Below are 58481 nucleotides of genomic sequence, written 5' to 3'. Positions count from 1 at the left end.
TTTAAATGAAAAGGAGGTTTTTTTGTAAAGGGGGGTGAACTTGCTAACCTTGCAGTGAGCAGTTCCCATGCTGCAGTCTATGGTGGAATGGCTGGATTCAGCGCAAGTTTCAACTGCTTATTTCCAGTCACTAATCTGTATCAAATATCAGATGTCGTTACATGAAACATTCCCTCTGTATCTTACAATGAACAGGGAAATCTCAGACTACCTCTGGAGTGAAATTTAGCCAAAGAAAACTGTGTAAGCCTCCGTTTATGAGTTATTGGTAAAGCATTACATGAAAGAACGTGCAGCTTTCTACATCCATTGTGCTTAGTATGACAAATCACGTATTTACCTTACCCTAAAAATGAATAGCACTTTGACTATTTTTCTGTGTCTGCATCAGAGGTCAGAAAAGGAAACAATACGAAAAGAGAAAGAAAGAGGAAAAAAGAATAAATGCCAAACTTATGGCTGTGAAATCACACTTTGCATCTGAAATTTCTCCCCAAAACATCTAACACAATAGAAACATGGGCCTGATTTTCAGATTAGTAGTTCATATGATTTTCACTTATGAAGGCCGATAGCAGCACAGTGGGAACTGGCACCCAGCATGGCTTTCAGAAGTGGGTGGGTGGTAAGACCAAATGGCAAGTCAGGAAGCTTTCGGCATCAACTGTATGCAAATGAGGCCTGAAATCCTTCTTAAGCTCTAGGAGGACAACCTGCTAGCGGGTACCCATGGCCTCACAGGTATTGCTGGGCACCCACCAACTCTCCTCTGGTGGGAAAAGGACTCCGACATTTCCTCTGGTTTCATCACCGCGTCTTGCAGGTATGGCCAAAACTAGTTTTGATCAAAAGAGGAAACTGTTCCTAGATTGGAAATGGGAAAAAAATGGGATAAACCCAAGCGTCGTTCTGTAGTGTATATGACTAGTCCATAAAAGGATGCACTGAGTTACAATTTCTTTAGGCAAATAAATGAAAACTATGACATGCTCCCCAACAGCTTCCATAAGGTAAAACTCCAGTGTGGTCCAGAAGTCAGCAAGCAGTGTCTCCTCTCAAAGAAACACAGGATGAGGCATTTCTTGAAACATCAGTGAAAAGCATTGTACTTGACATTTGATAAGCTTCCCATCCTCAGAATGATATTTACATCTGTTGCTCTGGGAATAAGAGAACATTTCATATTCCTTAGACAAAACTAGGCTAAGATGGAATTACAGCTGGGAGCAGATTAATAAACTCCAAGGAAAACATATTACAGGACTGTAGCAATTCTCTGTAAAAACCAAGCATGCTCAAACTCTGGAAAAATCAGACTTGCAGGTACATTTAAATGGAAATGTAAGCACATGAATGCAGTGAGACACAGGTAGCCAAGCATGACAGGGATGGTGGTGTCTCTGTGAGATCAATGGCAGTCCAGCCCCACTATTTCAAGGCAGCATCTCATGGGATACCCCTCTTGGTCTGGTCTGTGTTCAGGTGATGGCGCTGGGGCCTTGTTCTTCCACAATTTTCCCCCTGTTTAAATGAAAGTATATGTGGAAATTGGTACTGGTTTATTTTGATCAGGACCAGGTATTATCCTGGAGCTCTTCCATCTTAGCTAGTATAGACACTAGAATATTCCATCCAAATCCTCTAATTTATTATTAGTTCTATATTGAGCAAGGTCAGCTACAGCGTCTTTATACAGGAACTAAAACCACTTAAATCTTTACTTCATTTACGTGATCCAATGTAAAAAAAGAAACTGAAAAACAGAGCAAAGCTTTAAAATTATCTGCCCACTACCAAAAGTGGCATCAAGCCACAGTACCAACAGCAATCCCACCTACTTCATACCTAAAAAGCTGGACCACCATCCATTCCCCCGGCTCCAGTTCTGTCTGCTGACTGAGGAATAACCTCTCTCCCCCACACAGGGATTTCTTTAGACCCAAGCCTGTAAATAAACCTACTTTGAGGTTGGAGTTTTATGTCATTTTTAGGTCAGACTGAAAAATGCTTCTAGCAGCGATAAACAAAAAAAAAACCCAAACACCCACCCTCCTTTCATTTCAGCTGAAGTTTAAAAGCAATCTCATCCAAGTTGTTCTTGTAAAAAGATAACTTCTCACTCCTTCCCTTGAGTGGTTTGATGGGGTTTTTACATGTCCTTCTGACCTGCAGACATTTTCCCCGTCTATACGTAGTGCCCGCTGTCCCCAGGGCAGGTAAGCAGCATCGCTGGCTGACTGTCGGGCTTCGCTTCAGCTCACTTCTTAGAAAGTACAAACCACACTGAAAATCTCGCTGAAAAGGCACTGCATGCCTTAGAAAGCAAAAATCCTGCTCCTGGGCAGGCCCTGAAAGTCTGAATGTTAGCAGTGGGCTGTGACAGCTCAGAGGTGATGGAGCTGCCCTGCAGCCCTGGGCAGGTGGTGGATGGATGAGGGGTGGCAGGGCACCCCAATCCCACCCATCTGGCCTCCTGTAGCTACACCTTAAGCAATCTGTAAGTAACGACCATGCAGTTTAATCAAATACTATGTTATGCAGCTGAGCCAGTTTAGGTTTCTAGGTGTGAGCCCAAGCTCCCCATCTCCCTGCCATGTGTGTCTGAGCCTGGCTGTGGTGGGCACCCAGGCAGCAGCATTGCCCTGCAGAACATGAACTGAGCTACTGTTTCTAACTAGCCACTGCAGATATTTTGGAAGGTGCTAGTGAAGGCATTCCGCCCCCTGCCCAACAGAATAATTTTACCATTTCTAAGATTTCAGGTTGCAATGTTTTGCTTTTGCAGAAAAGTGAGTTATCAGCCCCATAGTCCAAGGACTTCTCACAGTAACCTGGTAGTCTGTGCTTTTTACAGGTGGCTCTTTTTACAGGTCACTGTGACAGTGCCTGTTCCCAAGGGAAACTAAACTTCAAGTACTTGTTTTCGCCATATGAGTGTGAGACTACCCAATGACCCGTTGACATATACCAAAACAAGTATATAGTCGGAAAAAATGCAGATTGGATCGGCTCCTGGCTATCAGACAGTTTAATGAGCTCAACTCACAGACACAGCCTATTCTCTCTACCTTCTGTATTCACCCGCACATAAAGGTTTGCAGATGGTTTATGAGATGCTATGGTCCGCGCCCTGACAGCTGCAAGATGTTCAGGTTGTTTATAGAGACCAGGAGAGAAAAAGTTCAGCACTGGCCCCTTCCCCACCTACATGCGAGGCTATATCTGGAATCAAGCACCTGATGTTTGCACTGAACCTCATCAACTCACTTCCACTTGCAGAGCTGAAGACAGGAGGAAACAAAAGCAGAGGGCTGCAGGGCCTGAATACAACAGCACACGTTCACGTGAGACTTTTTCCAACACCCTGCTCTGGCATATAGCTTCAACCTTTTCACCATTACTCTGATCAATAGTTCTTTTTAATACGATCTTACTGGGGAGAAAAGGCACTTCATGAGGAGACCTACAGCTGTGCATTCAGAACAGATACACCAAAGTCTCTGTAACCTCAGCATGACAGAAAAACCCTTTGCCCTGCCAACGCATCACACCAGCCCTTCTTGGGCTTGTCATCACTCCGCAATTTTTGGTGTTCAGACATGCTGCTGACAGCTTTGTGCGAGCTGCTTAAACAAGAGAATCTGTGCTCTGGATAATGGCAGTGAATCATAATGAAACTTTTCTGGGAAAAGGTTTTAACCGAGGTTAGCCAACAGAGCTGTGAAGTGACCTACCTCAGAGAAAAATACCACATATCACGCAGCAAAGGGTGAATGGTCTTGGCTGAGGGAAGGAAAGGTTTAAGAATCAACATTGCCTTCTGAGGGAAGAGATAACTAATATTTGGGCTTTCATTTGCTGTCAAATAAATTAGACATAATGGTAAGTAGTATTAACAGAGACTTCTGCCTGCCCCTACAACAGGTATGAAACCCGAAACTATCAGAAAAGCAAAATCTGGAGCTTCTGCTTGATGTGTGTTGAAGGGACTGTTTCAAGCTGCTGTCTCAGACGGGTCAGCCTTGCCCTGCCACAAAGTGAGACAAAAGCTGGCTCTGCATTGCGAAAGTCGATGTGGTTGAGGAGCTTCATCTCCAGCTGAGACGATGACCTAGCTGACTGAGGTAAGAGCAGTGACGTCTGAAGGCTTGTGTTCCTGCCTCCCAGAAAAGGTGCTTCAGAGATCAGGACCCTGATAACAGGCTGCGCTGCTCTGGGTGTGAATAAGGTCCTGCACCATGCAATGGGAGATGTGACTAGAGAGAGGGCCTGGGGAGAGTTATCTCTCTTGGATTAAAGGAAATTCCAGCAATTAATGGTGAACGGTAAGATCAGCTGGCTTGATTTTTGTGAACGTTATATTATTAACATCTGGGAAGAGCAAAACTTGATTGAAGACCTATCAAAAGAGCAGGTTGCCTAAGATGTTTTAAGTGGTACAGCTTCTCTTGGGACTCTGGCAACAAAATAAAGATCAGATGCAACACATTAGAAGCCCAACTGAGTCCAGAGCAACTGAAATGTCCACCTGGGTTTTTTGAGCCACAGAGATTAGTGATTGGTTGCAGGGCACTTCTTGGCTGATGCCATGAAGAAGTGTTACAATTAGGAGACTGCAGAGCAAAATGCCACCATACAAATAAGTAGTCAAGCTGCAGAAATCATATATGGCACAAAAGGTCTAAAGTGGATTGTTAATTCAAAACAAGTGCAAGCCCTGGATTATGGGAAGAGAAGTCAAGTGGAATGAAGAGGAGAAGGTCTAAAAGCTCACACATGGAAATTGTATGTACATGTTGTAAGTTAAAAGCATAAGAAGAAGGGTGCAGTCACTAGAAGCACAAAGATCAATGCATTAATCTTGATGTTATTTGACTGGGGAGGCCTGAAACTTCAGATGTACAAGGCTCCTGTTTCTGTGTCATAGTGGATATCACTATGAACCATGAATATTTTGTTCACTTTGGCACTGAACAGATGGCAAGAAACTAGAAGAGATTCAAACAACAGTAGATATGATTTAAGAGACACTGGAAGAACTGGCTTGAGAAAGAAGAAAGCAAATGTAAAACTAGGGATGGGAAATGTGCTAAAGCTATTTAGAGAGAATAAAGCCACCAAGAGAGGGGAAATATTTAGTTTTACAGAACAGAATATAAACAAAGTGAACCTACCATGAGTAACCAGGGGCTCTGGAAAATTAATACTAGCTGGTCTTGCTGGACTGATTTAAGTTACCAGTCCTTTGTCTTGCACCTTCGCTTCAGCTGGGGCAGCAGCAATGCAGGGAGTGCAGCCTCCCCTCCCCTGGCAGCCCACTGCATGGCGGATTTAAATCCTTGCAGCTTCCAGGCTAAAAGTGCATACCGAAGTGTGAGCCTGGGGGGCCAGTGCAGGTCTGCTACCGTTGCTCTTGCCCCAGTATCCCCAGCAGCACAGGGATGAAAAAGCAACAGGGGGTGGCTGTTTCCACAGTTATCCCAGCATGAATTTTTTGTGTATATGAGTAACCCCCAGCAGCAGCTTCTTTGCTGGGCACCTCAATAAATCTGTGTGGAGGTGATGTAACATAAACAAGCACCTTGTTCCAGTGGATGTCCCATACGAGAAAGCCCCTTTTCGGAATAGGCAGCTCCAGTATGTGCTGTATCCAACTTAGAGCCACTTGGCCAGCACCTCCTGGGCATCACTTCCCTTCCTGGATGTTACCTGCAGCGTGCTGACAGACCATGTGAGCCCCAGGGACTTAATCTGATCTCTCCAGCTCCTTCACAAGCCCTGTGCACAATGAGAGATGACACACAGGAAGGGTGGGCTGTCCACTCCTCCTGGCATTGCTGGGTGGTCATCACCTTTGTGATTTGCATGTGTGCAGACAGCTGGCACCAGCTGAGCATCCTTGCAGCCCCACTCCCTCCCTTTCTAACACTCATTCCCATTTCCACAACAGACATAAAGTAGCAGATGCCCACACTAAGCCCATACAAAATATTTTACCATGTTCACATCAGAGCTTTTCTGTGATGTGTGGCTTGCTTGTGCCTGGTGGCAGTCTGTGGGATCTTCATGCCTGTGAGTGAGCAGAGATAGAGATGCTGGGGCCCTGGTGTGGTGCCTGCCCGTGCACCCCCACACCCAAGCACTTATACACCAGTGCACCCAGGCACCTGCACACCCGTGCACACACATACCCATGCACCCAGAACACTGCAGCAGCTCCTGCCAGCGCAGTGGCAGTGCTGTTTGCTGCCTCCCCTTTAGTGTCCATGGCAACTGTCATTGTATAATTAAGTGTTGCCAGGATCCGGGCCAGGAGCTGAGCTTCCTAAAGGAGAAAAAAAAAAATCCACCAAAACAAAACCCAAAAACAAACCAGGGAAAGGCATGATGTCAAGCCATTGAAATCCACCAACTCCTCCCGCCTGGCATCGCATGCACTTTTCAACACTGGACCCTGCAATCCAGCCACTGAAGAGTCAGTGCTCAGAGTGGCGTGTGGTGCTTGTTTGTGCTGCCACTTTCTTTCTCCCCTGTGGTAAACAAGAACAAACTGTGTCCACTGCTCGTCTAGTTGTTCTTTAAGGAAGCAGCTTGGACAATGAAACGTATCGCTGAGTGGCTGAGCTGACAGAACAGGCTACTTATTGCAGGATGCCAGGCTGAAGTGGCTTAAATAATTGTTATTTTGAGACAAAATCGTTTACATTTGCTTTGCTGAAAATCCCTTCTCTGAAAGACAGAGGTATTTTAATTCCAGACCTTGCAGGTCTCTCTAGGTTTGTCTCCACAAAGAGCAAATTCACTGAGGAAGCAGGAGGGCTGGAAGCAGGGATATGTGAGCCCTTTCTGTGCCAGCCAGCTCGGTCCCAGGAACCGCATCCCCACCATGGTGAGCCCTTGTCTGGCCAGGGGTGTCCCAGGCAAGTGCACTGGAAATACGCTGCGCCTTGTGGAGCCACAGCTCGGCTGGATTTTGGCTGGGTGATCTCTGCCTGCCTTTTGGTGCACAGCAAGGCACAAGGAAAGGCAGCAACTGGACATGGAAGCTAATACATTGATGCTTAAAAAATCAAAGTGAGAATGCAGGGACAGAGGTGTGGGAGCAGGTGCTCACTGCTAACCTTTAATCTCTAATCCTCAGTTTCCACGAGGGTATCTGGGCTCTGCAGCGTGGAGCCCTTGCCAGGCTGGCCTGCCACAGTAGGAACTGGGGAGAACAAGGGGGAAATGGGGAAGGACGGTTGTTTTCTAAACAAGGGAAGGGGAAATTGCCTCTGTCCCCAGCCAGACTGGAAATAAGAGGAAATGCTATTTTCTCCCAGGCAGTTTCTGATGTCTTCGCAGGGCGTTTGGTCAACACAAGCCATGGTTACCAGTGTTTATGAGCTAAATGCTCTGGGGCAACAGCACTGCAAGGAGAAAACATGTTAATGGAGCTTTAAACTAAATGCAAAAGTACCTTGGTCAGTCCTGTTTCCCTGCCACAGGTTTCACTTCACCGTAAAACCAAAAGTGCCTGCTCTAGCCCATCATCTGAGCTCAGGATAGCACACAGCTTGTAGCTTCTTGAAGGTAACAGTTGTAGATATTTTCTCTTTTAGTAGCAATAAAACCCACACAGCTGTCAGTCTTCCTTGGCAGGGTCCACCGGCATGGCCTCAGTCTGCCCAAAAAGCTGCAGCCACAAGTGAGGAGTGGAGACACTGCTGCTAATGGTCCCTGTGAGACATTAACCCCCTTTCAGCACGTTCTGGGACAAGGCCAGGAACTTTGGGTGGGAGGTCTCACACAATAAAACATGTTCCTTTCAGCTTGTGTGAAACCATGTCTATTATAGAAGAGACTTTGTGCAAAGATGCCCGCCCCTACCCTTCCTTTGTCCCCTTAGCTTCGCAGGGTAGCAACTCCCCTTGCTTCAGGGGGAAAGACTGCCAGGGCAGGCCAGGGCTCACCAGGGCAGCTCCTCCCTGGGTTTGCATGAACCTGCTTGCAGTTCAGAGCAGAAGCACTCGCGTGTTTGGGCTGACATCTAGTGTCGGAATGGATGAGGCCAGGGAAACCAGCTGACTTTCTCCACACGTGGTGGTGACCTGCAAGGAAGAAGGAAGGGGGCATTTCTTTCACTTTGTGGTTCTAAATCGGGTAGACACCTGACCCATAAGCTCATGAGTAGCTTTATTCCATGAACTACCAAAGACAATAACAATATTAGTAGTGGTAATAATAATAATAAATTCAAAAATATAGGTGAACGAGTAGTTTTAGGCCTGGAAAAGAAAATCCAGCTCGAGTTACTTAGGCATGCTGTTATCTCCTCATTTTGAAGCACCAAAAGGCTAGCAACTGCTCTTGAGTAGGCAGAGGTTGTTTTAGGGAGGAAGACACTTGATGGCGCACTCTCGAATGGCAGGATATGATTTCAAGGTACTTATCCCATCAAAAGTATTCACAATGTTGAGCTTCAGAAAACCACATGCTACTGCCTTGATGTGTCATTATTTGTTTGCCAGCCACACCTTGTGGGCTTATCCTTTTCATCCTCCTCTAACCATTGCAAGACCTTTCCACAGAAGCCAGCACACAAGTTCCATTTAGTTCACCATCATACTGTCTCACTCCTGAGACACTTTTCTTGGAGACCTTCAGTATTGGTCAGAAGCCATTCATGGACTCAGCCCTGCAGTGGTTGTGTGGGGCGTGACAGGGGTGGGCATTGCTCATCTGGCACAAGGAGAAGGAGAGCAGCTGCTTGTAGGGATATTCAGTACCTCTCAAAATTGTATATCCAAGGATGAACTGGAAAAAACATGCAGCTCAGCTGAAAGTATTTCCTGAAAGATGCTTTGGTGCTCAAGTTCACTCAAAAGCTCAAGTTCACAAGGTCTGGAGGAATGTCTCCAGGAAGAGATATTAACAGAGGATAATTAAGTGCAGAAAGAGGCTCAGATAGTTCCTGAATTGTTGCAGGCTGGGAAATTATCTGGGAGAGGTATCATCAAGGCGTTGCCCTGTTTTGATACTTCCCTGTCGGCATCTGGTCTTGGTCTTTACCTGAAGGAGGGTGCTGAGCTATAGATGACACTTTGGTTGGGCCCAGAAGGACTGCACTGGTATCACCCTGAGTTACCATTTACTGGTATTTTCTTATTTTTAACTTAGGTGTGCTCTAACCCTTCCACATGGTACAGGCAGGAAAAAGTACTTTTGCAAAACAAAAGCAGTTTGGGCTCTCTCCTAAATATATCCTTCCCTTTCAATTTTGAGCTCAGGAAGTTCCCTGCTACTGTTTAACCTTTAAATACCTGATCTTTCTTTGCAGATTCCCCATGAAATACATGTTTCAGACAACCGGGGAATTCATACTTCAGCTCAGATGGTGCAGGGCACCTTGTCCAACCAGAAACTATTTGCTCTGTACACACACTTGAACTCCAGAAAGCACACGGAGATACTTTATATAACTTTGAACCATTTAAGGACAAAGGATTCCCTCATAGTTATAATATATTTTACTTCATGCAGTGTTCAAATAGATACATATCTACATTTATGGCCACTGTTTATATTTGATACAGTCCCTTTCTTTTTCTTCATGACCACATTAATGATGTTATTCTTTGCTGCCATCACATGACATGAAATCACCTTTTCCAACATAAAACTAAATAGCAGAGAGTTGATCTTGGCATGTAGAAACGGCCACTGCACAGAAATCTCTGAAGAGGAACGAGCCTGACACCAGCCACTGCAGTCACCAAAAGCATCATTGGTGACAGACCTCTGCCCACCTCAGCCCCGGTGCTAAGGGGTGCCTTCCTATGACAGTGGATCTCCTGGCGAGAAAAGGGACTGACATAGCATGAACAGCATACATTAAGGGTAATATCAAGGTTTTGTGGTTTCGTTACCCTCTTCCATTATACCAAGGCCATCTTAGCTTTTGAAGAATCAGAGTCTTCTTCCAAAAGTCTTCTTCCTGAGGCAGCTGCTGCTGGAGGTGCCCACTGGGGCAAACACTGCACATGCCACAGCAAACCATGGCAGAAGGGGCTGTCCTGAGAGCAAACCTCAACTACAAAACCTGATGCTTTGGCTCAAAAGCAGACAAAACCCACTTCTCTGTTACAATGTATGCTTTTAGAGTGATTGCTATAAAACATTACTGGTTTCATATTTCATAAAACCATATAATGCTTTTGTTTTGAGGAAAGGCATAGTAACAGCTGCACAATGGCCACATGAAACACAACTTTGGGTGAGTAATCATGACTTTCTGCTGATGGGTGATCCAGAATGAAACTTGGTTCAGAAACTGCCACTTTTCTTCAGAAGAGTTTTTCTGAGATGTTCTGATCAGTATCTCATGGATGAAGTTGCTCAGCCCAGTGTTTCAGCTGCTGGCAGATGCTGACTTGCGTCCCAGGGTGCTTTCAACTCTTGCCTGGTGGCAGTGATGCTTTTGTGGGAGGGACCCCCTGCGCAGATCGTTTCTAAGGAAACTGTCCCATGCTGGGGTATGGGCAGCATTTCCCTTCCAGTTTCCCATCTTCAGCTTCAAATATGCTCAAAGCACTGTCACTAGGAAAGTGTTTAATGGCTCATGCAACCTATCTTTAATTACTATTCATCCAGCTGTGGCGATGAGGAACGACACATACAGACACACAGACACAGAGTTCTTGTTAGCAGCGAGAGCAGAGCCAGGCAGAGCTGAGCCGAGCTGAGCCAGGCTGAGCTGATTTTTATTAACAGTTCTCAATTTACAGGTTTACAGATACAGGGCTGGACAAAGAGGTTAGACAGGGTGTTTTTTTCAAAAAATGTTATCCCAAACACACCACACTCACGTTGAGACTGTTTCCAGTCACATTCACATGCATATCTTGTGGGCAGCATTCCAACCCACTCATTCACATGCTCAGGCCCAACATTCACACATCATACATACGGGGGCGGTTTTCCAACCTGAGATATCATTCTCACTGGCCTGGGCTATCACTCCTTACACTCATAAAAAACATACTTCTGTATTATCTGTCCAAGGCTATTTAGCTGGAACTGCACATTCTGCCATTCCCACATCCAGCGTCTTCCTGGCAGATGCTCATGTCATACATTTTAAAATAACACACTTGTAATTCATTTTTAGGAATTATTGGTCCAATTTTTCACTTGCAGGTTACTCCTGCAGCATATTCCACCGTGGCAGCAGTGCTGTTGCTTGTGAGGACCGAATGAGCGGAGAGCAGTGCCCAACCCCAGCCCCTGTGCAATACTAATTCTCAAGTGAGAACAGAAATTGGAAATCACCTTCCCAGTCTACCATGAAAGCAGAGCCATGAACAGTGCTGGAGATGCTGGGCATGAGAGACCACCTGGAGAAAGGTGCAGCAAGGGGCAGCAGGAGCTGCTGGCACATCAGATGGGAGGAGGTGGCATTCAGGAAGACCTGAGCTGGTGTCACCCACATGGACCCTGACCCTTTCCCCCAGGGAAAGGAGCAGGTAACTCCAGTGCTGTGCACAGAGCATGGAGAACTGAGGGGCGTGGGTGATCCTTCCACAGCAGAGCACCGTCTCCTGGATTTGGGCCTTGCACCCAGGTGTGGGGACCACGGTACATTTCCTGTCCACCCAGGGCAGCAGCAGAAGCAGTAACATTGGACGCTGTTGCCCCATTAAGCCATCTTGTAAGTCCCTTCCTGCAGTACTGGAAATATTCATGTTTGCCCCGAGACTCTGCTGCCTCTGAGTGGGTGCAGCTGTTTCCAGCAATGTAGAGAAAGCTGCAGCTGTGCAGGAGTATAACAAAATAAGCCAAAGTCCAAACAAGTGGAGCAAACAACCTCTTAACCTTATTTCTTGGGGGGGAAAAAAAAAATATACCAATTTTCAAATGTTTCTTGCACCTGCTAAATGCATTAGAAGCAGTGTTGTAGCAGCCAGTCATGATGAAAGAAAAATAGCTGCTTTGTGGTGATCTGGTGTGCTTGTGACAGCCATTCAGGGGATGATTTACCGCTCTGTGCTGAAAGCTGGACAGGCACAGTCAGTGCTCACATGCCATGAGGTTGCTCTCCATCGTTTCCAAACTTCCTTGAAAGACCTAAGTACTTTGCCACCTATTTTCTCTTTTAAAAAACTATCAGAGTGGGGTTTTGCACAAGTTGGCTATGCCAAGGAAAATAAGACCTTACTGGGAACTGGAGGCAGTGGGCCATTGGCCCTGGAGCTTATTACAGGGTGTCCAGTTCCAGCAGCTGACAGCACCGTAGGAAATTTCAGAGGTTTCTTTTTTCTGCTGTGCAGTGGATTAGCACATCAGCGTAATGTCAGGAGGGAAAACATAGAAAATATGACCCACATGTTATTAAAACAGATTAAGCAGAGAGCTTTGCTGGCGTCTGGCTGACCCAAGGGACTGGTACCTTCCACTTCAGGCCCACCAGCTGCCTCTGCTCTGCACATGTGGCCTCGGCTGTGCTTTTCCACTCCACTTCATGGGGGGCAGCTGAGGATGTGCCAAATGGGATGCAGTCCAGAGCCCAGTACCACAGCCCTGGTCAGCCCTGGCCTGGGGCAAACAAGAAGCCATTTTTTCAAATGGGCTTGGACTTACGGTGTCGTCAGAGGAGACAGCAGTGGCCTCTAGCACTTGCAGGCGCAGCCCACGCTTCCCTGGAAACAAGGTGAAAATGAAATTTGTGAAGCATGAACTTCTCTGCAAAGTGAAGCCCCCAGCTGTGAAGCCTGGGATCAGACCTTGGTTTTGGTCAGTCAGGCAGCAAAGGTTCTGTATTCAGTGCAAGTGAACCACCACTCTGCCATGCCTTTCCATGGCGGCTGCTGAGAATGAATGGCACATCATTTTTTCAAGATGCATGTGCTGTTTTCATGTGCTTGTTGTTTTGGTGCTAAAAGAGGAATGATGAAAGAGGAAAGATTTTACTGGCTAGCCTGAGCATGTGTGGAGCACATCTTCACCTCCCACTGTCAGTGGTCAGCTTGCTGCCTTCCAGGCCATCACCACTCTTCCCTGCCCTGCGTCTGCCTGAAGTAGCCCAGTGCAGCTACAGGGAACAGGATGAGAAAACAAGGCCCCAAAGTGATTTGTGTTCATGAAAATTTTTCTTGTCCCCTGAAAGGATGATTGATCAGGCAGATGAGGTTGGAGGAATCCCAGAAGAAAAATACCTCCTGAGGGAAGGGTCTTGAAGCCAGAAAGAAAGCAATGTGGGTTCTGGGACCCACGGGGAAGATGGTTACCTGAGAAGGAGCAAGGCTTCCCACTGTTTCTTTCTCTTCATTTCAGGCAATCAGAGCTTTGTTTAGCTTATTCTCAAAGAGAACCAGCAAGCCATCCAAAACTACCTACCTCCTTTACTCCTCTGAGTAATTCTGTCTAAAAGGAACAACTCCAGAGCAAGCACACAGCACTGGTCGACCATTCATGTGAAAGGGACGACAGCGTACAAGTACAGCCCAGCTTTACAAGTGCTCTCGCTTGGCTTGTTTGCCAGCATACAGATGGGCTGAGCTGGGGTGGAGGAAAAGCTGTCCTGACAGAAGACATGCAAACAGCAGTACAGGCAGGATCCCCTCTGCTGGAGGCAGAGAGGTCACTCAGCAGGCAGGAGATGGCCCCAGCAGTCCAGAGACATTCCCAGAGCAGGGGGAAAAGGAGAGCACAGGCTGTCCAGGTGCCCGGCTTCTCCCAGGAGCTCCAAGGGGAGGAGGGAGGTATTTCTAGGAAAGGTGGGGTCAATTGCTAACATATTGATTCGAGGATATCCATAAAAAGAGAAGAGCATTTTTATGTTAGCTAAAGCCAGAGCATTAAAGAGAAGCCTCCACACTGAGGACAGATTTCAGGGAAAATACAGGTATGATTTCACTCAAGTGTGCGATAAGCTGCTTGATCGGAGAGGAATAGGATGTCAAATGATGCATTGTTGCCAACGCTGGAACTGGAAGATGTGATTATAAATGTGGACTGTGGCAGAAGAGCAGTAATCTAAAGCCAGTAAGCCAGGGCAACACAGAAAGTAGATGTGGAGATGACATAGTGAATTCAGAGCAGACTACAGTCACTGTGCCACGTTGGCATCCTACTGAAGTCTGCTTTGGGTTGTATTAGGTCAGAGATAAGGGCACCAGGAATCAAGGCAATTTATCTCAGACACAGCCCTTTAAAGTACTTAGATGGAAAAAATCAGACTGGGTCCTCTCAGGGCTGAGGACTGTCCTAGTTGCTGTCCTCAAATGAATTATTCCTACAGTCACTGAGAAAAAGTCAAGCCACAAGTGATACATTGGGATTTCCTCACCTGAGCACTCTGCTAGTGAAAGTAATGCTGACTCTAATTTAGAGATATGACCTTGCCCTTCTGTAGGAAAGGACCTCACTGATGGGGTTTGGGCAGAGATGGGTAAGAAGACCTGTAAGAAAATCTGACACAGATCTGGCTTTGTCTGAGAAGTTGTAGCTTGCTGGTGGAGAAACACCGAAAGCTGGGAAACAGATATAATGTAAATATTACTTTACCAAGAGCATATGTTGGGTTGTAAAACAACTGTCTCTTCTATGTGGGATCAAATTCTCCAGAGGTGACTCAACAGTCAATGAGATGGGAACCAGGTGCTTATCTTTACTGCACCAGCCTTTAATCTGTGTCCTCCAGGTGAGGGCTTTGACCTCCAGCATAGCCCTACTGACAGATGAGTTATGGTAACTAAAAGCCAGGACCAATTACATGAAAAATATGAAAGCCAGAATGAACAAAGTGCAGTGGCACATGACAAAACCAACAGCAACTCGGAAACTCTCTGCAATACAGGGCACAGTCGCTGTAGGCAGCCTGGCAGAGGCCAGCCTTTGGGGTCTAATTAGAAATATTCTCAGGTTAACTTAAATAACTGCTGTCAGAATAAAGGCCTTTTTCTTCATTAGGTCACACTGCGAGCCCAGCTCCCACAGTCCTTAAGCACTGATGTCAGAAGTTACAGATGAACTCTGTATAACCTCCCAGCTATAAAGGATGCCAAATGCAAAGTATGTGAGAGTTTTAAAATTACATTTTATGCTAGCCGTGGATAGTTTACTTTGTACCTATGCTAGGTTCAAGGCAATGTTGGAAGTCTCTTTTGTGCTCCATGTAGAAGTGTACCAGAAAGATCAAACATAAAATATTATTTTATTCTTGAAAAGTAGACATATAGACACTGATTCACCAGTTATTTAGCTTCTCAAATTACCCCTCATTTAAAGGGAAAATATGAAATCTTAATACTTTGCTGAAACAGGTACACATTTGGCTAGCACTAGATGAGTGCAAGGTCATGTAAGATTGTTAGACTTCAGGCTCATACGTGCACCGTTTAAGGCTGCTGGTCAAGTGAGGAAATAAATTGGCAGAAACAGCTACGCAAGGCACTGGTGGACGTGCAGAATACCCTGTTGTTCTCTTGGAGGAGCCACTGGCATATGAATGGAGGTGTTGAGCTCCATGGCCTCAGAAACGTGTTAGTGTCACAGCACAGCAGGAATAGTAACACCTACTTTATTTTGCTGATTATGTTTTTATATTTTATACACAATAAATTAAGTAATCTTGATCAACTTGCTTAGCTTGCCAAGTTTCCATCCCCACCCGAACTGCTGCATGTTGACCCTTGTTTCTAGTGTAGCAGTACAATCCTTCACCACTGTCCCCCACCATACAGGGAAACAACCAGACAGCAGAGATGAAGCAGAGAACACAGTGTCCAGTTACTTAGGATTATCTGATCTTACCACCTAACAAACTTGACTAGGTGATTTCAAAAGAGAAATGCATTGCGCAAGGTTTCCTCAATGAGGTAAAAACTCCTGCATTACAGGACAGTGGCATCCAGACAAGCACAGTCTTGGGATAATTAAGTAATAATGTTGCAGGCACATGAGTTCAAAATGTTGGGAAGGTACTGGAGGTGGAGATGGGTTGATAACTAAGCAAAACTCAAATATTTTGGAAGGAGAGAAGACTGGTTTCAGTCTGAGACGGTGATATCCTCTCCCTGCGCTGGATGGCCCTGTGCTCAGGCCAACACACCATGGGTGAGGGAGGAGGTGGTCTTCTGCAGGAAGCAACCATGAGATGCCATCACCTGGTGCAGGCTTCCCAGCCTTTCCTGACCTGAGCTCCCAATGGCAGATGCTCACTGTGTAGCAAGTTTAAGCCCACTGGTGATCAGCTTATCTTTCTTAATTGCCTTCATGACTACTAGGAAGTAATTCATACACCTCCATGGCTCTGCGGAGTTCAGGTTAAAATCGTGACTCCAACACACACTAGCTGTATGAAGCATGCTTTTCCATATAGGGGCATCTTTGGGGGTTTTCATCCATGTGATGCTTGCAGCCTCCTTCCCCCCATCAGCCCTGCAGATGTGCAGCCTCTGCTCCTGAGCAGCAGCAGCAGCTGGCAGGTTTAGGGCATCACTGACCATGTTCAGTCCCACTGGAGACTTGTCACTCCCTGCTGCTGTCCCTCCAGCCCTTTTCTTTTCTCATCTGCTGTGAATGTCCAGTGCAGCAGTTCAGCTAACTTGTGTGTTTCTGAAGGGACGAAAATGAGCTGCAATTATTGCCCAAGAAAAAACAGTAAGAGAAGATGCCCTGAGAGGTCTAGGTGCTGGTCATGTAACAGCTGGGTTAAGAGAGGTACTAAGCAAAACACTTATAAGGTTCTCCTGCTGAATAAATGCTCCTGTTCTTCACCCTCCATAAGAACATAAAATGCTAGGATGGCTGGAGGCAGTGCTGCTTTGTGTTGCCCAGCCCTGGGTGCACTTTTTTTCCTGAGAATTTGTTCCACATGCACTTTTAACAGTCATGGTCTTCAGGGACAAGGCGTTGCACACCTGAATGGTGCTTTAGTGTAAAGAGCCATCTCCTTTGTTCAGTCGGAACATTTCGTTTAACAGAAGCACAGTCTGTACCCCAAGGGAAGAAAGGGGTGGCGGGAAGCATTCACAGGGAAGGGCAGTGCGGGCAAAGATGCATCAAGACCACTTGGCTCCTTGCAAGGAAACTGGGAGCCACTGAGGGTACTTCACTGGTTCACTAAGTTTCCTCATCTCCACTCTATTTTTCTCAAATAGAAGAGCTATTAATAAGACTTGTCACATTTGCAGTGAAGGAGGGAGTAAGAGATCTAGAGATCTGCTCTCCAAACATTACAGTTGCCTGGACTGAGACATTTCAAAGAACATTTCCCCAGCCCCTGGCTGTCAAGGCCACTACTGTCCCACTTGGATGTACTCATTACCCAGCATGCGGATGCTTCCAGCAAGGCAAGTCTCATACGAGCCAGGCAGGTTAGAGGAAAACCATGTCTCAAGAAGCTGTGAAATATCACTGCTTTTCTGCAGGGAAGCTGGAGCTTCTAGCTTTGAAATGCCCTGTAACTAACAAGTGTGTGACTCCCTGTATCATATACATCTGTACATGACTGGCAGCAAGAACTACCTGTTTCCTATCTCTTGAGTTCCTCATGACTGAACTACTGCACACCAAAAGACCTCAGAAATAGCTGATTTTATGCTAAATACCATCCAGGAAGATCTAATGGAGCAGCAGATGCTTTGCTTAATGCACCACTCCATGCAGAAGCATTGGTGAGAATGTACAGTACAGAAGCAAACTTCTGCAGCTGGTGACTTCTACCAAGGTGAAGACCTTCAGTCAGCTCAGAAGGCAGATACATGCATTGCCAGAGGTTTTCTGTGGAGGTCAGCAGAGGGGATGATACCACCTGTGGTGTTTTGAGCTTGGATTTGGAGGGGAGAGGAGAAAGAAGGACCTTAGTCCAGCAGAGCTCTGACCTTAAAACGTCAGACTGGCACAAATCCTCTTCCTCTTCTTCAAAGAAACAGAAGCAACTTATCATTTTCCTCAAGGCTTTCACTTCTGGAGGTGCCCATGTTTTCTTCTCTCATGTGAGGAAAGAAACTGCCAAAAAAGTCAGGCTGTGTTGACCAAAGCGTTCAACTACTGTTATGGGCAAGGAGAACAGGAAATGAAGAAGAATTATCAGCTGACAATGAGTCGTGTTTTGCCTTCTTGTCTTTCTTCCAGAAGAGAAATGACGACTAATTCACAGGGGAAAAGTGAGACCATGTTTTACTTTTAGCACGTTTTGTTCTTGCGTGTGCTCCTGGACCTAACAGCATAGACAGAACAGTGCTGCTGGGGAGGCTGGTACATCTGGCAAGCCAGACTGAACCGTCGGTGTTGTGAACCCGGAGAATTTCATTAATTTCTCTTGGTGTACATGTTATTTCTGGGAGGGGGGGAAGAAAAAGGAAAAAAAAAAAGAGAGATTAAAGGCCAGTGGGGGCAGTTTTCTAGAAATTGAAACAAGCTTTCTGCCAAGAGGATTTTCTGATCAATATAAGTGCTTGAGGATCTTGTCTCAAACAAGGTTTGGATCAGTGGGGTATCTACTCATGCACAAATTGTGTTTAGGGATTTTCATTCCTTTATGCATGCCTCTTCCTAAATCTGCTAACTAGTGCTAACACCAGCTCAGGCTCTGATAGCTTTTGTAAGAGCATTTGTATCAAAATATTGTTGTGCTGCAGACTCCAAGGCCATCTGGGGCTTTGTGCAGACAGGGTGCTTACAAATGAATGTGAACCAAAGCAAATCAACATTGCTTGGCAGGGATGAAATGTATTGCTAGGGTCTGTCTCTGCCAAGCTAGACTGTTTGGCTCCAATCCCACTCTTCAGGGGGATTGTCTGTCAAAACACAATTTGGTATTGTGCAGTGTCATGGTTACATGGCTCACTACTCCTTTAACCCTTCTCAAGCCTTACACTCTTGTTATTTCTTGAGTGGAAAACTGTGAATCTCCAACTCTTAAAGCAGACCTCAGGCTGTGATACCTTGCACCAATTGTCCTGCCACTGTGTTGGTTCATGTAGAACTTTCCTTTAGGAACTGTCAACCAGTAGATTGCAACCCTCTTGAAAGGAAGACGTTATTTCTTAACGCCATGAAATAATAAGGAGACATATCTTTGTATCATCTCATGATGAAAGCCTGGCTTCTTGGCCTAACCACCTCAAAAACCTGTTCATCCTTTCAAGGTGCGAGTCCAGTTTGGACACTTGATTGTCTCCTCTTGGTAATCCCATCCCTTTATGAACCGCAGCTGCTGCTTCTGCTGAGACCTGCTAGCAAGCCCAGAGGCCACCCATTAGAGCACAAGCCAAGACATCAGTGTGAATGCCCTCATGGGTGTGCCAGGAGGTGTATAATCATATTGCCCTCTCCATTTCTTGACGTGTTTCTGAGTTCATTCAACATAAATACAGACATAGTAAATCACCACAGTGCCTTGGCTAAGACATGTCCCTACAGGTAGCTCTGAGTCTGTTACATATGTTTTTTCTATAGTGGAAATCCACAGTAAGCACTGGTAGAAGTGCTGTCTCTGAGCACAGGTTCTGCAGGGCCACCTCCTGTTCTGGGTGCCCGCAAGGGGCAGCAGGAGGAGGACATGTGTATTCACTTTGGCAGGTGGGTGAAGAGGCAGATCCTCAGCTGAGACCCCGTGGAGCCTGGAGACGGCTGAGAACAGCAGTGTCTTTCCATAGGTAGGACATGCAGCACGTGCTGTCCTGCAGGCAGGCAGCTGCCTGCACTGCTGCCCAGGCTGTCACGTCGCCCGCCAGCCCGGCGTGCAGCTGCAGCCTCGGCCCCGGCAGGCAGGGCAGCGGCAGCCTTGCACAGGCTGGGACGCCGGCGAAACGCAGCCAGCTGCCCGGGTCATGCAGCCTTCCTTGCAGCTTTCCTCTGCAAAAACACAGGCAGAATTGACATTGTCAAGATGATAATAGCTAGCAACACAAGGCTCCAAGGAGTAAACGCTTTGAGAAAGGGGATAAACCCGTGAAGGGGCTGGTTTGATCACTATCTTGCTCTAAAGATCCCTGGGCTGGAGCTTAGAGAAATGCCCTTAGTCCTTGGCTTAGGCTTACTTCTGATGTGAGGGTGCATCCCATGTGCTGGGCTTTGAGATGGGGGATGGAAAAAGTGGCACATAAAAAAAAAAAAAAGAAAATGAGTGGCTGGGCAAGTCATAGAGAGGGAGGGGTCCGTAAGGAGCACATTTAGTCCACTGGCAGGGAGGAAGTGTGAGGAATTTGACTGGGAAAGTGAACACCAGCATAGCCAGTGGAAGCACCTGAGTAGCCCTGCACTCCTTCCCCTGCCAGGACATCTTTCTTGAGCTGGAAGCCCTGTGAGAGAAGGGCAGGGACAGCACCTCTCTGGTTGTGTCTGGGAGCCATGATCTGCATCTGCAAAGAGCAGCTCTTGTTCACAGGTGCTGGTAGCCAGTACAAAGCCATGCAAAAGGCAGGTCAGGGCACGAGGGGGGTTGCACAGTTGTAAAAAAGCTTTTGGGACAAGGGAGGCTTGAAAGCTGTCTTGCTGAGCTTGCATCAACCATGTGTTTGGTAAGAGCTGATTAGACATACTGGACGTGGAATTGGGAGCTGTGTGAGGAGCAAACAGAGGTTCAGACATTCCCACTGGGGCAACAGACAGCTATTGCAGCCTTCCCCAGATGTAAACACCTGCAAGGGGCCGTTCCCACGATGAGGGAGACATGGGCCAGGAACACCCCTCCCCGGGGCTATATGCTCTTCCTCACACTGAGAAAGTCAAAATTTACCCTTTCCCCATCCCAGCTCTGTCCAGCATGTAGCTCCTCCTCACCTGCAACGTTTCAGAATGAATAAAGCACTATGAACTTCTTTTACTTGGGAAAAAGCAAACACAACTCAAGTAAAGTGAGTTAATATGCAATTACAGTGTACAACAGGTGCTGACATTGCCTTAGAGGTATAGTTGGTCTCATGTGGCTGGCAGGAGAGTAGCCTAGTGATTACTTGTGACTAAAATGTGAACAATTTTTCATTTTTAATATGAAATTTAGCATCATCCATCTCCTATTAATAATGACAATAATATCAACAGCCAGAAGATAAATGTATCATTTGTTCTCTCTAATGCTGAAAACTAGATTTTTCAACTATTGCATCAGGACCTGGGTTAGTCCCACAGCAGCACAGAGTGAAGAGGACAGTCCCTTCTGGGGATCTGAGTCCAGGCATAGGTGAGCTCACAGGTACAGCTGCACCATCGAACCACTCCTGTACCCCACCTCCCGAGGTGTGGAGATGCTTTGCCTTAATCGCAGTCAACGTTTCTATCACAAGCCGCTGCCAGAAAGTTAAGAAGAAAGCGCACGTTTGTGTCATTGGACATGTAGCGCTCTGTTTTAAAGAAAGTGGCCGCTCTCCGTGAGAACCCGGTGGGTGCCGGGCCGGCGGGCGGGAGGGCTCTCCTGGCTGCGGGCGGCGGCGCGATCGTGGCCGGTCCCTGCGGCCTCTCCACCGGGGAGGGTCCTGACAGGCTCCGTGTTTCCCCTGTCGCTGCGAAGTTTTTTGTTTTTTGTTTGTGTTTTTTTGTTTTGTTTTGTTTGGTTTTTTCTGTTTTGTTGTTTTTTTGTTTTGTTTTTTTTTTCTCTGTAGCTGGGAAGTGCCGAGCTCTTCACTCGAAGTTAATCATCTGCTTACAATTAACCTGTGACCTCCCACACCCGCGGGGCCGCGCTGTAGCTTTAAGGCGGGCAGTGGAAGCGGGAGGGGGGACACGACAGTGCCAGGTCCAGCTCCGAAGCTGCTGCAGATCACTTGCTCCTGCCCGGCTATGGGGAGCTGCAACCTTCTGACCACCCTCCTGGCCGCTGCCCTCGCCTCCTTTCTGCCGGCCCCCGCCGCCCCCTCAGCCCACCGCAAACTCCTGGTGTTCCTGCTCGATGGCTTTCGCTTCGACTACATCGATGACAGCGAGCTGGAGGGTCTGCCGGGCTTTCGGGCCATTGTGAACATGGGAGTGAAGGTGGATTACATGACCCCGGACTTCCCCAGCCTTTCCTACCCCAATTACTACACGCTGATGACGGGTGAGTACCTTGCATTTGCTGTGATGCTCCTTGTAGCTGCCAGGTCCCTGTGACTTTCTCCTCCAAAAATGCAAAACAAACACAAGTTGTGCTTCTTTGCTGAGAGTTTAAAAGCACTGAGGCATTACAGCTCATTATTGCTTGTCTGAAAACTGCTCTGAACTTGGAAATGCTGCTTGTAGCTGATTTTTGAAGTTCTCCTTTGCTCTTGGGCAGTGCTGTCGGGTCCCTACCAGCTGCCCCTGCCAGCAGCTCGGCATCCCGGGCTCTCCGGTAGGAGAACCGAGGGGGTCTGCTGCATACAGAACATAAAAATGAGTGGGAAATGCATGGAAAATGAACACAAAGCCTGCTCACAGACTTTCTAGTTAGTAAAAAATGTGTGTAAACTGAGGGTAGCTAAGAGTAACTTATTCTCAACCAGCACATCCGAGTTCAGTGTTAAATTTGGTTTTAAGCTGAACAGACTTTCTGCTTTTACAGATCCCTGCCTTAATGTTGCCCCAAGTCCTTATATATGTAAAATAATCTGAAATAGTCAAATGGACATTGAGGATTTTTGCTTTTGCTCCCTTATACTTTCCTTACACTTTATGAAGACAGTCATAATTTTTATGATGCTGATTTCCTTTTAATCTAAACAGAGCAACACATGATTACAGTGACACTAAGAAGGTGCACAGAGTACAGCTGAGCCCTTCACATCAGAGAAAGACACCCTGGAAACAACATTTGAGCTTGAAAAACCCAAACAAACAACACAAACAAAACCAGAAAAGTTTTTCTGGAGTTCCTGTTTGGTTTTGTTTTGTTCTGGGTTTTGTTGTGTGGGGTTTTTGTTTGTTTGTTTTTTCTCCAGAGTTATTTAACAAACAGGACCTCCCAGCTAGCAAGCAGTGAGGAAAAAAAAATCTGTCCTCTCCAAAGATATGTGGTATCTTCTGCTATACTTGGAACAATACAATGCCCAGCAGTCCATATACTGCTTGCTGGGAAAGCAAATAGATGCCATTGTAAGACAAAAATCTGACATCAGTTGTGCCCAGCTTGTTTGGAAACCACTTAACCCTTTCCTCCCTAACTTGGGAGAGGGACACCTTTCTCTTGCTCACAGATCATAGAATTGTAGAGTACAAAACCATCACAGTTTTTTTCATGACCTGATGCAAATGAATGAAGGCAGAGCAAATGTCACAACTGAAAGTAGAGATGTCACTCCACTGTGGACCTTGTTGTTTAAGTGTATGTAGGCAAACTGGCTTCATGATTCATATGTAAAAAGCCTTCAGGTGAAGTTGTTAAAGAGAACAGGGAAGGCAAGTGCTTTCTCTCATTACCACGTTTCATCACCAGTCCTATTACATGTGTATGTGTAGAGTGAAGTCTATAATCAGCCTTCTGAGGAGTTTTGAAAACATCCAATTTTGTACTCTCAAACAAGTTTTGTTTTAGATTATGAAACAGCACTACTAGACATCACATTTTTAGGGTGCCAGAGTTGCTACATCCCAGCTTGAACAAAGAGATGATCTATGAGACCAAACTCAACTCTCCTTGAAAATTTCCTGGTCTTCATGATGAGGATCTCAATGCAAATACAACTTATTTGCAAATAACAATTCACCTTCATAACATGTGTCACAGCAGTGTTAAATAGGTCAGGAGCCAACCAGGGACAAAGTGAAGAATGTGCCCAAAAGAGGGTCCAAGACTACACTTGAGCACTCGGGGTGTTAGTGTGAGGGATTAACAGCCCAGACTCAGTGCAGGCGAACCCAGAGACACTTTATTTCTGCAAGGCACTTACATTTATAGTTAGTAGCTGTTTTAATTGGCTTATGCTAGCTGTTCACGTGCTTAGTTATCTGGCGATTGGTTTATTTAATCTTGCACGTGCTCTGGTGTTTTGGCTAACACAGTATAAATATCTTTTCTTGTGCAAAAACTTTCTGGTTTCTCACTCTATTTTGGTCAAGGTTGTTCCAGTAACTCAATATGACTGTCTGTAAGATATTCCACATTAGTGAACCCCATGCCTGTGCCCTGGCATGACAGCAGGGTAAATCCCATGGCTTCACTGTTCTCTCCGCCAATGCCATGGTGCAGTCTCCACAGAAAGGAGATGTTATGTTTTAGGTGATGGTGGGGTTATGACTGTGGGGCACATGGCAGATGTAGCGTTAGCTGTGTTTGGTCTGTACACGGTCAATTAGCAAAGCTGGGTCAGATTTTTGGAAAAAATGCAGCATGGCAAGGTGACATGAGCATCATGCTGTAGTGACCCGTTTGGGGCTGGTAAGTTATCACCTCACCATCACTGGTCTATGGGCACAGGAAAGTTTACATCACATCTCACCAGTTATGCTTCTCCTCTATGGGGAGAGACATGACGGTTCACTGGTTTTGTTTCTGTTTGCAACTGGGATGTGCAGGACTTAACTGTTGCCACAGTTTCTTATGGAAGATCAAGAATTACAAGGACAAGCTAATCTTCATGTCTGGTCCTACAATGCTGCTTCATGTGCTGTTAAGAAACTCATGTTTTAACCTCCAAATTGCCATATTTTAGCATTTGTGAACGCTGCTTCATAGAATATTGGCTTTTTTCAGCTAAATCAGGTTAAGAAATTTTGGCCCTGCCTATACATTTCCACCCCGGCTTGTTCATTATATCCCACCACTTTTCCAGATAAACACTCCTGTCCCTTCTTTCTCGGCTCATCCACAAGGCCCAACCTCCACTCAGGAGCATACATGACTGCCAGGACAGCGTGTGCATGAAATAACTGCAGTTGGCATGTATTTCTCTCTTGCCTCTATCCCTTCCCATGAGCAAGGCTTCTTCTTTCTCTGTACTCACTTTACCCCACATCCACACAACCTGCATAACTCCAGAGAGTGTAAGTTGTTACAGAGAGAAGTTCTCCCTTATTTTGGTGGCTTTGGAGGAGGACAATGGACTCTGTTCCTCAGACACCATCACTGTTGAGACAGGTCAGTCTCCTCAGACATGAACTCACCTCCTCCTCCTGTCCAGACCTGCAGACAGAGGTTATGGAGGTCAGCAGGATCTGCCCCACCACGTCTCAGTGCAGATGCCAAGCTGCACTTAGCAGCCCTGACAGAAGGCAGCTTTACCCCGCAACAGGCAACCAGCAATCAATAGCACACACCACAGCTGCCCAATTATCTGCAGGATCCTCTAGTCATTTTATTTTACTTTACTGATGATTTCAAGAGGGCAGCCTAGCTGAATTTAATATTAATGAGAAACAGCAAGCTTACTGAGATTTTCAAAGCTATAACCAAATAGATGCAAGCATAATTGATGACTCTATCTAAAAACAACCAACTAATGTGTGCTAATGTGAAGCATACTCTGTTTTGTTGAGGCCAGGTACCAAGTAAAGCACAGACACAGTGGGAGGAATAGGGCCCAACTTAGGTAAACAAAATGGATCAATTTTGGAAGGAAAGCGGGGAGGGAGGTGACTCTACCTGTGGTCACACAGCGCTGCAGGGCAAAGGCAGAGCTCTCCATGGGTCCCCCTTCTACTTAAATCTGCTGCTGCTGTTAACCTCTGAGAAGATATTTGCTGGAGCTTCCTCGGATGACACAGAAAGTGTCAGCCCAAAGCCTGGGGCCTGCATAGAGGTCATTTCCCTACCTCAACATCTACAGCAATTATGAGAAGTAAAACCAGAGCATAGAAATGAGATGAATGCTTATGGTTTGCCTTCTTCATATAAAGTCACCCGATGATTCAGATCTTAGGGAGAAGCTTCAGTCTTCCTGCAAGCCATGGCATGGCGTCATGACCTGCTATTTGCTTGAAGAAGCACCAAACAACAGCCAAGTCACTGCTGGAACAAAGGATCTCACTGACGTGCAACTGGAGAAGTTGTTTTGTTACAGAAATCTGGTGGTATGCAAGGTAGCCCAGGGATGTACTGGTTTAAAATCACACTCTTTGAGAAGCAATTTTCTCTAACAACTTCATTCATGCTGTGTTTCTCAGTTTTGGCTTCCACAGTGGCATAAAGACTGGTTCTTGGGTGGTTGGGTTGTTTTTTAGCTACTAGGCTGAAAACTTACCTGGTGTCCTGGCTCTCTGTGCTCCAGTTAGGATATTGTAGTTGTTGACCTGAAAGGTGTAGCACAACACATTGAACTAGGTAAAATGAGCTGTTGTTGCTGACATGTGTGTTTGAGAGAGCTTTGCAAGGCTTGATGTGGGCTTGGTAAGGGATAGAAGGAGTCCAAATACATGTATCCCAAAAGGCTTACTTAATCACACCATGTGCTGTTTGTTTTGCAAAGAAAGGAATTAAGACCACAAGCCACCTCGGGTTTTTATCGTGTGGGGAGCTTTTAATGTTTCCTCTTCTTTGTCTCAGCCTGGCTCTGCAGGGAGCTCTCACGCCAAGCTAAATGGAAAGTCTGAGGTCTCCCCAAACCGCTGTGAGCATGAGTTATTGCTTCAGAGCTCTTTGTGCCATATCTCTTGGAAAAAAAGCTGCTCATGCTAAGGAGCTTGAATCTCCCTTGCCTGCCAGCCCGCAGGTGTTGGGGGTCTGCTGGGGGACGTCCTGCACCCCTGACCCCTGAGCTCAAGGCATGCAGGGGCCCCTCACATTTCCACCCCCAGCCAGCATAAACGTGGGTGGATGGTATCACATCTGAGTTGGAAAATCAGGGAGAATTTGTCTTCCAAGATCCTAACAACAAATGAGGTCTTTTCTGGCAGGTCCTCCACAAGGACACGCCAGCACCCAGTCAGCTGTACCGCCCCACGTCCAAGAGCCGTATTTGTCTTGGCCTCTACAGGAAGCAGAGGGAGTCCCTGATCACAGAGGTGGGTGGGTGGGAGAGGAGCCAGCAAGAGGCCTCTGAGTCCCCTTTTGGACAAGACCTGACCTTAAGTACTTGGCAGAGGGGTGTCCTGGTTTACAGCACAGCATCTCCACTCTCCATCCATGCAGACCCTAAAGGAAGCCCTGTCTGGTGGTGGTTCTAGCAGATGCCTTATTTCTGCTGCCCAGTTAACAGTATCCAGACTCCTGCCTGGTCCAGGACAAGATGCTGACAACTTCTGTTTATCAGTAAGCAAGTTTTTAACTAACATCAACAATACCTGCATATTGTCAGAGGCTTAAAAAATGGAGGCGTAGGAATACAGCAGGGCAATGGATTACCACTACTAATGAACTGAAACTATCTTAATTTCACTTTCCAAGGTAAGAAAATAAACAGAAGGACACAAAAACCATGATAAGTGACAAAGCAATTGGCATTTTTATTTTTGCTCCTCTTTTAACCATCATAGATATCATCATCAGCAAAGATTTAAAAAAAAAAAAAAACTGGTTGTGACACACACTTTTAAAATCAGTCTCTTCTTGGACTCAGTAGCTTTCCATTTCTAAAATTGCATGTGGGGAAGAAAAAGAGCATGAAGAGGTCTGTGGTAATCCTATTAACTGGCAGGGAAGGCACACTGTCCTAGCAAGGACAGGCTGGAGGAGAGAGTGGGAACCAGGAGGAGTTTTCTTTTTCACATTCTTTGTCTTGCTTTTAGTCAGCACCTGCAGAAAGGCTGGAATACCAAGTGCCAAGATTTTCCTCTTTCACACATACACAAAATGTTGTAGAAAAAAAAAAAAAAGCTGTGTTTGCTTTTTACCAGTTTAAAAAAATGGAAACACTTTCAAAATGGAAAACAGAAAGTTTTCTATAACATAAGTTCATATGCTACAAACTGAAGCACTGTTTTTTCCTTCTTAATAGCCACAGCCTCACAGCTCACCACTTGTATACCTGCTATTAGCAGCAGTAAGTGAATGCTCACTTATCAAGGTATTTCTTTGCTCAGAGCTAAAGTCACAGGCAATGAACATAAAACTGCCAGAGGCTCGTACCCTCTCTAAGGGTGCAGGCAGCAGCTTTGCCCATCATTTTTGCTTGAAGCTGTGCTGCCTTCAAGCTGTAGCCATCTGTGGGTCATCAGGGGTCCCAGCCTGGTCCCTCAGCCCACTGCTGCCACTCAGTTCAGGAGACTGACTGGCAACTCAGAGCATCTGCTCCCCAGGGACGCAGGGCCTGCCTTCCTGCACAAGCAAGCATCTGCGACTCCTAAGCTAGATGCTTTGCAAGCAATTTTCATGCACCCCAGCCCTGGCTGCGCTATTGAAGCAGTGATTTAAGAGTTTCACATTCTTATTAAGTGAATCCCCTTCAGGAAAAAAAAAAATACTGTGTATAGCAGAGATTTTCCTGTGCCTTTTGATGTGATTGTATTTGGAGTGCAAAGTCTCACCTGATGGAGGCTAAGGTGTTTCTGCCTTGGGTCCATCTGGTGTTGCAGGTCATAAGAAATTGCAAAGACTTTGCCAGCAAGCTCTTCTGGGAACATGAATTGTCTGTGCACATCTTGCAGGTACCATTTTTGCCTGGGGGCCTGCAGATGGTAGGGACACTTTGCCCAGACCAGAGCTCCCCCCTGACTTCTCATGAGCCCTGGTCTTCTCCAGGCCACTTAAGGTTTAACACACAGGGTTTGTTTTTTTCCCTGAGGTCTTTCTTTTCAAAGCAGGACAGATGACACACAGCAGGGGAAGAGCAGAGCAAGGCATATATCGAAATGGGCAGAGCTGACCCCCATCAGGATGTTCTTCTCACAGCAGACTGGGCTCAGTCCTTGGGGATGGCAACACCACACACCTGCTCCAGAACAAAAACACAGTGCTGGGGACTTTAAAGTCCTGCTCTCTTCCTTCTCCCAGCAGGTGCGGAGCATTTCCCAGAGCAAGTCATCCAGCAGGTCTCCACAGGGTTTTCCCAGCTTATACAGCCCCATGGCCTGTGCTTGCATCATGCCCTGCTGGCCTTTCCTGGGGAGTGGGGACATCATGGTGGGAACGGTCTCACTGTCACAGCAAGGCATATATATAATGTTGCATAAAATGTGCAGGTAAATGTGTGTACTTATGTTCGTCATCAGGTGGATACCACATGGGTACAGATTATGGTACCTATGCTGCATTGGCTAGTATAGACACTGCAGGTTCTCTGATTAATCTGATTTGCTCAGTGCAGAGATGATTTACCTCTGTTTTGTTGCCCCATGCACCAGGTGTGGCATTGCGCAGGTGCCACACACTGCTGCTCTTACAAAAAGATCATTGGGTGTCTCAGAAGAGCATTTTCTGTTGTAGATTTACACATGTGGTCCCTGTATGATATATCACGCCTACTGGCGATCCTACGCGCTGTCTCTGCAATCAGTGAAAGGCCATCAAAGGAGGAAGAGGTCATTCCTGTAGTAAACACTGCAGGAACACACGCTCTGGTTTCTAGATCTCACATATGGTCAGTGTAGGGTCCACAGCACTCAGCACTACTGTGCTGTTGTTGTGGGTGGCCAAGTGGCCGCATGTCTGTTGGGATGTGTTTTGTAGTTGTTGGTTGGTTGATTGTTTGTTTTTGTGTGTGTGTGTGGTTTTTTTTTTTTTAATTATTAGTTTTTAAAAAATTATTTATTTTATCTTTGTTTTGCATAGATTCATTTGAATGCTGACAAAAGTGCCTGGACACACAGGAATGTGCTTTAGACAAAGCCAATGCTGTAAGAAATGTAGTGTCCAAGTAAGCTGTAGCACGTAGACTTGCAAAAGCTTTTGTTGGCTCTCTTCCAGAAGGATATAGCAGTTATCATATTCCTGGGAACTATACCCTCTTTGTTTTCCTCTGCTGCTTGAGGAAGGGGTGCTTTTTACCACAATTGCAGTGAGTTTAAATAACGACATCTGTATGCTGAAATTGCTTTTTGCTCTGTTTCTACTTTTGAAACTGTTAAGATTTGATTATAGAGGAAAGCTGCAGAATGGAAGCAATAAAAGTTCAGTGTGTTATGGTAACTGTCTGACACCATGTTGCTATTTTGATAATAATTAAAAAGGAGATCACCAAAGGTCATTTTCTCATAATGGAGAAAATAAGTTACAACAGGGAATGTAGGGAACTGGGGTTCTACACGTGACTGAAAAAAAATTTGGGAAGTGACCTTAATTCTGTGTATGAGTGTCTTTTGAGGGGCAGAAATGCCAGCTATTGCAGGGTTTTTTAATCTAGTGAGCAAGGCACAGAATAGCCATGGTTGAAGATTAACAAAAGTCAAAAATAAAAATAGAGACCAGGCATACTTTTTGAACAGTGTTTACTGATAATAAATATTGGGAGGGGCAACCCAAGGAAGAGATTGAGTAGCTGGTTATTGATGTCTTCCAAGGAGGTCTGGGGTCTTTCTGGGACACAGGCTTCAGGCAAGAAGACGTGAATGGCTCCAGGTAGCATTAACTGATCCTGTCTTTTGGTCTGTTTGCCCATCTGATCTTCCCTTCTGGTCTTGTGAACCAGGGATATCTGCGATGAAAATTGATACCTTACAGTCTTCCAGGCCTCTTTTCCAATATAAAAAAGAGGGTGATGAAGTCCATAGAAGAATGAACTTGTCTGATGTGGAGATCAGAAAAATATTGTCATCCGTTTAAGTGCACACAGTCAACAATGGTACAAAGAACAATCTCTGTTCTGTTACTTACAGAGGTGGGCAAACTGATAGCAGACCTTAAATCCTATAGGGACCTCACATCAGTAGCAGCTGGAGCTCATTGTTTCTATATGAAGACTATATTATACATAGTACAATATGTAACCTAACAGCTTCAGCACTGGGGATTCTTACCAGCTCTTTTAAGACTTACAGCAAAGAAAGCACTTGACATTCTAAAGAGGACAGATTACTGCCCATCCAATCCAGCAGTTCTCCTGTATTAAACCTGTTTGGTTTAATATGGTAACTGGTGACTGCCACAAACTGAGACTGCTTTTCTCCACTGAGGAGGAGGAAATGTTTTGCATAATTGAAATACTTTGTAGTAGGGAAAGAGAGTTCAAAATCCATTTCAAGGTCACATGTGCTCAAAGTATACAGAGTCCTCTGCTAAAAATGACACCTTTTCAAAACAAGGATACCAAAGTTATTTCAGTTCTGCTCAGTCTTACAATAATCAAAGCCTGTTATCTGAATCCTTGCAATATTGTGACTCACCAGCTAATGATGAAAGTGTCTCACACATGCATCAATCATTGCTTTTTAAGATATGGAAATAATGAACTCCCAGTACAACTTAATCTTCAACATTTCTTTTCCCATTTTTGTTAATTAACTCTTAAAATACAGTAACTTCTGACAGTTACAGGAAGTGGAAAACATCTCTCAGCTATTATATATTACTTTCTTGTAATATAAAGTTGTTCAAGTACCCCAAGGTGCAATAAGAGGATGAAGAATGTCTGATGAAATGATTGATTGCTGTCCTCACAACCAAGAGCAAAGCTTGTTCATTTAAAAAAAAAAAAAGCGCTGATGGTAACAGAAAATAAAAGTAGTATGTGAAGGTTTTAGCCTAGTTTTTGCTTGTTTACAGAAAAACAATGTGCCCTATTGATAAAGGAGAGGGAAAATCCTAGTGTCCCAAACTATTCTATGTTTCCAGATTATGCTCTTATCCCTTCTCGTTCACAGGCAGCTTCCCGCAGCCCTCTGGGTCTGTGCGCTGGCGAGTACCTTAAAATAGCCTCAGGCTTGGCAGATGTTGCGTGCGTAGGAGCCAGGCATCAGCCAAACGTGTCACCCACGCAGGCTGCCGCTGCTGTGGTCTGTGTGTGTAGGCTGGGTACGGCACACTGAGCAGGCCACGGGGTGTGGGATTTGTTTCTTCTGCCCTCAGCTGTCTACAAGTTGGCTGTCTGGATCATCTGGTGTGATCTTTCTCTACAATTAATAGAGAGCAATATGCACCTCCAGAGGATAACTCCTCCCAGGTACCTTAGGTGCCTGTCTTAGGATGGCATGATTTGCTTTCTAGAGGTGCCTCTTCTTTTCCATTGACTGTGATGGGAACATGGGTGGATGACCTAAGCTCCAGCAACTGACTTTTAAGTGGTGAACTGGGGGATATAAGTTGCTTACCTGGTGAACCTCAATAAAAGGTGACAGAGTCAAGATCATGTGAGCGGTTGCAAGGTAAGAGGTCCCCGAGTTCAAATTTGAGCTTGATGGCTGATTTGCTGGGTGATGCAGTGATAGCAGTGGTGGTGCTGGTGGCATCCTTCTGCTGGAGAACACCAATCTGATTGTGCTTTTTTTTTTTTTCTCCACCCCTGAAGGTCGCCACTGTGAGGTCCATCAGATGACTGGAAACTACATGTGGGACCAAAAGACAAATTTATCTTTTGATATCGGTGTGAATAAAGAAAGCCTGCTGCCTCTCTGGTGGAACGGATCGGAGCCTTTGTGGGTCACAATGATGAAAGAAAAAAAGAACGTTTTCATGTACTACTGGCCAGGTTAGTATGTCAAGAATTGCTACCCTCTTAATTGTGTGTCTTTATATCTAAGTACTCCATACTCTGTAGGATGGCTCTTTAATACAGTGAAATAGAGAGAAGAACTATGAGTGCTTTACTAGCTGTGCGTAGAAATGCATTATCTTTCTCTAGGCCGTGACAATTTGCTTATGCTTAGAAAGGAATAGACGGAAGTGTCAGTGGAGGCAACTTTCCACCAAATGTTACCTTCAGGGGGCACTGGCTTGCAGAGCATCCCCTCCTCCACCAGATGCTCGTTACTCTTGGCTGCCTGTAGCTTCCACTGTGCTGGATGCTTGCTCCATGAATGGTTCATGAGGGCAACTCTGTAGACCACATCACTGATCAAAGTTAAATAGTAACCATGCTTCCCAAGAGCTTGTTTGGTTTTAACCTGGAAATTAGTAGCTGAGAGCTGAAGATGATCTACCCTGTTTGGACAGGAAAATCCAGCTGAAAGCAAAGCATCCTTTGGTGAGCTGGAGTGAGCACTCTGCCATCCATCATCATTAACTCAGCTGAAGTCCCAGTTGTTCAGAGTCTGAGCTTCTCATTTAGAGGGACTTGGCCTTTCTGTTCCTCATTTGTTGGGTATTGGACCACTGAATTCACTAAGGAGGTATAACAACAAGTGTTTTTCAAGAAATAGGAGTACACCCTTAGGCTGTCCATTTAGGGACCCACATGGAAATAAATATTCCAGTTATGCAGCCAGACCAAATTCTTTGCAAGGCACCCAGCTTCTCAGCTTCTTCAGATTTTAACTCTGCTACCTAAGCAGGATGCAAATATCCTTGCATGTGGGACTGGAGGCCAGAGGACTACACGTTAGAAGAGCTGTGCTGGATGCAGCCAATGCCAGCGGGGAGGGCAGCAGCAGCTGACTCACGCTGTGGGCTCCTGGCCAGCTTGTCTTCTGCATCCCAATGCGTGTGTGCCTGGTCACAGGCCTTTCCATGTCATGTAGCTAATGGCATCCCAGAAAAAAAGGCCACAATTCTCAGGAAAAGGAAGAAAGAACGAACCAAGACATAATACTTAAGCACATGGTTATTTTAAGGGTGGTCATGGTCTCAAAGGACATATTGGTCATACAGCGTCAGGAGGCAGGATGAAACATAGAACTATTGAACTAAAACACAAGGCACTTGGGCTGCAGTAGGACTCCAGGTGTAACTGGAGTAAACAGAAGTCACCTCAAATGCAATAGTATTAATTACATTTTCCCTGCATGATTTTTGTAACTGTTTTCTAGTTCCTCTGTAAGTATGTAATGCTTTCTAAAAAGTCTAGATCTGTTATTTTAAAGCTTTAATTCTTTACAAGGCTTTTGACTGAGGAGTGATGCCAAACAAAATGAAAGAAAAAATAAGGGTTTAATAACCAAGGTGGCTAGAGGTCCCACAGACATTTGCACTGCATATGATTTGCTATTAGTGTTTAAACTTTCCAGCCTGAGGATATACTGCTGCTTAGTAAAGAATCTTGCAAATCTGGTAAAGATCCGAACAGGAAAAGTTTGGGAAACTCTAAATAGGAACAGCAACACATTGCCACTTCATTCTGGAAGATGCTATTTTCTCTGTAGCCAGTGGTGAAGACAAAAAAGACCGATCAAATGTAGCAGAAACGCATTGTGAATGCCAGCGAGCTAATTCCCAGGGTTAACTTGCACCACTGCCATTTCCTCGTCAGAGCCCGTTTCAAACTTTGCAAAGTCTGAACCCAAAATCTGCTGCTTCATCTTTTTCCCTGTGTTCCTTTCTCATGTGTATTTGGTGCTTAAAGGAAGAAAATCCAGACCGCAGCAAGCAGGGACACAGGGCAGGAGGGCTCTCGGATGTGAACACCCATTCATCACAGCTCCGTCTGTGAGCCCGACATAAACACAGCAAAGACAACTCATGGTCAGAATTCACCTGGGCTCTCCTGCCTCTAGAAGTGGAAGAACCAAAATACCACCATGCCAGGGGTCCCACCTACCACCTCTGCCAAAACATAAGTGCTTGGCTTGTAGGGACATTGTTCTTCTTTCCTCTTGGTGTTTATTTGGCAGTTGCTACTCTCCAGGGCATTCCTGGGGAAAAAGTCATGAAATCCTCGGACTATTTGATTGTTAAGTAAAACACAGGAGCTGATGCTGTACATAGGGTGAATTGCACAGTCTCATGCCCAGGTTGCCTGTCTGAAGCACCGCTGCACCAGTGGATGGAGAAGCCCCAGAGGAGTGCAAGAGCATCCCAGTGGTACAGCCAAAGCTTTATAGTGCTCCTCACAATCAGCCTGGTGGCTGATGTCACCCCAAATTCCTTCATTTTCTGGCAGCCTATGAAACTGCTTCAGCTGAGGTGCAGTGACATCTTTTCTAAACACTGAAATGAGAGAAAGGGTGGATAAAAAGACTCTAAACCCAGCTTTTGCCATTTAAACACAACGTTTACCAGACCGTGGAGCTAGTCTGGAAAGTTTTCAAAAGCTTGTGTTATGACAGGAAGTATCCGACTGTTAAATCAATGTTTAGAAATGAAATTTAAAGCTGGCAGGGGTTCAAGTCTCCATGTCAGATAAAGAGGAGCTTATATATCACTGCAAAAGAAGTCCTGATTCCTGCTCCAGTGGTTCAGATATCTAACATTACAACTTAGTAAATATGGCTAATCTATTTGCAGTTTAACCAATAGAAACTTAACATTCTCCAAATCTTTTTAAATTTCCTTTCCCATAATATTTAAATGAGAAAACTTATGATACATCCTGGCCTCTATCAAAATGAAATTTAAATATGAAAGGGTCTTCATGGCCAGTATTTTGGAATTCTAACAAGCCTTACTGTCAAAATGCAGTTTTAATTTTTGTTCATCACAGAGGCTAAAAAACCAAAACAAACAAAAAAAAACCACGCATGAAGCTCTTGGTATCTAAGCAGCCTGAATTTTCACTGTTATTGCCACTGAACTGCACACTTGAAGACCCATATTTAGTGGCCAAAATGATTTCTAATTGTTGCTGCCTTTGTAGTCTTCTATGTCATGCTCATCACTTGACAATCTAGAAATAGCAAAGATATCTGAGCAATTAAAATATTGCAGATCCCCAAGAGGTTAATGCTTCCAGTTAAAATTATCTTGTGAGTAATTCTGAGGAACGTTATCTGAGAAAATTATAATCTGATGTCAGTATCTGAAGAGGAAAAAAGAGGCTAAATCATCATATTAGTCATTGGCTATGAGCAGTCATCCATCTGAACTAAAATACTAAGTGTTTCCAAATGCATCCTTAACTTCTTGCCTGGATTTGGATCCAAACTTTTCTCAGATCCGAGTGTCAGAGGAGAATTTGGCTCTGAAGTTCCAGTTCAGTCCTGAAGTACCAGCAAAGCCTCCAGAGGGTTACTGTATCACGTCTACATCTGAGGGAACTGAAACCCCATGTCTTGCTGCTGGTGGCACCCAGGACATCACACAAAAACCTGAAGATGCACACCCTCAGGGCAGCGGCAAGGGCTCCTGCTTCCTGGAGATGGCTTCAGGTCATTCATGGAATACTTGGGTTTTTTTTATTATTTGGTTAGGGAGCAGCTGGGACACCATGTCATTTCTTGAAGGTGCTGGATACAGATGTATAGAAATGTTAGTGTGTCCCACAGTAAAACTTGTATGGAGTCAGTTCTTGTCGAGTAATCTGCAGGCTGTTCATCCAGGTTGCAGATTACTTGTGTGGTGGAGAGAGAAACACCAAAGTATCTCTATGCAGAAAGGGAAGGATTAAGTCATATAAGCTTGGGGCAACAGGGGAAGAACAAGAAGTGAGCAGCATGGCATACTTGAACAATTTTTATAAAAACATATATTAGATAGATGTTTGAAATGATTTAGATACGTTTTCACAGAAAATTACTTGACTATATGTTCTATTTATTATTGCAAATAATAAATTCTTACAAATAATTGATTGTAATAGACAGGGTCCCTCAAAACACACAAAGAATGTGGAAACCTACTGTGGACCACTGGGTGAAAAGACTGAATCTGTCAGGTGTGCTGGGGCTCTTTAGCTTTTGGAAAGGCTAAACTCCATCGGACTTTACCAGCTTCATGAAACTCAGTGAAGATTTTTAAAAGTTTCTGAAGCTCAAACATTTAAGTTTTTCTAACATTTCATGGTACTCCTGAGAAGTCATGATGAGAAGTCTTGTAGCCAGCTTAGGCTGCACGAGTCATGCTTTTCCCCATGCCCCAGGATTGCACCGCACTGGTGTGAGTTCATGCAGGCTGAGATGCAAGACACTGACAAATTGTCTTTACTGAGTGTCCCAGTAAGCAAACCTCTGTCAATCATCTCTGAAAGTAGCTCTGCTTGCTCTAGTGCCCTCTCTGTAGTTACACCTCCCATGCAACCTTCTTCTCTGCCAAGCAAGGAGTCAAATTCTGACAATCCTTAATGCCTATTTCTTTCATCCCAAATGAGAAGCAAAGGGACCCAAATGTAGGCAGATTCAGGCTACTGTTTAGAGTTACCTTTTTGACCTGACTGTATTGCTGTACACAGAGGCCTTTTTTGCAAAATATTTCTTCTTCTTGTGCCCTAGGAATACACTCGAAAATGCCTAACCCTGATGGAAGGACTCTGAGGCTCTTGAAAGTTAATTTGCATGAATCCAGTGTTTCTGAAAGCACACTTCTTTTAAATATTAATGTTATTCTCAGCACAGCGACTGGAGAGCAAAAGGGCAAAAAAACCCACAAAAACATGTTTTTGTATGTTCAGGGCCATGTTCTCCTGTAGGATTTGTTGCCATAAATTTCTGTGGATATCTGCCACAAAACAGACTGTATTTTGCAAGGACAGCTGCAAGTTACCAAGAGAGTTAATTGGTTTATACTGTTTTAATAAGACCTCCTGGGAAACAGATTTAATAGTGGAGTGCCAGTATCACATAATAAAATACAGTTTATAGAGGATATTAGGACGTAAGATACACTCTGTCTAACTGGAAAGTATTTGCTGAACTTTCAGGGAACGATATCTAAATCTATTATGTTGGAAGCCTGGAAATGAGGCATTGTGGCTGCAGCAGTTAGTATGAAAACAAGTTAGTGATTTAGGTGGAAATCATCTGCCATGAGGGAATCAAGAGTTTTATCATGGGAAGGTCACACACAGACCTTCCTTTTAGAGAAGGAAATAAAAGGATCCAGTGTACAGTTTGCTACAAGCACTAGTCAAACCAGCCTCTCTCCCCTTTCCCTTCCCAACCACAAGGTTTCCTGCAGGGAAGGTGTGAGGTAAGTATTGTCACGGGAAACTTACAAACCTGAACCTGGACCCCACTGTGTGGGGTCTGTGATCAAGGTAAAACTGCAACGCTTACCACATTTTTCACTCATAGGTTGTGAGGTCGAAATCCTTGGAGTCAGACCAAGTTATTGCCGCGAGTACTTCAGCGTCCCAACAGACAAGAACTTTGCGGATGCCATCAGTGATGCTCTTGAGTCTTTGCGGTAGGTCACTGGCCTTCTGTGGTGTGGGGATTCCTCTCTTGAGTATTTGGGACTACTGTCAGCTTCCCTGTAGGGAGATTTTCAGATTTGTCTCTGAGGAAGATGGAGGCTGAGACTGGTTTATAATACTGTCATAGAAACATGACTGTTACAAAAATAAGCCCTGACATTAAGATCGTAGGGAAAGATGTGCTCCTCTTTTCACCTGTAGGTTACAACACAGCAGAGACATCCTGATTTACTGTTTTTATCTTGCTGTTTCAAACAACTTCAAGGTCAGTCTGTGAGTATCTGTTCACTGCAAGAGGAGACTTTCAAATGCTTGGATTTATAGAGAGCTCCTGGGAATTTGGAAATTCAGAAATCCAGTTCCAGGCACTTGTTTACTTTGTTTATTTGTTACTTTGTCTCCTTCTGCATTTTAGAACATCTCAGGCAAAATTATTTTGGAGCAGGAATTCATTTTGTGCAAATATGAGAAAGAGGGAGAGGAGTTCACCTGGAAGGGACCTGCAATGGTCAGCTAGTCCAACTGCTGGGAATGATGGGAATGTATCTCTCAACCAGCTCCTAGGAAAAACATATGCTCCACACCCAGCTTTCCAGGTTCACCGTCTGTCATCCAGATGTTAACAAGGGACAATTCCATGTACCTTGTAGAATCAGGGAAGATTGCACAGCCACGAACAGAGTCAATGCCTTGCCTTAACTATAACTAAAATTCCTCTCTTAAAACCTTGCTGGTTCCATAAGTTATCCAATCCTAGGATGCACTTCTAATTTGCTACTTGCAAGCTGCCATAGCAATTTGAATTTGGAGAGTTTCATATTCAAATGCTGAGTGTTGTTTGTCCTGAAATGGAGGCTCCAAAATGATGAGAGCACTGCTGGAGATGTTGCTCCCTGGGTCCTGCTGCACAGATGCTCACAAATCACAGTGTCATTTACAGCACAGGGCTTAGAGAAAAGCTGTCACTGAACATGTGGGACATTTGATCCTTAAATTATTTTAGCTTATATTTTAAGAAAGCTACATGTGACATGAGGAGGTCATACGTGCCATAGGAGTCTTTCTGGAGCTTCTACAACACTTTCAACTCCATGAATAAAGAGGGGAATGGAAAACTGAACACAAGCACCAGCTCTGACTTCTAGTGGAACTCAGAATTTCCATGGAAAGCTTATTTTTGATTGGATGTCATTTGAGGATGGGTCAGGATATGCTTGAAGCTCCCTGTCTGGTTTCTATGAAGCAAGGTGCATAAGGCTGCTCAGGACAGGTTGCAGCTTTGTAATTGTGAACATCACTAAAAGTGAGGCACGACCTGTTAAAAGCCCCAACCCTTCAAGCTGCTCTTTTGGGTAGCTGGCGCCCACTGAAGACGTTTTCAATAGTTGATTCACCCTGAGTCTCAAGGCTGCTTACTGCTGCCTTCAGTGGAAAAGAAGAAAAAGGCAGGGACACAAGAGTGTTGGTGGGGCAGTTCATAAGAGGTGAAAGCTGGCAATTTCAAGAAAAGAGCACATCGCTGCCTGTCACGGAGGCACCCTGAGGTTCAGGGTTTTAGCACTCCAAAAGTGACTTAAATACAGGTTCGGATATCAGTTGAGGAAAATTATTAAGGGGCAGCAACTGATACAACAGGCTGTCCACAGGGTGCATGCACATGGCTTCACCCAAAACAATGCCAGAGCCATCCCTGAGTCCCGGAGAAGTACACACTTGCCTAAACACGGTGTGGGATTATTTTAAAGAGATACACGCACTCGTAGTGAGTACGGGAAGTGTACACTCACGATTCTGCGAGGGTAAATTTATAATACACTTGCAATCCTGCGAGGGTTAATTTACTTACACGTGCAAATGTGCACGGAATATTACACGTGCTTATGTGGAAGCACGGGAGGAAAATACACTCGCGATTGTGTGAGGAAATAATTTATACACGTACTCGTATTGAGCATGGAAAGTTACACGTGCAAATGTGCACGGAAAGTTACACGTGCTTATGTGGAAGCACGGAAGGAAAATACACCCACGATTATGCGAGGATTAATTTTACACGTGCTCATATTGAGCATGGAAAGTTACTCGTGCATATGTGCACGGAAAGTATAAATACACTCGCAATCCTGCGAGAAGTTTTACTCACACCCGTGGCGGCAAGGCAAGCGGAGGCTCCATCCCGGGGAGGGGGCTCTCGGCGGCAGCATCTTGCTCGTGCTCCGAGAGACCCGCGACAATGGGCGGAGTCTTGACGAGAGTCCTGTTTTTTATAGGCTGATCAGATCTGACTGTAGGCATTCCAGAAGCTTCTCTGCACCCCCACACTGGCTGTGGGTGCCCCTGAAGCCTCCAAACATCCCCCACGCTGGCCGCAGGTGCCCAGCGGCTCAGTGGCCCCTCGGCACTCCCTTCTCCTAATGGCCCTGGCCAGGGTGCTCTGGGGCCAAACAAAAGAAGCTGTTAGCCTCAAGTAGCAGAGAGAGAGGGAGACGTGCCTACTCCTCCCATACTGAAGGAGGGAGGGGGAGAGAGGGGGGTTTGCATCCTACCACACTGCCACCATGATATCTGCAGTAAACACCAGCTACAGTCTTCTGCAGAGCCCAAATCCTACAGATGGTGGTGGAGCTGTGGGAGGACCAGTCTCTGGTGTCCATTTACACACCATCCCCTCTTGAATTTCTTCCTGGGTTCTTTTCCTTTTAACTAAGTGCCCTGTCTGAAGCAAGGCAGGGAAGAGGAAAAAGGAGTGACAGTTGATAAAAATTAATAATAAATGGTTGGTGTAAATACTTCTGGGGCTTACAGTAAGAACGAAGGGTAAAGAATGAAGAGAGAAAACAACAGGGAAGTTTTCTTCATGCTTTCTCTTGTTTGTTTTTCCCATCATTCATCCTCTTCATTTAGTTCTTTAAAATTCAGCAAACACATTCCAATGCTGCTGGGCCAGCCCATAGGAAGGAAAGCCTCTGAAATGCCTTCATTTTAGGTGTAGTTTAGTAGGAGTTAGCTTCTCTGGGTAGAAGAGTCTTCAGCTGCGTTTTATTGTCATTTACATCTTTTGCAAGAGTGTCAGACTCCTGATGCTGTTTAAAGGCTGGCAAATCCAGCCTGTTTCCTTTCCACACCCCAACTAATTGAAAAAGCCCATTAGGCTGAGGCTGGCACTAGCTTTATGTGGGAAAACAGCCAGTGGCAAAGGCAGTCTGTTGCCTGGAGCGGTGCCTTGCTCAGCTACCCTAATGGCAGGTATTAGTAGATAATGAACTGTGCCTACGCTCTCATCATTAGCAAACCTTACCAGGACTTCAGGATAGAGAGAGTAAGCCCTTTATTGTGGTGTGGTGGCCTAGGGGTTAACTTGAGTTTAGGCGCTGGAAAGTCCTGACCCATCTTCACCAGGGTGGAAGAGAATTTCATCTATGCCCTCTGCAAGGGCAGGAATACAAATCAGGGAGCCACTGAGCTCCTCTTGCAACCAAAGGGAACCATCCTTGAGGAATATTCTCCAGTCTCTTCAAACAGCTGCTTTGAGACCACTATTGAGACCAAAATTTTTCAAAACTGAGTTAAGCACCTGTTTTTGACAAGTAAAACTAAAACCTCTTTTCCATAACTATAATTCAAGGGCCGTTGTGATCTACCTGCCTTCCTGGACAGGTGCCATGAAGTTTGCATAGTACTTGCAAAGCGTGGTGGTAAAATATAAAACTCTTTTTGGCATTACTTTCTTCAGGAAGCTTTCCTTAGCCTTTTCTTTTGAAAGTTACTGGTGATGGGAGAATATGGGATTAACATACAATTAGAAAGACAGATTACTTTTCCTGTGCAAGCCATGATCAGAGATGCCAAGTTTTCTTAGGAAAACAGGCAAAAAATGGAAACAAAGTCAAACTCAATCTTATAAGCTCTGGATGTGCTGTACTCTATCCTGCAAACTCCAAAGCATGCCCCGTAGTTGGAGCTTGTCCCGTTAAAGTCATGTGCAAAGCTGAACATTTATCCTTACAGCACTGAGCCCTCACTGAGAAATCTCACCACTTCTTTTATCCAATAAATCTCTTTCTTAGCTTCTATCTTGATCAAAGTGTTCATTTAGTTACAGGTGAGAAGACACAAAGGAGTTCAAGTAGCTAATTAATACAGGCACTGCAGCAGAAGAAAACTGTTTCAATAGATTCAGTGAGTGTATATGCATGAAGAAATCACAGGGTTAAATTTTAGTAATTAATTTATGCCTAATACAGATGGGAAGTAATGCTTAAAATGAAATAAGGGGGAGGGAAGGGCTGCTTCATTTGAATGATTTTATAATCACGAAGAGTGAGAAAGAACACTCTTCTGCAGGGCCAGTGGTGGAGAAATTCCCACCATGGCAGAGATCTTCAGCTTCCTTCAGGACTGCTCCTCTGAGGCCTTCAGCAAACTTACAAGCGCAAATGACAGACGCTAATTCATTTATTTGGTCCCGCATCTCTGATTTTTTCTTTTCTCTCTCACTCCAGACTACTTGAGGGCCTTTAATCAGAGAAGCTGGACCTGTCAGGACATCACACAAGGTCTTTTTGTAGGGATCTTGATCTGGATGAGGGCATGTTTTATGGATGGCACACCCTGTCATATATTAAGTACAGTAGAAAAAGACTGGGTTTGAACTCCCTGAGCGTAGATTTGTGATTTTATCCACATGACTGCTCTCAGGCAGCTTTACAGTGAACTGTAAAGTGGTCATGAAAATGTAATTAAGCACTGATGTATGTGCAGTCCCAACTAATTAGACTGAGGGCATTCAGTGTAGAAACCTGTTATCAGCTAGACTTGTGCAACCCTGAGATTACATTAGTTTCCCTTTGGTCATATTCCTGAATAAAAGCTCCATCTAAAATCTCACCCCTATTTACAACACTCGGGATTTTGTAAGGCCATGGAAGAGCCTGTCCTGAGTTGACCTTGGTTGTTCAGAAGTCCTTACACAGGAGAAAGTCAGAAGTGCCAAACTTTAATTAAAGCACATTTGACTGGTAATTCCCACAATCCTTTTAAGAAGGGCATTCAGCACGGAAATCAGTATTTCTTCCGGGTCTTTGTCATTAATTGAAAAGCCACCTTCATAATTTGAAGAGGTAATAGAGGGCTGACAGGCCAGCTTGTGCTTGCACATGACGGTTTCTACCTGGCATCTCTGATGGGAATCTCAAGCAAACTCAGGAGACTCTGGGCATGAATAACAAGCCCAGCTATGCAATAGTGGGTAGGAAAGCACAGGCTGGAAGCAGAAAATGGTGTTTTGCAGTTCAGTGTACTGATGAGGACAGTAACGCTGGCAGCCAGGAGGTCCCCATGTGCATCAGCTTCTCACTCCTTCCCCTCCCTTCACCTCCAGCAATGGCAGCGCCGAGATGGCTGCTGTGTACTACGAGCGCATTGATGTGGAAGGCCACCACTACGGCCCTTCGTCACAGCAGCGGAAAAGCGCTTTGAAGGAGGTGGACAAAGCCCTGAGCAACATGATCACACTCATCAAGGTGAGTGGCATCTAAAACGCAGCTCCTGGGTGCGTTTGGAAAACACTTTTAAAATTGCTCTTTGTGGCACTGCCAAGAGCCTATTTGATGCCTGTTAATCGGATGTGTTGGCTGTAAATTTTCATTTCCTGAGAAACAGAGGCTACTGGGATCACGTGGACGTCAACGCACCATTCCTCTGATTTTTATTTTTGTCGATGGCATTATAATTCTCCTAGTGGATTATTATACTGATAGCCCTGGGAAGCCATAAACCAACGCACACGTTGCTCTCTTTATAACTTGTGTTGCCAGCTGGGATTTATAGTAGGCCAATGAATCAAAACCACACGCTTCCTAAGGTTTGTGCAATGAAACAATTAGCTTTTATAATGGTTTTTATGGCACCACTCAGTACCCTGTGTACGTTAAACTTTGTTTTAAAAAATGTCATCTAAATGATTTTGCAGTGAGTAAAGGAGGATACCAAGCTTCCAGGTAAATGTCCATTCTGTGAATATTTCTGACAATGATAAATGCACATTAGAGTTTTTCATGTTTTTCAAATTTCACTAAACTACAAAAGCTCTAACGCTCATTGATTGTGTTTGTATCAAGAAGAGGGAAACACCCCTGCCACAGGTAGTACCATGTCAAAGTTGCTCTTCCCCAGCTGTTTTGACCTACAGATGAAGAAAATGGGATAAAATCCTGTCTAAGACCAACTGGGACTACGGGTTTGTGGAGCTGGGATGTAGTATCTGGTTATTTGAGCAGGGAGGTGGATTTATTTTGGCAAATTTCTCTTTGGTGTTGACCTCTTCAGCTCTTCCAGGGCAGTGGCAAAGCACACTGCAGGGCATTTGTGGCCGTGACCATTCTGGCCAACTTCTGCTAAGTCAGTGGAGGTCTACTGGGTTTTAATATTTGTCAGTGGGCACAGATGGTGTGAAATGCTTACCCAGCTATAACCACTGTCACACACTCTCTTCACAGAGCAAGGGCCTTCAACATGAAGTCAACGTCGTCCTCTTCTCTGATCACGGGATGACAGACATCTCTTGGACAGATAAAGTGATTGAGCTGAAAAACTATATCAATATGAGTGACACCATACAAATGAAAGACCGAGGTCCTGTGGTGAGCCTCTGGCCAGCTCCAGAGAAGCACACAGAGGTAAGTACATCTTATTTGTATTTATCTGGTTGTGTGTTTCTGTGGGTTTTTTATGACAATTGTGTCCTTTGTTTGCTCATAACATTCGAATTCCCCTTTCAGCAATGTTTGTAAAAATCAGCCCGAGGCTCTTACCAGGATCCTGTGACACTCTTGTGATTTTGGTTTCTGAAGGAAAGTCACACCAGGCAAATTAAAAAGCATGATCTTTCACCATTATTTGGCAGAAATATGTGCTTTCAAACCCCACCACTATGTGCTTCTGACAAAGAGCTAAAAGATTTTAGCTCAAAATCCATGTTTAGGATTTTACATATGTATTAGTCAATTTATTGACACTCTAGTTGGGATTTTCAAATTATCTGGTGGAGGTCAGGCATTCAGTTCCAGTAAACTCCCACAGAGTTTGAGGAATTAACTCCATTAGACTAAAAGTACAAAAAAATAAATTTCTTTCAATATTCTTTTTTGAAGAATTTTGATGAATAAGCAGGTTGGATTGAATAAACCTTAAAAGCCCAGGGCTAGAACTGCAGGATCTTGAGTGACAAATTAAAACAATACAGAAAAAAATTTGGAAACAACTTAAAAAGAATCAAAATGCATAATTTGTAACTAATGGACTAGTACATTATAATTTAACCAGCAACCAATGCTTGAAGTTATTATTGCTGTCCTCAGAATACAGATGAGTGAATGTACAAAGTGGGCCATCCATGCTCCAGGTGAATAATATTTCATTTTCTATATTGTTTTTAGCCAGTTTCAGTGTATTGTGGCTTGGGCAATTTTTTGAAGAGAATATTTGCTAATTTTTGTACCCAAACATGCTCTCCAGGAATTGTATAGCTGTGATATGTGAACATTTCTCAAATTAGTGCCAGAATTGAAAGCTGCCTTAGAGGCATAGACAAGTCTATCATTCAATGTTCCTGCTGGGGATCACAGCGTTTATATATGCACTCCTCAGCCTTAACTCAGAGATCCCTATTTTTGCAGGCCAGACCTTCAAACAAGGACAAGTACAAGCTGTGACTTTACACAGGCATGAGGTTTCATCCAACAAAGCTCTTAAGCACATGCGTCTCATTAAACAGCTTAGTATCCCTAAGGAGAATAAAATACAATGCCTCACACCATGGTTTTGTTTTCTTCCTTCATTTCTTTTTAGGACTTCTTACTAGCGTGCTGCTTTTTTAAGTGAAATAAAGTTGATTTTCTGTTTCCCAATAGCCAGATTCTTATATTCTTAATTTAAGAGCCATGTTTATGAATTAGATTGTATCATAGCATCGTGGAATGACATGTAAGAGTTGCCCCATTTTGAAGCAGCAGAAGTACTCGTGAAACACCAGGGCCACTCTCTAGTCCAGGTCACGGTGGGAGGGTTGGGCTGAGTCCTGCATCACACCTTGGTGCCCTCCTTACCGTGACTGCATAGCAATGCACATCTCTTGCACATGTATACACACATCATATGTGCAAGGGAGACTTGCCTAAAACACTACTGAAGGACCTTTTGTTCTTGTTGCATTCTTTACTATGTGTTCCTGAAAATTATTTATATTTAAGCAAACGAGTGATATAAGCTCTGGGGACTCCAATAACTGCCTTCTCTATGACATGTGAACATCATTTTTAGGTATTTAAAATATTTTTCTGAATAATTTGTGGTTTAACCACATTTGTGTGATTATATTCCAGATGGTGTGATTGATATTAATAAACCACTCGTACAGCATTGTGCAGCTTCAGGGCCACAGGCATTGGCTGATTAATCATCTCACAACATCCTTGTGAAGCAGATAACTAAGCACTGCCAGTCCCTTTGGTAGGAATTGACTGGTTAAGTGTAAGAAAAAGACATGAGGTGACATTAATTGTTCATTGAAGAGCACAAAGAGGGAAATGGTGGCAGAGGCCAAAGGCAATATCTTTTTTCCACATCTGTACCCAGTCCACTTGGTGCCTTTGAGCATCCTTCATCACTTAGAGCTTATGGTCTCCTGTGATGATTTGCATTCTGCTGGTCTGTCTCTGTAGGCTGATACACTCCTCACCCACACACATTCATGAGTGCGTGTGTTATAAATATGTGTGATACACTAACTCATGCATTCCTATGTGTTTATGATCAAGTTTTCAGAATCTCCTAAGCCATATAAACAGGTTTTGTACAGTTGTCATCTTTGGACAGGCAAACTCCCAGTTTGAATGTGCTGATGATTAGCCATTAAAGGGGATTAGCTATTTCACAAATTCTGGTGCTTCCATGAACCCATAGGTGTACATATGCTCTTTGCAGCCACATGGTGTTCTAACGTTTCCTTTCTTTGCAGATATATCAAAAATTGAAAGCTGTGGAACACATGCATGTTTATAACACACAGGAAATTCCAGACAGGTTTTTCTACAAAAAAGGAAAATTTGTGTCTCCTCTGACTCTTGTAGCTGAGAAAGGATGGTTCATAGTAGAGGTAAGTATAGAAGCAAAATACTTAGACATGAATGTGAAAAGGTACAATATATCAAAACAATAAGAACAATGTATAGTTCTATGCTGGGCATTGAGTTAAAGTTTTACATCATTTACTTGGGCTGACTACAATACTAATGTCAGATATTGCTGTGTGCTTAAAAGAGCCTAGAGGCACAGTGGCTGTGTATATATAAGAGGCAGCTAAAGTTAAATAGTCAAGATGGTTCTTTTTTCTCTGTTGTCATAAAGCAGGAGGAGTTTTTGTATTTCCCATTCCATGTGTTGATTTATTTCTCTTCGCCCTGACCATGTACTTTCATCTCAGACACGAAGAGAGTGTTTCCATTTCTAGATCTCAACGTCGCTCCATTCAGGAGTACTTTGTGGCAAATCTCCCTCTGCCTAGCTTCCCACCCACCAGACTCTGTCCTAAAAATGCTTTGTTTCTCCCAAATCCTCCAGTCCCAAAAGGGTCAGACTGGGGATTTGCTCCTCAGAGATACCCAGTGCACACACTGCAAGTCTGAGAGCTTGATAAGCAGAGAATCAGTTAGACTTGCACATGAAGATGTTTTTACATAACAACTCATTTTGTTAGTACATAATAATAAGATTTTTTATTATTATTATTTTATTACTATTATTATTTTGTACTTGTATTGCTACTGAGCATCTCCACATTACAGATATTAATGGCATCCCACCCCAGCTTGGAGGGTGAGGCAACTTACATATCTTATAAGTGAATAAATTGAGGAGAAGTACTGGGTTATTTGCCCAAGGCCATACATTAAGTCAGTAATTTGGCAATCAAATCAAGGAGTCCTGCTTTTTTATAGTGTCCCAGCACTGTCATTGGATCACATTGCCTTGCAGATCATTGTAGGTCAGCTGAGCATCTTCTTTCATGACCTTCAGAGATACCAGGCTTTGCTCAAGATGATCCACAGCGCCACATTTCTCACTAGCCAACCTGACTTCAGGTTAATAATTTCTACAGCCGAATGGAAATGCATCTCTACAAAATCCCAATTGCTTTTGAGCACAGATGGGTGAGCACCAAGTTTCTGGTTAAAAAAAAAAAAGCCAGAGTTAAGATTCAGACTCATAAAGTAGGCATCTGAAACATTTGTACTCAAATGATTTTTAAAATTACAACTAAACTCTTTTGTACAGAAGTTCAACACAGAACATTTTTACATATTCTGTACCAAAAAAAAAGGCACTTTAAAAAGTCATTGAAACTCTGACAAACCTTAATAACAGTGCAGCAAACACTGCTGCTATGGTAATTATTTCTGTCTCTCTGCCCATTCCTTCCCATTGTTTCTGATTTTCCAGAATGTCCTTTCATTAATGCTGTCAGATTTTCCTTCTCCTTGGTACATTTTCATTATCTGTGAATGGGATGTGAAAATGAAAGTTTCCCGTCATGTTTTTAAAGCAATAATTGAGCCTTCTATTGTATTTCCTGCCCAAATCACTGAGGATGTTCAGCTCTTCCCTGACATGCTTATCGAGTATTTTAACTCTCTGTTGGCTAGTGGATAGATATATGCTAATTGAAAAAAGGGAGGGTTTTTTTTTGTGTTTGTTGTTGTTGTTGTTGTTGTTGTTGTTTTTGTTTTTTTTCCTAAGAGAGAAAGTGGATGTATCTTGAAAGTTGTTGTTGGGGTTATTTTTGCTGGTGACAGTTTTGTTTTTGTTTCTATTGTTTTGTTTTTGTGGGGTGTTTTTTTGTGTGTGTTTGTTTTGTTTTGGTTTTGTTTGTTTTTCCCAGCAAGGAGCATAGGAACAAAAGCCCACGTACATTTTGGTTAAAGCAGGGTGTGGAGAGACTTCATGCACCTCCAGCTGTATTGAAGCTGGTCTGTTAATATTATCTTGTTCCGACGAGTGAGTGGTCCCCATGCTTTGAGCAGATTTTCCCGCAGCTGCTGTTCTTCATGCAACAACGGTGCTAGCCCTCAGGGCTGCTTGCTTACCCTGTACCCATCCTAGTGTACCTTCCCAGCTTTTAGGGGACAGTTGCTGTGCTGCTTCTAACCACGGACATACAGGGAAAAGTCCATAATCAGCAGTCCCAGACATGCCTCCCTCAGTCATCACTGAGTAGCTGTGCCAGCCCAAGCTCAGGCTGAGCATGAAAAATTAATATCTCAGTTGTGAAAGAAAGCAATAGGTTTTCTGACCTAACTAGCAGCAAAAATAATGGAAATGGCTGTGCCTTTCACTGCACATCTAGCTGCAAGTAGGTATCTCCTGGTGTCTGGGCAAGTGATGAAAAGGCCCATACCTCCTTCATTTAGTGCTGCTGGAGAAGCAGCTGAGTCCACGACACCTGATAGGACATGGGAGAGGTTTAGCTTTGGCAATGTCATGATACTGCCAAAGAAACACCACGTTAGACACGACTTGGCTTGTCTGGAGCTGATGTTAACAAGTGCTGTACAGGCTGGCTAATGGTGAGCAGCCCAGCGACAATCAGTCCCCAGGAACCGCGAGAAGCAGAGCCAGAGCATAAGGAGAGGCTGTGGTAGGAAGAGGGGAAGGAGTCTGTTTTCTCCTTGGCTTGCTCTGAGCACTGTCAGTGAAATAGGTGGAGACAAGGAAAGAGATTTAATTTGTCGTCTAAAATTGTTTAATTATCTGGTACATCTGCTGAGTATTACCTATAAAGAAATGCAAAGGATACTCCAGGGATTCCCCTGGAAAGCAGTGGGAAGAGCCACACTTCATAGCCATAATCATTGCTGTCGTCAGTGCTCCTGCGCACTGTCAGTTTTCTTCTTGGACAGAGGAGGAGAACAAAACTAGACAAAATAAATGGTTGTAAAAAAGAAAAGGATCCTTGGTCAATCTGCTTCACCTCTGCAGGGGCTGCAGCACCAGTTGCCCAGGGTGGGAATGCAGGAGACTTTACTGGGGCATCTTCTGTGCTCCTGTGACAGTGCGTAAAGTCCAGACCTGGCACTTTAAGGAACCGTAGCTCTTTCCCTTTAACCACTGGAGGGATGAATGCCAGAGGTCTAACAAACTGTCGGCTGATCTTCTTTGTCTAAGTGAAATTCCTGCCATATTTTGGGAATATCTGGAGTGTTGCGTTTGCTGTGATCCCTAACGAGCATGGGACAAGAGAAACTCACAGAGAGGGCTGGTCCAGCATTTTGAGCAGACCCGAGGGACTGCTGCTCCTGAGGATTGAGATAATAAAAGGTGCTATTGCAGATAGTCTGATGAGAGCTGTTAATATGGAACAGGAGAAAGTAAGGAAGAAATTTAAAAGTATGACCTATTGCTATATGGGCAAGGAAAACCAAGAATTACCATGACAAATTGTTAAAAGCATGGATCCACGGAGCAGGGAGAGGAGGACTGTTTTTGGTCCAAGCCTGTGTGCCCTGGAAGGAACCTTAATACTTCCTTAAGGAAGCCTTAATACTAATACAAGCAGGCAGAAGAAATAATAATAGAAATTATGTAGTAGAGGTGTTACTTGTACCGCACATGGTGGTACAGTGTGGTACAACATAGTGCCCCATGGCACCCCACGCACAGCACTAACCACACTCTGCTGTTGTCACCCAGAGCAGGGACAAGCTGCCCTTCTGGGAGAATGGGACGGGGAGGAAGGAGGCCTGGCAGAACGGCTGGCACGGCTACGACAATGAGCTCATGGACATGAGAGGCTTCTTCCTCGCCTATGGGCCAGGTATGATGCCACCATCCCCGGTGTCCCTCTCCCCTCGCAGCCCCACAGCCCCTGCCCCATCCTCCCAGCAGCCCTGGCATGTCAGGGCCCCAATATGGCACTTTGCGATGCCCAAAAATTACAAATAGATGGCAGGATTTCCATTCTACAGCTGGATGCTGGGAAGGTTTCTAGCTCGATATCTGGTTTATAGCTGGAGAAACAGGGCAGAGAGACATTAAGGGATTTGGTCAGCCCCTCTCTGACATCCCAGCACAGTAACTCTGTCCCTTTGCCCTCTTTTCCAAGACTGGCCTACATTTTTAATTCTGTTTAAAGCACATGAATTCTCCTTTTGTTGGTGGATTTGGACTCGCTAGCACACAGCATTTCCTTTGGGAAGGTTGCAGTGTGCTTTGCCCACCCATCTGATGGGTGAAACCCTTGATTTCAGTTTCATCAGTGGAAAACCCTGCTGAGCACCGGGCTGCGACTGCAGACAGGAGCGAAAGCAAAGCAGAATGTGCAATACAATTATTTCAGGCTATTAAATCTACCAAGCATGCACAGTAAAGTAACTCCTGTACTTAATAACTTAATTACTTTTTCTTAGTTTTTAGAATAAAATTGGAGTAGAAGCAAAAACAATGAGTTAAAACTTTTAAAATGTTGCTGCTGCGCTATTTTCCCCCACAGCGTCCCATGTTGCAGGAGCTGAGCCCAAAGCGTATGACACTGACTCCTCTTTGCCTGTTCTCCCTGCAGATTTCCGATCCAACTTCCGAGCGCCTCCCATCAGATCCGTGGATGTTTACAACATCATGTGCAGCCTGGCAGGAATACAGCCGCTACCCAACAATGGCTCCTGGTCCAGGGTGGAGTGCATGCTCCGAAACATGGCCCCCTTGGCACCGCTCCCCCCGTGTGGCAGCTGTGCCCTGGCGCTGGCTCTGCTCGCCCTGTTTGCCAAGCAGATCTTACTGTGACCCCCAAACAATGTCGGTCAGTGTCACCAGCAACTCCATCCCTCTCTTTTTTTTTTTTTTTCCAAGTTCTTCATTTGAATAATAACTTCATTAATAGTGCGCTGCCCCCCCCACTCTTCCATCATGCTCCACCAGGCGTGAATCTGATCCATCCTGCTTTCACAGCAGTTATAACATGAGGCCAGGTTTTCTGCTGCTCTAAACACAGCCAGGGAGTTGGTGTTGCTACTCTGAATTTACAGCACCAGTAACGAGAGCAGAATCCCGGCTGGCTATCTGCAGAATTTTCTGGTGGGTTCACGTGACGATCTCTGAGCATCAAACACATTTTACCCCAGTATCTTTAATGGAGAGGCTAACCCTGGCTCCCGGAGCTGAGAAGCTCAGGGGCAGAGATGGATCTTTGTACATTTGTGTTCTTTCTGTTTTACTCCTTTGTCTCCAGCAGAGCCCCACCTTCTCCTCACCAACACATGCTTCAAAGAGCCAAGCTCTTGGCCGAGTGATCATAGTGCTGAGAGAGATGGGTCGACAGGAGAGCACTGAGAGCATCCTGCTTCTCCCAGCCTTTCCTTCTTCATTTTTCCCAAAGTGAGCCCTGGCCCTGCACACCTCCAGGGCTGGGCTTTCCTCATGGACAGCTGTGGAGGGAGGGGCTGGGAAAGGGGAGAGCAATACAAATCCTCCACGTAAAAAGCAGGAGGAAACTGAAAAGGCACCTGGACACACAGGGGTCGGGAAAGTAGGATGGGGAAGCCTGGCATTTAACAGCCTCTCTTCTTTTCCTGTTGAAGATAATATCACCTGCTCAGGTTTTGGGTTTTTTTTTTTTTGTACTCAATTGCATTTCTGAAGGTTTCTCAACACCTGCTACTTTTCTACCAGCTCCTGCTCTCTCCACTTCTGCCCAGTGAGCAGCACATTTCCCTTTACTCTGCAGCAGAGAGAGAAGTCATGCTGATGGATCTCCCACCCTCTCAGTTAATCCTAGCTGATATTTCCATCATGGGCTATCAAGCCCAAATGAAGTTAAATAGCAGGAGAGGATGGAGCTGTTGTTGGAGGTAATGCCTCTGAAGGTTTACTCAAATGGAAAAAGCATTCCTGAAAATGTCAACATGGAAGATATATTAAATCCTTGAAAAACTTGATTTTTCCCTACTCATTCACTCCAGTGCAGCCACAGATCCACCTTGAGGTGATGTTCAACACAAGGCTGGTGGCAAAGCCAGCACCACAGTCTGTTAGACTCAATTCACTTAATTATTAAATCATCTAGTTGTCACAGTCCTTGGTCTTACAGAGTGGGATGGATGGATGCCATGATGGGTCATTAGAGAGGTGTTGTTTTTACTTCATCCAATTTCTACTGTGAAATAAGCTCATCTAGAACAGGGCTGGAAGGGTCTGATCCCACAAAGTGTCCTTTCCTCTTCGGGAGGCTGTGGCCTTCGGCGATGCCCTTGGGGGTGCTCAGCACTTGTTCTGATATACCTCTGAACCAGGAGCCTTCCATTACAAACTGCCTTTGGAAGGATTTAGGACCCTCCCCATGCAAAATAAACCTCTAGGAATTATTGTTCCTATGGATCCAGAGTCAAACATGATCCAGGTATGTGTGGTACAGTGAGTTAAAAAAAAAAAACAAAAACAACAAAACACCAAACAAAAAAACCAACCAACCAACCAAAAAAACCAAAAAACAAACACCAAATTAAACTTGACAAGAGATTTCTGTAATAGCAGTAAAGATTTATGTAATGTGTTTTTAAAGCTCAAGTGAACCATCAAATCAATTGGGGGGAAAAAAGGGAGAAAATCAGTCTTTGTTATTAGACTTCAGTATAAAAGGCAATTTAGTGCTTTCGAAGCATTTGCAGTAGCTGTAAAACAAGTACCTATTGTTCAGAGTTCCCTGTTGATCTTTAATGGACCAGGCTCAATGAATTCACTAGAGCACATTTTTAATGTGAAAAACTCATCAGTATACAGGATAACAAAATGACTAAATTACCAAGTTTTGTTTGAAAATCAACAGGATATATACAGTTGGTGCCTGCTAATCCCTCACAGCCTGCCATTTTAACTCTTACAGTGAACAGAACCCAATGTCCTTTCACAGTAGAAGAGATCTTGAAAGTATAATGGCATATCCAGATTCTCAGTTATATGAAGCAGAAATTGAAAATAATAAACTGCGTCCACTGAGTTGTTCCAGAGATGGGCCATGACACACAAAACCAACATTGATCCCTGGGAATACATCGTCTATCTCGTTTTTGTCAGTGTCCACATGCAAATACTACAGAATAAATCTTTTAATTGCAATACGGTTTGTTTGACCTTAATACCAGCATTGTGTTTACAGCAATACGCCTCAAAACATACTTGAACTGTAAAAGGGAAATTTGATGGTAAACCTGCAAGAAGCTCCTTAGTTTCAGGAGAAATACAGATGATTATTTTTTAAGAAGTGCACCTTTCTTCCTCAGAAATGTTGTACCTCTGAATCAGTTCACATCCTCATTCAAAAATCAAGTGTCTTGGCTCTAGCTTATTTTTCTGTATACTGTGCAATGGGGGTGGGTGTATTTTAAAACCTATTTCTGAGTGATGTTTTTGTACAATGACTGATTGTGAATGAGTGAATAATTCTAAGAATGCTGTTAGAAAAAAATATGCATCTTTTTGTAAATACTGTGAGATTTTTGAAAAAAATCCACCTCTGTAAAACCTTGCCTTTCTTGTTTGATTGCTGCATCAAAGTGTGATAAACAGTGTTTGAAGCTTGTGCTGATTAATCATCAGAAAGATGAATGATAACATTGTTTAGAAAGGCAGAGTTGTCAGCATGTAAATTAGGGACATTAAATACATCACACAAGATACTGTAGCTTGTATATGCAGTCCTTTTTTTCCAGGGGTATTTTGATATTTAACCTTTTGAATATGCATCCAGGGACATGTAATTCACACTAGCAAATGGACAAACAGTTTTGTTCTTCTAAGAAGAGAGGTGAGCATTGGATGGTCTCTCCAAGCCCGTCTTGTTACCATCCCATCAGCTGCTTGCACAGAAGTCAGGTTCGTCATCGCTGGTACCAGGGTGCGGTTGGTCTGGACTTTCCGGAGCCCTCAGAGTACACCCCACTTCCCAGCACAGGGCAGTGCAAATGGCAATGAGACCTCAAAAAACAGCACCAAGAGCCTCAAGGACAAGAGGCCCTACTCCTGCTTTAAGCTCCAGAAACCAACAATGTTCATGGAACAGACTGATTTAACAGATGTCTCCAAACCTACTCTGCGGAATTTATCTTGTTTTCCTTACATTAGTTGACCATAAGGGCAGGGAGAGGATGATGGAGAAGAAGTAAAGTCTGGGAGAGCAGCACAGATATACCCATGAGTCCTTTAATTCACAGCAGGTGCTGCCAGCACCACCAAGGTCTGCCCAGAGATGTTTCCTCCATATCCCATGAACATGGGTCCTGCAAACCAGAGGATGCTGAGGGGCTGTCCACATGGGGACAGTGTGGGAGTCAGGCTCAGTCAGCCTGTAGCTGTGGCAATTTTCCGCCTAAATAAGTTGCACAACTTTCATCAGTGAGCTTGATGGCCATGTAAATGACACAATTGGCCAGGGCTTGCCAAATGAGCCCTCCAGCATCTTTCAGGATGCAGCCCCATGGAGATGCTTTCCCAGCGGCCCAAACACCAGCCAAAGCCCTCCACAAGTACCAGGCCTTCACAACTAGGGGTTGAATTAAGAGAATTCAAGGTGCTGGCCACCTTGCTTGTCTTCTGACTGCTCAGTAGAAGTTAAAACATCTGTCAGACATTAAGCTCCACACACTGTGGGGAGAAGCAGACCAAAATAGCTCTGGGCCCTAAGAAGTAGAAAAGCTCAGTGTAACCTTTCTCCCCCAGGGCCACAGCACAGAGGGCAAGTGACTGCAAATCCAATGGGATCTTTTGAAGACAACGTGACCTCATGAAGGGAAAAGTTTTAAACCCTCCATTTTAGCATAGTGACCTTTAATAGCCATTTTGAAAGACGACTTTCTACTTATACAGAGAAATGGGAGGTTTTTATGTAGGTACTGAAACACATTTATGTTAAAGGAAGATTATTGTGGAGTGCTTAAAAAAATTAGAACATTTCAGAATTACAGTCGACTGGACACTGTAATTCTCAAACTTTGTAGACATTTATAGCTGTATAGAATATTCTTACAAAATTTGAATTATATGGAAGTTACTTGCAAATTGATATTATCCCAAATCTAGCAACTCCATATCAATAACACAGTTTCCGCTCTACCAGCCCAATTTCATCAGAAATCCCGGTGGGCTGCCAGCAGACCCGCCCTGGTCTCTCCTGACCCTGCCTGGGCTCTGTTCCACGCCCCCAGCCCCAGTACCAGCCGAGCGCCCTGAAGCCACCGCACCGCAAAGCCGCCTTTTCCCACAGCTTCTGCCACTTCCTCGGCTGTCTGCGAAGTGTCACCCACTGGGTGCACAGATAAGGTCCCGCTGTGGGGTGGAAGCCACCAATCAGCAGCGGCGCTGAAATAAATAACAGTATTTTTCGAGGGCGGGGGGGGGCGACGGTGAAGAGGATGCAGCTGGGAAGGGAAAGGCTCTGCGGGATCTGGAAGTGGAGATCTACCCACACGCTGCTTTTAGGGGCCTCGTTTGCCCTTTTTTTCGGTGTCGCAGGGCAGGAGGCGGTGGCTAAAGGGCGCCGACAGCCCCTTGTTTTTGGGGGGCTCTCGGCGGGCGCCCCGGTGTGCCCGGCCCGGCAGCGCCCCCTGCCGGCGCAACGCGGTACAGGCAGCCGCAGGGGCCGGGTTCCCCCGCCGCCCCCCCCAACCCCTCTGCCTCCTAGTAAAGGAGGGGAAAAATCCCGCAGCCTTCCTGCAAAAAGATGGGACGATTTAAGTTGTGGGGGGGCTGGGGTGGAAGAAATCAGTAAATTTTAGTCAGGAAGGTTGTGGTAAATAGAGTAAGAACTGGGACATTTCTTCCATTTTGTGTTTTTTGTTGCGTTTTTTTCTCATTCTCCCCTTTAATTCTATCTCTGTTACCTTCTACTCCATGGCTGATTCCCCCTCACAAACCTGCTGCCTCCGTGTAGTTTCCTGAGTGAGCCTCCTGCCTCCTGTCTGCTTCTGCCCGAGGATGAGCGGCCTCTGAGAGACATGGGTGTTTACGTGGCCCTTCATGATCCCCGACAAGAATCAGCTGGATATACTTCCAAATACAGGGCACTTGGGCTGCATGTAGAGCTGCTTTTGTTGTTACTAAAGCCTGATCCCACAAGTGGGAAACAAAATATGTCTGCAAAAGAGGGGAGCAGAGAGCGGCAAGGATGGAGGAGGCAGCTCCTTGCTGTGACCTGTTCTCACTCGCAGCTTCACCCTGGGTTAAATGTGGCACCCTCCAGTTAGACAATCCCAGCAGTGCTGCTCAGGAGGACTGTGAGCTTTCATCAGCTCAGGGAGACTCTGATTAAAGCAATACAAGATGTCAAGGAAACAAGGGGCAGAGTTGAGGAGAGCGGGTTAAGGCTTGCACCAGGCTGCCTCCATGGAGGGGTTCTTGGCCACTGCATCACATGTAGATGTGTATAACCCAGTCATGTGTTCATGACAGGCAGTTTTATCCTTTCTCCAATAGTCTGGTGTGCTCCTCATTCTACGGTGCTAAAACAACCAGTGCATTACCAATCACTCTTTTGTAATCCCCTATTCAGGTTAGCTTTGTCCCTGCAGGCCACGGCCATGCAAAGTGACTCAGGAGGCATCTGAGTCTGATTTCTGAGAGAAGCCTTCCCACTCTCTACATGACCCCTGGGCAGAAGGAGGCTCTGTCAAATTCAAAATTAAATTTTTAAAAGTGCTTATTTGCCTGTCTTTGTATCCATCCATCCATCCATCCATCCATCCACCTACCTGTAAATCTCTCCCTTGCCACTTCTTCCATGCCTTCCCCATGTTGGTGGGGCTTTGGGGTGCAAGACTTTTTCGTGTGTTTGCCAGAGGAGGTAGCAGTGTGGTTTTCAGCTTGCATCTCATTCTTGCTGAGGCTTCTGGGGGCAGGAGACGGGTAACCACGGCCCTCATGTCTCAGCTGAGAAACTGCTGTAAGAGCCAAGGAAAACACCCTTGTCCAGCCATGGGGGGCTGCCCCAAGCACAGATTTAATAAGGAAATCACCTTGGGGTTAAAAATAAGGTTTAAAAGCAGCCTTCCCATAGCAGTTGTGAAGGAGGACAAAACCAAACAAAACCCTAATGTCTTTTGAGGTGGAGTTCAGGCAGTTTATGAGCTGGATCACACAACCTGCTTGCCTACCCTGCCACAGGCGCTTCACTGGATGACCTGGAAGGTCCTCTCCTGCCCTAATCTCAAATGTTTCCTTATAAGAACAGTTTTAACAAAGACAAATAACTTTAAAAAAAATTATCTAAACAGATTAAAATAGAGAGAGCCCCAAGCTTCCTCTTCACTTTTCATACAACCTCTTCCTGCAAGAGTAAATGATATGAACAACCACAAGTCCCACTGACAAGAAGATATTGAATAGTCATGATGTGGGGAGCTTTCCAGCAAAAGAAGGACTGTTTTATGCAGAAATAGCTGGATGAAGCCTGTAAAGGCCCAGCAATTAATCACACATTTG

At 44.8% G+C, this 58481-nt stretch overlaps 1 protein-coding gene across 1 annotated transcript; it reads left to right on the top strand.

The window, feature by feature from the left end:
* The first annotated feature begins 21707 nt into the window (after window positions 1-21707).
* ENPP6 (ectonucleotide pyrophosphatase/phosphodiesterase 6) lies at window positions 21708-54690 on the top strand. The gene is made up of 8 exons (XM_082050802.1): window positions 21708-22021; window positions 32253-32432; window positions 37843-37954; window positions 43345-43486; window positions 44462-44641; window positions 46981-47118; window positions 50709-50832; window positions 51577-54690. Exons 1-8 carry the CDS (start codon window positions 21766-21768, stop codon window positions 51795-51797), a joined length of 1353 nt encoding a protein of 450 aa, XP_081906928.1. The 5' UTR covers window positions 21708-21765; the 3' UTR covers window positions 51798-54690.
* The last annotated feature ends 3791 nt before the right edge of the window (window positions 54691-58481 follow it).

The sequence above is a fragment of the Streptopelia decaocto genome, assembly GCF_964273445.1.
Source record: "Streptopelia decaocto genome assembly, chromosome: 4".
Lineage (NCBI taxonomy): Eukaryota > Metazoa > Chordata > Aves > Columbiformes > Columbidae > Streptopelia > Streptopelia decaocto.
Note: the sequence above shows the minus strand (reverse complement) of the source record. Positions and strands in the feature narration are given on the sequence as shown.

What these genes read in the sequence shown, in the direction of transcription:
- ENPP6 (XM_082050802.1), top strand. Translation starts at nt 21,766, where the DNA reads ATGGGGAGCTGCAACCTTCTGACCACCCTCCTGGCCGCTGCCCTCGCC. An exon ending in TTACTACACGCTGATGACGG is followed by an intron (nt 22,022 to 32,252) that starts GTGAGTACCTTG and finishes CCACCCCTGAAG; the next exon opens with GTCGCCACTGTGAGGTCCAT. An exon ending in GATGCTCTTGAGTCTTTGCG is followed by an intron (nt 37,955 to 43,344) that starts GTAGGTCACTGG and finishes CTTCACCTCCAG; the next exon opens with CAATGGCAGCGCCGAGATGG.